Consider the following 72,089-nt stretch of genomic DNA (forward strand, 5'->3'; position numbering starts at 1 on the left):
TCGGGTTTGGCATTAGTCTGTTCGTGCAATTCTAATTCACAGAAAAGTTCATCTAACTTTAACTAGATAAGTTCCTAGAAATTTTGTAGGCATCCACGATGGATGCCTACATTGCATTTCGAGGAAATGTGTTTAGAGCATATCTGATCAAATATTTGTTCTCCATCTGATGTTCGATTGTGTGGAGCCCATTGAGTATGTCTTTTATCCTTACGTACAATTGACTGGTGGATTCTCCTTCTTGCATTTTAATGTTAAATAATTTATTTAAAAATAAGTCTCTTTTTGTTTTCTTTGTGTCATTGGTTCATTTGTGTAATTCTATGAGCTTGTCACATAGCTCCTTTGCATTTTTGTATGGGCCGACGTGGTTTAGCTCCTCCTTTGTTAATCCGCACTAATTTGTGTTGAGGGCATTGAAATTGATCTGGGCCCTCTTCTTCATTTATGGATTCTAATTTTCTAGGTCCATTGGAATTCCGACATTGTCGACGGGTGCCTTGTATCATTTGGTGACGCTGAACCATTGGTCAAAGTCAGTCTTCAGGTACACCTCCATCCACTTCTTCTAATATGAAAAATCATCTCCATTGGAAAGTTGTGGACAAACGGTGTTATATCCTTCATTTTGGGCCATTTAGAACTGAAATAGAAATCTAGAAGAATGTACTAAGAATTGGTCTTAAATTAGCAGAGTTTAAGAAAGAGATATCGAGGAACTCGATTGATGTTGCACCAACTTCGAGTAAAAACCGAACGAGAAGGAATTATTTGAAGATATAAACTTTTACCAATTCAAATAAAATGCGAAAGACTGAAATCCAAAACTGAAACGATTTTCCCCTGGCTTGATTGGTGGTTGCACCAATTCATAGCAGAACCTGCTTTGATACCATTTGTTGGATTGAGTTATACGTGATAGGGGGTGAATCACATGGTTTTGAAAAACTTATCTTTTCTTTTCAAATTTAAAAGCAAAGTACGCAACGGAGAAAGGAAGTTAGAAAGCGAAGTAAAAGAACAAGCAAATAAATACGCAAACTTGGTCGGTTTACTTGGTTCGGAGCCTTCAACGACTCCTACTCCAAGACCCAGGTCTCACAAACCTATTGATGGGTAATTCACTAATATACCTTTTCCAGTACCTCCTGAAAAGGGAATCGAGTACACAGAAAGATGGAATAAGTGCAACACACTGTGCTTGTCCTTTTGCAAATAATTATGCACACAAATTACAAGTTTGTTACCCAACACCTTCAAAAATTGTCACTTAGGCTTAGTGTCAGTCATCTCCTCGGCAGTAGTAGGGCACAACAACATCGTAGAGAGTCATAGCAGGAAGTCGGAGCAGTCGAAACCTCAAATGGGCGTGTAGAAGCTTGTATTGAAGTTGTTGTAGAAGCTTAGGTCGAGAAGCCCTTATAAAGGCTATAGAAGGCGCCTTCAAAGGCTTTGAAGGTGCCTCTAACCTGAAAAATTTGATCCTGAACAAACTAGCCCTTATCCGCGATGAGGTTTGATTCTTATCCTACGGAAGGCCCCTTCTATACATTGAAGGCGCCTTCTATACATTGAAGGCACCTTCTATGAACAGTGCCAAGACGCCTTCTACTGCTTGAAGGTGCCTTCCTTGAAGGTGCCTTCCATCCCTTGGAAGGCGTCTCGAGTATTGTTCACCCAAGGTTTTTTGTGCTCTTCTTGCCATACAAAATATGTTAGTTCCATAGACTAAATAATAATCTGCAAAACAAGTGTTAGCATAAAGATACTGAGTAGTAATTAGACGCTGTCTCTCCTGAGAACAGGATCTAGTCAATGTCTCAATTTAGGAATTCGAAATGGACCTAAATTAGACCAACGCCTACTATCCTGTAACTGGGGCGCACCCTCACTAAGTCACTCTCCTCCAGTGACTTACCTTTACTTACAAACTTACAGTTGGTTTGATTAGCCTCTTGACCCACTAGGTCTTCATGTTAGTTGTCAGGTCTGTAGACTCAACTGGACTTCTGCCTGTTGTCAGGTCCCGCAGACCAAATCAAACTTTTCGCCAAATATCAGATCGACTCATTGATCTATCTAGACTTTGCACCAACTATCCGGTTCTGTGGACCTAGCTGGATTTTAGGGGTGTCAAAAATGAACCCGACCCGACGACCCAACCCGAGTCGACCCGAAAAAATCAGGTTCAGGTTGGGCATTTTCGGGTTCAGGTCGAGTTCGAGTTGAAGTGTTGGAGAGTAAAAAAGTTTCGAGTTGGGTCGGGTCGGGTTCGGGTTGACCTAAATATAGGGTTTTGTGGGTTTTTTTGGGGTTAAATCAAATTTTATTTTAAAAATTTAGATATTTTTTATGTATATTAATATCATGTTTGTATGATAATGATGGAGTATTAAGATAAAAGTGAAGAATTATAGGGAAAATAACTCAAAAAAGTAATTTTGAATAGGATTTTCGGGTTATATGGGTCGGGTTCGGGTTGATCGGGTTAGTCGGGTTCGGGTTCAGGTTGAGGTGTTTTGGGTTGAACTCGGGTTCGGGTCGGGTTCGGGTTGGGTTAAAAAAAAACTCAACCCGACCCAACCCGACCCGACCCACCCGAATTGACACCCCTACTAGATTTCAACCTGGTATCTGGTCCTCCAACTCGTCAATTTCTGCACGCTTGGTAAAGTACTTAGATCACAAAGACACCTAACTTAACTCACTTGTCATTCATCAAAATTTGAGTTAGACCATTAGTGCAAATCACACCAACACAATCAGAGAAATCAATATTTCTTTTCCAAATGATGAAAATTCTAGACATTTTTCTATGATTAATTACATTCGAAAATTGCCAAATGGAGAAAAACATGATAAAAAATGATTAATGTATTCAAAAGAATTAGATAAAGTATTTTATTTTTGTTGTAAATTATTTAGTCAAAAATCAATTAGAATTCAATTAGCAAATGAAGGATGTCGAGATTGGAAAAATCTTAATACTAAACTTAAAAGTCATGAAACAATTAGTGAACATATTATAAATATGAATATTTAGTTTGATATTGAAATGAGATTGCTTAAAAATGAAACCATTAATCAAAATTTACAAGAGAAAGTAAATAAGGAAAAGGAACATTGGAAGAATGTATTAATAAGAATTATTGCTATAGTTAAAAACCTTGTAAAAAATAATTTGACATTTCATGGTACAAATGAGAAAAATTATCAAGATAATAATAGAAATTTTTTAGTTTTAATTGAAATAATTATAAAATTTGATCTTATAATGCAAGAACACCTAAAACGTATTCAAAATGATAAAATTCATAATCATTATCTTGATCATAATATTCAAAATGAGTTAATAAATATATTAGGAAAAGAAGTAAACAATATTATAATTAAAAAAAAATAAAAGAAGCAAAATACTTTTCAATTATATTTGATTGTACTTCCGATGTAAGTTATCAAGAACAAATGTCTCGTATATTAAGATGTTAGATATTTCAACAAGCCCAATCAAAATAGAAGAATATTTTATAGAATTTTTAAAAGTAGATGATACATTAGGAAAAGATCTTTTTGATACACTTATTAATATAATAAAAAAAATTAAACTGGATGTAAATAACATAAGAGGATTAGGATATGATAATGGGGCTAATATGAAAGGTAGACAATAAGGCGTACAAAAGAGATTGCTAGATATAAATTCTAGAGTTTTTATACACTATGTGGTTGTCATAGTCTTAATTTAGTACTATGTGATATGACTAATTATTGTCCTAGTGCTATAACTTTTTTTAGTATGATATAACGTATGTAGTCATTATTTTCTTCTTCTATAAAAAAATGAAAAAATTTACAAGACCACGTTTTTAATTTAACTCTTAAACCATTATCACAAACACGTTGGGAAAGTCATCTTGAAAGCGTTAAAGCAATAAAATATCAAACTCCACAGATAAAAGAAACTTTATATAAACTTGCAGAAGCAAGTGATGATTCTAAAACAAAAAGTGAAGTAAATTCTTTAGCAATATATAAGTTTGAAAATTTTGAATTTTTATTAGGTATGGTTATTTGGTATGATATATTATTTGTGGTTAATACTGTTAGTAAATTTTTACAATATAAAGATATGAATATTGTTATTGCATTTGATTAGTTAAAAGGTCTTGTTTCTTTTTTTTAATGATTATAAAGAAAATGGATTTATATCTACAGTGATTTTTGCCAAAGAGATTGCAAATGAATTGAATATAGAACTAAAATTTCATGAAAAATGTGTAATTACAAGAAATAAATGATTTGATGAGAATAAAATTAATGAGATGAAACTTTCACTTGAAGAATCTTTTAAAACTAATTACTTTAATTATATTATTGACCATGCTATTTCTTCACTTCAAAGTAGATTTGAACAATTTAAAATATATGAAGATAATTTTATTTTTTTATATAACATAGAAAAGTTAAAATTGAGTGATGATAAGTTTTTAAAAATAAAATGTTTAAATCTTGAAATTTTTTTAACACATGACATGTTATCTAATATTGATGGTTTAGATTTATTTATAGAATTAAAAGTTTTGAAAGAAATAATAAATCCAGAATTAAAAACCGTACTTGATGTATTGAACCTTATAAAATAATTAAATTCTTTTCCTAATGCATGGATAGCTTAAAGAGTATTATTAACAATACCTGTTAGTGTCGCTTCAGCAGAAAGAAGTTTTCAAAATTAAAATTAATAAAGTCTTATTTATGTTCAACAATGTCTCAAGGATGATTAAATAATCTAACAATTTTATCAATTGAAAAAAAATTATTATCAAAACTTGAATATAAAAATTTAATTAATAATTTTACATATAAAAAAATCTAGAAAACTAAATTTTGTATAAAACCCTATTTTTAATTTAATATTTTTTTTAAAAAAAAAATTAAACTGTTCGTCGTCTGTCCGAATGAAAAAGGGCGAGGGGAATTTTTTTTTAAAAAAAATATTAAAGACCTATTTTTTTGGCCTAAGGCATCATGGAACCTTAAGACGACCCTGGTTACATGATAATCAAGTATATCATCAGCTTTGAGCCGACTTAATTGAGAATATTTGGACATGTTACAAGTGTGATCAGTAACAGATTGATTTTTATAAATTATTTATAATAATTCAATATTTAATGTCATACATCTTCTTTTTAATGATAGATGGAGTGTTCTCCTTTGTTTTCTCTTTCCCTTATTAATTATTTGTCTTTTCCTTTTTTTATTATTTTATCAATTCATTATGTGTGCAATGCCAATGCCCTACCTCGAGCCGGACGGGTGGCCCGCTCGGCTCGGGCTCCTAGCCCACTCAGTTTGCTCTTCCGTTGACCTGGTTGACTAGATACTAGTTTACTCTGATGGCCGACCGGACAATGATCCCTTTGATTGGTCGATGAACCGCTTCCCGCTCAGGTGCGGCCGAGCCTTACTTAAGCCCTTGCATCGACTGCCTTAACTTTGACCTATACAGTTGCAATTGATTTATGTCAGGTGGGCTCCTCCTTATCACCGCATCACAAGTCTCCCCTTCAAGTCTAGTCGTTGGAGGCTACAAGTCCGACTAACTTGACAAGATGTGTCTTCGGCTACTCCATTCAGCCCAAATGTTATAGTGTCCGATCGGACTGTGCTCGGTCTGCAATCACTGATCGACCCATAAGCCAACGCCGCTCAGCTTTTATTTCCGTTGTCGCGTTCAGCCTGTGACCCGTTCTTTGCGTCAATCGGGAAGCTGAGCAGCAACACTTGGCACATGTTTTCCTTTTCCTTATGCATCCTCGGGCGAGTTCAGTCTTGGCTGACGTCATCCAGATTTCTTAAAGACCATGTAAATCCCAAATAGTTATGGTCGAGCATGCGGCCATATCTTTTTAATTAAGCTCATTAAATGTTATCCAATGGCCGAAGGACACATGTCCCTCACTACCGCCGCATGCTCGATGTGACAGGTGAATATTCTCTTACAACGAGGCGTGCGCCTTTTCAAAATCAACGATGGGATCTTTCTCTAGGTTTCCAAAGCTTTAGATCGGACGACTGAGGTCGATCGACCGCGAGGTTTATAAACCTCGCGTGTGTCGTCATCTTCCTCATTCCGCGTCTCCATCTTTGAACTTTCCGGCGACACTACGCTCTTCCGGCGCTCGTAGCAATCTCTCTAGGAAGCTCTCTGTACCCTTCCTCTAGTAAGCTCTCTGCACCCTTCAACCGGATCTGTTAGTTTTTCTTAGTGTCTTTTCTTTCAATAGAGCTTCTTCATTGTTTCTCGTTGACGTTCATTCCCGATGGCAAGCTCTTCTCAACCTCTTGTCTCCATCCCTGGGCTTTGGTACACGTCTATCGAGTCCAGGTTCGATTGAGGCAATGCTGAGAGTATGAGAGCTACCTTTTAAATTCCCTCCGATTATCAAATCAGTCTTCCTTTGGCTTTTGACCACCTGAACGAGCCACCTCTGGATTTTGTATGCTTCTTTAGGGACCAATTTACCACTAGTCTACGGTTCCCGATCCACCCTTTCTTCTCTACCATTTGTAAATATTTTCGTATTTCTCTCCATCAATTAGTGTTGAACTCCTTTCGGCTACTGTGCGTGGTCGTCGTTTTGTTTCGCCTCCACGACATTCCCTTACTCTCGGCTCTTTCACTATTTATATTATCCCAAATTATTCGAGCCGGGGACTTTTCTCTTTCAAGTCCGAGTGGGCCTAGTCTTCTTTGACAAGATGCCATCCTCTAACAAGTATTGAAAAACTACTACTTCTTTGTTCATTTTCCCGAGCAGCCGGACTTCCCGACCAGGTGGCAATTAGAGGTGCTGAACCCTCCAGAGCTCAATAAATACAAGAGTCGCTCGGACTACCTTCATGCAGATTCCAGTGTGGCCGATCAAAAATACTATATACATAAGTTGTTGCTAAAGGGTGTCCTCTACGTGTTCGACCTAAGCCTGATCCGCACAAGGCTTCCGTCCAACCTAGGTATGCTCCTTCTTAATCTAACTTTTGAATCTAATTGATTTCTCTTTTGATTTTACAACTCAAGTCATGTTGCGTGCACGTTTGGCCGGCAAAGCCAAACTCGCGAACACATAGATCATTACTGTGGCCATGGCTGAGTTGGAGAGTCGCGGCTTGCAGTCAGTTGACTTTCATGAGGATCCGCTCAGAGAGAGCACAGGAGCCCCAGCTAAAGGGAGCGACGGAGTAGCTAGCCGTACGATTGGAGGTGAAGCGATTGTCGCAGTGAATCCCCCACCCAAGCATCTTCCGGTAATTCCAGTCGCCGAGACCTCGGAATCAGCTTCTTCCTAGGAGCCGTTGATAAGTCGAAAGAGGCGCCGCGTGAAGATTGCCGCCCGATCTACTACCTCCACTACACAGACTCTAACCAGGACCAGCCCACATCTTTCATCCGAGCGGGGGAGAAACCTCCACCCCTGTGCCCGAGTAAGCAACGACTGTCCCACATACTTCGCTTTCATCTAATCGAACACCTTCTTTGTCCGGGCTACCCCAAGGAACCATCTGTGCGCCGCTGGTCGCTTGCATACCGCCTCCATCGCTGAAGACTCATAAGTCTAGCATCCGGCCGACGTCAACGTCTCGGTCGGCTGGCAGAGCAACCTCAGCCCTGTCTGCTCCGAGTGGCCAGTGCCATATAACGCCGATCATCCATCTGCCTACGAATGAATGTCGCAACTTTAACAGTGCTGAATCCCGAGCCCTGGAGTACCAAATAATTATCCAGGGCCCACTAGCATAGATATGGGCTGACGCATGAGCCCGTGCAGTGGTCATGCCTCTAGGGGCGCTCACCAATAGTCATACCCAGATGTCTACTGGGGTAAGTATTTTACATGTTACTATTCGTTGTCGCTTGGCCCTAAAAATTTTTTTTACTTCCTCGCAGTATTGGGTAGAGAGCCTGGCCATGTGCCAAAGGCTTGCATTTTTTGAGCAGAAAGTCAAGCAGTTGTGGGCACTGATCAACCAATTATCTTCTTCCCAAGCACAGCTGGAGTAGATGAGTGATGAGATGGCTCAACTAAGAGCCGATCTGAATAAGAGCTCCGAGCAATTGGAGGCAGAGAAGAGCAAAGGCGCCAAGCAGGCTGTACAATTGGCTCGGCTTGATGAACAAGTGATGAACAGGTCAGCTCCTTCGAGTCCAAACTCAATTTGGCCAATACTAAGAAGCTCCGAGCCATCGAGGACTTGAAGATAAAAAATAAGGAGTTTCGGGTGTTGGCCCAAAACCTAAAGGAGGCTGAGGCCATATGGAAGGCCATGTGGAATGGACGATCGACCTAGCATACCGCCGTGAAGAGCCAACTCGACGCCAAAGATGAAGAGCTAGCCAAGTTGAAGGAAGAGTTGAAAGCATCCCGAGCGGCCTTAGAGACTTATCAGGGAGCTGAGTCGAGCAGGTTCAATCTTATGAAGTAGGCCTATATCCACTCAGATGTTTTTAATGACAAGGTCGCCGATCGGGCACTCCGTCTATTCGACCTATCAACAGGACTCTCGATCAACTAAAGGAAGGTGGCTACTGTTAGTTAGAGTCCTAGAGCCAATCATTTGATGATTGTTGTATGGACTCATTGTATCATATTCTTCTATATATAAATAAAGGCATTTGTTTTGGTTATTATACTTACTTATATTGGTGCTAAATAACTAAGTATAATAGCGTCCTTGAGTAGAAGGCTCTTACCTATATCAATCGATTGGTTGAATCGATAGTGAGATGATATAGGGAACACTACTCTTAATCATTCCTAGTCGAGTATTAAACATTCAGGGACAATGTTAATGCGACGAGACTAGCATGTAGGTCAACTCGATGACTTGATCTCACAAGTTATGGATATAGAGATATCAAGTTGACACATGGGTATGCATTGGAGAATGTATACTGAATGACCCGCCATGAGAAAGTATCATGGATCATTATATGAGTGGCATATACTTTCTCATGTGGCTATTAGTATGACTACTAGTCCTTGGACCTGAAGTCACCATGGTTCCCTACATAAGGAGTTACGTACTTTGACTTCGTCAAACGTCACCCGTAACTGGGTGGACTATAAAGGCGATTACTGGGTATGTAACAAATTATACTGAGGGATGTGAGTGATGTAGATGAGATCTATCCCTCCTATATGATGGGAGAGACATCGATATTCTTGATAGAGTGAGACCACTAAGTGCATGGCCTTGCCCAAATGAGTCAATATGAGATGTTGAGCTTATTTGATTGAGTGAGTCTACTTGGAGTTCAAGATTTAAATTCATTAGAGGATGACACGGTCTATGCCTCACATTGATCAATCTAGGTGTCAAGGATAGAAGGGCACTTGTCATATATTGTGAAGAGTCATAATTAGTAGTCACAAGGTGATGTTGGATCTCAACATTCTTATAACTTGGGTAGTAATGATGTGTTGTTAGATACCGCTCATTACTTATGCTTCTAAATGAGTTTAGGAGCATTGCCAACGTTATAAGAACCTATAGGGTCACACACAAAGGGCAATTAGATGGAGATTAGGTCATTTGATGAACCTAAAGAATTAGGTTCATGTGATGAACCAAATTAGATTAAGAGTAATCCAAATTGAGCTAATTGAGTTGGACTCAATTTGGTTCATGTGTTAAGTGAGTCTAATTTGGACTTAGACTCATTTAATTAATTTAATTCAATGAATATAGATTCATTAAATTAAAATTGACTTGAACCAATGGTTAGATTTGATCAACCATGGGAGAGAAGTGGTCAAGTTTGACTTGACTTGAGAGGAAGATGAAGGGTCAAGTTTGACTTGACAATTTGCCACCTCATTGGTGAGTTGGCATTAAGTGGGCCAATGATGATGCTCCACATCATCATGGTTGCTTAAGTGGGATGTCACCTCATGGGAGTTACCAAGAGTTGTGACTCTTGGCATCCCATGGAGGTTACAAACCACTCAAAAGTGGTCGGCCACTTTCATTCAAGGGGCAAGTTTCATTTTTGTTTTTGAAACTCCCATCTTCTTCCTCAAGCTCTTCTCTTCTCTCCCTCTCCTCCACCATTGCTGATCTTCTAAGGTTGCTAGCACATCCTTAGAGGTTCTCTCCATCGAGTTGTTCGTGTGGATACACATAGAGGAGTATCTACTTTGATACTCTCGAGATCCGGCGACGAACCTTGGACGAGCAGGATTGCGAAGGGCTTCGCATCAAGGGTAAAACTCTTATCTTGTAGATCTAAAGTAGATCTAGGTTAGTAAACTCGTACGTGAAAGTTTTTACGAAATTTTATTTCTTCGCACGGATCCGTGGCATGGGGATTTCAGGGTTTCCACAACGCAAAAAGCGGTTTTTGCGGCCCAAAAAACCCAACAGTGGTATCAGAGCCACGTGTGAAGCTCGTACGAGTTTTAATTTGTATTTTTATGAAAATTACAGATATGTAACTTTCAGTGAATTTATGATTTTTATATTTTTATGGGTATTTTTCTCGTAGAAACGAAGCACAAGTGTTTAAACACTTGTAGGCTTCGACTACCGAGAAGATCTTTCCGAAACGGCAAGGTTTCGCCCCAAATCATTTTGGGATAGCGGGCTAAGGCGTTGTAGGATTGCTAAGGAACACTCGCGATGGTTATATCTGTTAGAGTGTATACTAAAAGCCTAGCTTTTGGTATAAACATTTATCTAGAAATAAGAATCACATTGGTCAAATGTCTACATTTATGATAAATGAAGTTGTTCAATTAATTTATATTGTAGATAACATGGTGTGTGGTGTCACACACAGAGGATCATGTTATCAGTACCTTATAAATTATAAACAGTAGCTCACGACCATAATGGAAAGGAACAAACCATTGGAAGGTCGTAGTGTAATTAGGTATTAGTTTATCTTAACTATATAATTACACTAGTACACTTAGAGTGTATTGAGTAGGACCATTAGAGGTCGTTTCTTTTATACTGACTTTATAAAGAAACAAAGACCTCAGTTATTATGGAAGTGTGTGCTCTTAATCCTAATATAATAACAAACACATATATTTGATATTTATTTCTTTAATTTATCAATGGGTGAGATTTAGTTCGATGAATCAATAAGCCCGATAAGTTGGGAAATGATATCACTTACAGTGTGTGTTGTTGATTATAGAAGGAAACTGTGTCCTAGTGATCTAGGTTGAGAATGTCCCCAAGAGGAGCTCATAGGGATTGTCAAGTTAAACCCTGCAGCGTGACTTAGACTGACATGGCGATGAAGTTGAGTGGTACTACTCTTGGAGCTAGATATTAATTAAGTGAGTTGTCAGTAACTTACTTAATTAGTGGACATTTGTTATCTTAAACACAGGGAGACTAACACACTCATAATAAGTAGGAGCCCAAAATGTAATTTGGGATTGGTGCGGTAGTTCAATAATAGTTCTTTAGTGGAATGAATTATTATTGATGAAATTAAGTTGTGTGTTCGGGGCGAACACGGGATGCTTAATTTCATCGGGAGACCAAAACCAATTCCTCCTCTCGGTCCCTATCGTAGCCTCTAGTATATAGAGATTTATACCCACCGCATACCCACCTTCTTACCCATCCAATGGGGCCGGCCAAGCTAGCTTGGAACCCAAGCTAGGGCCGGCCAAGACCAAGTGGATGAGCCATGTAGGTGGCCGGCCAAAGCTTGGGTCCCAAGCTTAGGTGGTCGGCCACTAGAATATTAAAAAGGATTTTTATTAAAATTATTTCTTATATGGATATCATGATTTTAAAAGAGAGTTTAAAAATTAAAAATTCCCTTTTATAGTTTTCTACAAAAGATTAAGAGAAGAGATTAATCTCTTTCCTTATTTGTAGTTTAAAAGGATGGTTTTAATTTTTGGTAAAAACTTTCCTTATTTGTAAATCATCTACATGTTTAAAAGAGAGTTTAAAATTTGAAATCTTTCCTTATTTGTTGATTAAAGGAGGATTTTAAATTTTAAGAAAACTTTCCTTTTTAACCATGTTCATGATTTAAAAGAAAGTTTAAAAATTAATAATTCTCTTTTATTAATTTCTACAAAAGATTGAGAAAAGATTTGATATCTTTCCTTATTTGTAGATTAAAAGAGATTTTAATTTTTAGAGATAACTTTTTTTTTATCCACATGTTTAAAAGAAAGATTTTAATTTATTAAATTTCCTTTTTATAAACCAATCATGAAGGGATAAAAATTATTGAGAAATTTTTATAAATTTCCGGAAGCAAATAAGGAAGTTTTAATTGGTGTTTAAAATTTTATTTGCTTGGAGATTTCTTGGTGTGGCCGGCCATTGCAAAATTGAAAAGAAAATTTGTTTTTAATTAAATAAATTTTCCTTTTCAATGGCAAAAGAATTAAGGAAGTTTTTATTAAATTTTCCTTATTTGCCAAGACCAAGGATTATAAAAGAGGGGGTAGAGGAGACTTCAAGGTGAACAACTCTATTATTTTTCTCCCTCTTTTCTTCCTTGGGTGTGGCCGGCCCTTTCTTTCCTCTCCTCTCCTTTGTGTGGCCGAAACCTTCTCATGGTGGAGATAGCTTTGGTGGCCAGAACTAAGAAGGAGAAGAAGGAGAGAAAAGAAGCCTCTTTTCTAGCATCCCTTGGAGCATGGTGGTGGTGGTCGAACCTCTTCATCCTAGGAGAAGTTTTGATGGCCGAAACTTGTAAGGAAGAAGAAGGTGCTAGGTGGTTCTCATCTCGGAAGATCGTTGCCCACACAACGTCCGAGATTAGAAGAGGAATACGATAGAAGATCAAGAGGTCTTTCTAAAAGGTATAACTAGTAATTTTTCTTTCCGCATCATACTAGTTATTTTTGGAAATAATACTAAATACAAGAGGCATACGATTCTAGAGTTTCGAATTTGTTTTCGATATAGTGTTCTTTTGTTTTTCTTTTCCTTGTGATTTGATTGTTCTTTTCGGTTAACCTAAAGTTATTTTAGGAAATTAAATATTAGCTTTCCATAAAAGGTTTTGTCTAGTCGGTGGTGGTTGCTCCCATATCCAAGAAGGCCATGTGCCTCGCCACGTCAGTATTGGGAACCAATTATGGAAATTAATATTTAATGGAATTAATAACTTAAGGTGACTTGGGTCGAACGTGTTAAGTTCCGCAGGAGATCCAAGTCAAAACCTAAAAGAACAAATAGATTAAGTTTTGGATCAAACGTGTTAAGTTCCGCAGGCGATCCAAAATTTAATTTAAAAGAACACATGGTAGCTAGGAAAAGGTTCAGACCTTTGTACAAAATTTTTATACAGTGGAACCTCTAGGTTTTCCGAGTAGCAACCAACAATATCGTGGGTAGGGGTGCTTCCCCTGACCCCGTAAGGGGATTCGTTCCGCGATTGCGCCCGAAAATTGCTAAACGGGACCGCCGGGAATTTTACTCATAAAAATTGTAAAACAATTGTAAGAAAAATTACAGAAATTTATAGAAATTATATAATTTAGAATTATGTATTATTTTGTGTTGGTCATGGCCCAAAAGACCCAATTAGATTGGAAATTGTGTTGTAATTCATAATACGGCCTGCGTGCCGTCGTGTGATTGTGCGTGTTGTATATTTGATACGCGACCTGCGCGTCGTGCCTTTCTATTTATTTATTCTTATTGTAAATTAATTTAGACTCGAATGTAACTCGAGTTTCACCATTGTAATGTACAAAAATGGAGCGGAGGAAGGTCCACTCGAGACGGAGTTACGAGGAGGGTGCGAGCAACACAAGGTGGTCAAAGGAAGGAGCTTGAGAAGCTGTTGACCATCCGATCTTCTCATTGGCTTGAGAAGATCGTAGTAGGGCCATGACTAATCACAAAATATTTAATTAATTGCTTGTGTGTGTGTATATGTGATGCATGCTAGAATAGTAATTAATTAGCGCCTTGACGATTAGATTAGATCTAAATCGCGTACATGATGCACCCTAACGATTAGATTAGATCTAAATCGAGTATATGATACACCTCATCGATTAGATTAGATCTCAATCGCGACAACTCGTAATGTCTACCATGCCGTGATACCTATCACTACCTCGATCACATGTTGTTGTTGAATCTGCCAAAGCAGAGCAACACATATTATCTTGGTAGGATACGGAGGAACAATATTGGTCCCGCCTATCAACGCATGGGTGAGTAAAACTCAATTAGATTGAGTATAACTAGTTAAATCAAGTTTAACTGTAGGCATTTATCCAATAGTTGGAAGATAGGACAAAATCACGTTTATATTAACTCTTGGGCGTATTAGCCAAAGCTAACTTGAGTTTTAATATAAATGCGGATCATGATCCTATAAACAAGAGTGGCGTAGAGATGTAATTGGTAATTAGTTACCTACCGATCATACTAAGTCTTGGGCAATTTAGCCAAAGCTAACTCAGGGCATAGTATGATGTGGATCTTGTCCCACATGAATTATAGAATTTAGTGAGAGCATCATTTAGTTAAAGGTCTAATTAAATGATTAATAGAATATGATATTTATTTTTCTGTATTTTCTGTTGTAGATTGTCATGACGTCAAATACGAACTCTTTCTCCTTGCGTTCTGTCCTTAAGAAGGACAAGCTCAACGGAGCTAATTTCCTGGACTGGTACGGGAATCTGAGAATTGTTCTCACACAGGAACGTAAACTGTACGTTCTGGAGCAGCCCATTCCGGAGGCACCTCCTGCCACTGCCACACGAGCTGACCGAGATGCTTACAAGAAGCATCAAGATGACGCATTAGATGTGTCATGTCTCATGCTCGCAACCATGAACTCTGAGCTTCAGAAGTAACACGAGTTGATGGGTGCTTATGATATGGTTGAACATCTTCGTCAAATGTATCAAGGACAAGCAGGGCACTGGAAGAGGAACTGCACAGGATACTTGGAAGATCTTAAGAAGAAGAGAAATAAGATTTCCACTTCAGGTATAAATGTTAGAGAAGTCAATCTCTCTATTTCTTCATCGTGGGTATTAGATATCGGATGTGCTTCTCACATTTGTACTAATGTACAAGCGCTGAGAAATAGCAGAGCATTGACGAAGGGCGAGATAGACCTACGAGTAGGCAATGGAGCACGGGTTGCTGTTGTTGCTGTAGGAACTTACTATCTATCTCTACCCTCTGGGCTTGTAATAGAATTAGATGAATGTTGTTATGTGTCTTCCTTGACTAAGAACATTATATTAGTTTCTTGTTTGGACAAGAAAGGGTTTTCATTTATAATAAAGAACAAATGTTGTCAGTTTATTTAAATGATATGTTCTATTGTAGTGCACCTCTGATGAACGGATTCTATATTCTAGACCTTGAGAGCCCTATCTATAACATAAGTACCAAGAGGTTCAAGTTAAATGACATGAACCAAACCTTTCTATGGCACTGTCGCTTAGATCATATAAATGAAAAGCACTTATCCCAGCTCCATAAAGATGGTTTGCTGGACTCATTTGATTTTGAATCATATGAGACATGCGAGTCATGCCTACTAGGCAAGATGACCAAGACTACCTTTAGTGTACACAGTGAGAGAGCGACTGACTTGTTAGGTCTTATACATAGTGATGTATGTGGCCCTTTCAATATCGCTGATAGAGGTGGTTATAGGTACTTCATTACATTTACTAATGACTTCAGTAGATATGGTTATGTGTAATTGATGATACATAAGTATGAATCCTTTGAAAAGTTCAAAGAATTCAAGAATGAAGTACAAAACTAACTTGGCAAGAGTATTAAGATACTTCGATCAGATCGAGGTGGTGAATACCTTAGCCATGAGTTTCGTGACTATCTAGCTGAGTGTGGGATTCTATCTCAGCTCACTCCTCCTGGAACACCACAGTGGAATGGTGTATCCGAAAGGAGGAATCGTACCTTATTATATATGGTACGGTCTATGATGAGTCACACAGATCTTTCTACATTTCTTTGGGGCTATGCTCTACACACAACAGCTTTCATTCTCAACCGAGTTCCATCTAAGGTTGTAATAAAGACACCATATAGGATATGGACTGGGAGAGATGCCCAGGTGTCTTTTATGAGGATTTGGGATTGTGAGGCTTACGTTCGAAGTCAAGTCTCGGACAAAATGGGACCCAAATCTGACAAGTGTTATTTCATTGGATATCCCAAGGAAATGAAGGGATATTACTTCTACGTTCCTAGTCAACACAAGGTAGTTGTGGCTAAGACTAGGGTATTTCTAGAAAGGGATTTTGTTTCTAGAAAGACTAGTGAGAGTACGTTCGATCTTGAAGAAGTTCAAGATGCGAACAATAGCACCAAACCCTCAATGGAAGTTGAACTGGAACCACAAAGTGTTGTGGATGATGTTGTTCCACAAGGAGTTGAGGAACAACAACCAGTTTAAGTAGACATACCTCTTCGCAGGTCTGATAGGGTACGTCATCAGCCTGAGAGATACTCATTTCTCTTGTCTGACCATGATGACGTTATACTCATAGAGGATGAGCCTACCTCCTATCAGGAAGCTGTGATGAGCCCAGATTCTGAGAAATGGCTTGAGGCCATGAGATCCTAGATGGAATCCATGTACACCAACCAAGTATAGACTTTGGTTGATCCACCTGAGGGTGTCAAACCCATAGGGTGTAAGTGAGTCTTTAAGAGAAAGAGTGACATGGATGGACTTATCTATAAGAGTCGCTTGGTAGCTAAAGGTTTCAAGCAATTCATGGTATTGACTATGATGAAACATTTTCTCCAGTAGCGATGTTTAAGTCCATTCGGATCATGCTTGCTATTGCAGCATACCATGACTATGAGATATGGAAAATGGATGTCAAAACCACATTTCTTAATGGAAACCTGCTCGAGGATGTGTACATGACACAACCTGAGGGTTTTGTGGATCTACAACATACTGGCAGAGTATGCAAGCTGCATAGGTCTATTTATGGTCTAAAGCAAGCTTCTCGGAGCTGGAATCTTTGATTCGATGATGCGATCAAACAATTTGGTTTCATCAAGAATGAAGATGAACCTTGTGTCTACAAGAAGGTTGTAGGGAACACAGTTGTTTTCCTTATATTGTATGTGGATGACATACTACTCATTGGGAAAGACATCCCTTTGCTACAGTCTGTCAAGACTTGGCTAGGGATTTGTTTCTCAATGAAGGACTTAGGTGAAGCATCCCGCATTCTAGGCATACAGATATATAGAGATAGATCTAAGAGATTGCTTGGCCTAAGTCAGAGTACATATATTGACAAGGTACTCCTACGGTTTGCCATGCAGAACTCCAAGAAGGGATTTCTGCCAATGTTACATGGCGTGAGTCTTTCGAAGACTCAAGGTCCCTCTTCTAGAGAGAAGAGAGACCGCATGGATCGAATCCCTTATACCTCAGCCATAGGATCTATCATGTACGCCATGCTATGTACTCGTCCTGACGTCTCATATGCTTTGAGCATGACGAGTAGATACCAGTCAGATCCAGGTGAAAGTCACTAGATAGCGGTCAAGAATATTCTTAAGTACTTAGGAAGGACTAAAAAATATTTCTTGATATATGGAGGCGATGACGAGCTAGCTGTAAAGGGTTGCAGTGATGCCAGCTTCCAGACCGACCAGGATGATTATCGATCGTAGTCAGGGTTCGTGTTTTGCATAAATGGTGGTGCTGTGAGCTGGAACAGTTCGAAGCAGGACACAGTCGCTGATTCTACAACAGAGGCCGAGTATATTGCTACATCAGAAGCAGCAAAGGAGGCAGTTTGGATCCGCAAGTTCATCACTAAACTTGGGGCGGTTCCTAGTATCGCTGACCCTATTGAGCTCTATTATGACAACAATAGAGCAATTGCGCAGGCTAAGGAACCTCGCTCACACCAGCGGACCAAACACATACTACGGCGCTTCCATCTCATTCGAGAGATTATCGAGAGAGGAGATATGAAGATTTGCAGAGTACCCTCATAGGCTAACATCGCAGATCCCTTGACCAAAGCTTTGGTACAGAGAAAGCATGATGGTCACACTAGGTCATTAGGCCTTAGAGCATACACTGATTGGCACTAGTGCTAGTGGGAGATTGTTAGTTAGAGCCCTAGAGCCAATCATTTCATGATTATTGTATGGATTCATTGTATCATATTCTTCTATATATAAATAAAGGCATTTGTTTTGGTTATTATACTTACTTGTATTGGTGCCAAATAACTAAGTATAATAGCGTCCTTGAGTAGAAGGTTCTTACCTATATCAATCGATTGGTTGAATCGATAGTGAGATGATATAGGGAACACTACTCTTAATTATTCCTAGTCGAGTATTAACATTCAGGGACAATGTTAATGCGATGAGACTAGCATGTAGGTAAACTCGATGACTTGATCTCACAAGTCATGGATATAGAGATATCAAGTTGACACATGGGTATGCATTGGAGAATGTATATTGAATGACCCGCCATGAGAAAGTATCATGGATCGTTATATAAGTGTCATATACTTTCTCATGTGGCTATTAGTATGACTACTAGGCCTTGGACCTGAAGTCACCATGGTTCCCTACATAAGGAGTTACGTACTTTGACTTCGTCAAACGTCACCGTAACTGGGTGGACTATAAAGGCGATTACTGGGTATGTAACAAATTATGCTGAGGGATGTGAGTGATGTAGATGGCATCTATCCCTCCTATATGACGGGAGAGACATCAATATTCTTGATAGAGTGAGACCACTAAGTGTATGGTCATGCCTAAATGAGTCAATATGAGATGTTGAGCTCATTTGATTGAGTGAGTCTACTTGGAGTTCAAGATTTAAATTGATTAGAGGATGACACGGTCTATGCCTCACATTGATCAATCTAGGTGTCAAGGATAGAAGGGCACTTGTCATATATTGTGAAGAGTCACAATTAGTAGTCACAAGGTGATGTTGGATCTCAACATTCTTATAACTTGGATAGTAATGATGTGTTGCTAGATACCGTTCATTACTTATGCTTCTAAATGAGTTTAGGAGCATTGCCAACATTATAAGAACCTATAGGGTCACACACAAAGGGCAATTAGATGGAGATTAGGTCATTTGATGAACCTAAAGGATTAGGTTCATGTGATGAACCAAATTGGATTAAGAGTAATCCAAATTGAGCTAATTGAGTTGGACTCAATTTGGTTCATGTGTTAGGTAAGTCTAATTTGGACTTAGACTCATTTAATTAATTTAATTCAATGAATAGAGATTCATTAAATTAAAATTGACTTGAACCAATGGTTAGATTTGATCAACCATGGGAGAGAAGTGGTCAAGTTTGACTTGACTTGAGAGGAAGATGAAGGGTCAAGTTTGACTTGACCATTTGCCACCTCATTGGTGAGTTGGCATTAAGTGGGCCAATGATGATGCTCCACATCATCATGGTTGCTTAAGTGGGATGTCACCTCATGGGAGTTACCAAGAGTTATGACTCTTGGCATCCCATGGAGGTTACAAACCACTCAAAAGTGGCCGACCACTTTCATTCAAGGGGCAAGTTTCATTTTTGTTTTTGAAACTCCCATCTTCTTCCTCAAGCTCTTCTCTTCTCTCCCTCTCCTCCACCATTACTGATCTTCTAAGGTTGCTAGCACATCCTTTGAGGTTCTCTCCATCGAGTTGTTCGTGTGGATACACATAGAGGAGTATCTACTTTGATACTCTCGAGATCTGGTGACGAACCTTGGACAAGCGGGATTGCGAAGGGCTTCGCATCAAGGGTAAAACTCTTATCTTGTAGATCTAAAGTAGATCTAGGTTAGTAAACTCGTACGTGAAAGTTTTTACGAAATTTTATTTCTTCGCACGGATCCGTGGCATAGGGTTTTCGGGGTTTCTGCAACGCAAAAAGCGGTTTTTGCGGCCCGAAAAACCCAACAGCTACCTCCCCACCACTCTGACAAGCAAGATTATTAGCCGGGATAAGCTGATTGAGTCACTGCCCGATGATGTTTTAGATTATCTTGAGTGAGCCTACTTGCGCGAGTTTTTCTTCTGTAATTTTTTGAAGTATCAATGAATGATCGTTTGAATGGTGAACCATTTTTTTCTTTGCCCCTTTCTTGTCGTTCGACATTTTCGGTTTTAACTTGTATTCAGTTCACACGCTGCCGTGCAAACCAGAGTGAAACTGAGTCATTTAAGCCCTAAGTGTGGTTTCATGATCTTCTGATCGGCAATGGGTTATCTGATTTTATAGCTGATTGATCAGTTCTGAGTTGAAGGTTGCCACTCGACTTTTGCTGGTGACAAGATTTCAAGGTCGTCGCTTGACCATTGATAGAGATAAGGGTTTAAGGTCGCCGCTCGACCATTGATGGCGACAAAAGTTTAAGATCGTCATTCGACCGTTGATGGAGACAAGGGTTTAAGGTCGTCATTCGACCGTTGACGGAGACAAGGGTTTAAGGTCGTCGCTCGATCGTTGATGGCGACAAGGGTTTAAGGTCATCGCTCGACCATTGACGGAGACAAGGGTTTAAGGTCGTCGCTCGACTGTTGACGGCAACAAGGGTTTAAGGTCATCACTCGACCATTGATGGAGACAAGGGTTTAAGGTCACACCTTGACCGTTGATGGTGACAAGGGTTTAAGGTCGTCGCTCGACCTTTGATAGCGACAAGGGTTTAAGGTTGTCGCTCGACCGTTGATGGTGACAAGGGTTTAAGGTCGTCGCTCGACCGTTGACGGAGACAAGGGTTTAAGGTCATCGCTCGACCATTAATGGCTACAAGGGTTTAAGGTCGTCGCTCGACCTTTGATGACGACAAGGGTTTAAGGTCATCATTCGACCATTGACGGAGACAAGAGTTTATAGTCACCGCTCGACTTTTAACTTGGCCAATCAGCTCAAGAGTTTAACTTAGACAAGGGGTTGTTTATATCTGTCCTGCATCTAGAAGGCATATGCATAAAGACATCTATATTTATTTACACACCTTTCATCCGGCCCTATAGGGTTGGAGAGGATTCACGCTTCATGGCCGCTCGAACCACCTTCCGTCTTAGTCCTCTAAGTAGTAGGCTCCCTAGCATAGTTTTTGTATGACCTTATAAGGTCCTCCCCATGGCGCGTCGAGTTTGGTGACGTCGCCGACTGACTTAATTTTCTTCCACACAAGATCTCTGACCTGGAAAAACCTCGAGATCACCCTTCGGTTGTAGTTCTGCCTCATCCGCTGTTGGTATGCCATTAGCCGGACGGTGGCTTTATCCCGCAATTCATCTATCAAGTCGAGCTCCATTAACCTACGCTCGGTATTTCCCTCGTCATAGAGTTCAACCCTGTCGGATTCTACACAAACCTCTACGGGAGCGACTACTTCCCTCCATACACCAGCTGGAATAGTGTTACGCCGATCGCTTCTTTTGGAGTCGTGCGAAGTGCCCATAAGACACTTGGGAGCTCGTCAACCCAACTACCTCCTGCGTGATCGAGCCGAGCTCGTAAACCTCTAAGGATCTCCCGATTTGTGAATTCTGCCTGATCGTTGCTCTGGGAATAGGCTACTGAGGTGAAGCCCTGTTGGATGTCATAGCCTTTGCACCACACTCTGAGCCTCCATTCTGCGAATTACCTCCTGTTATATGAGACGAGTCAATGGGGGATGTTGAACCGACACAAGATGTTTTGTCAGATGAATTTGATGATCATTTGCTCACTTATTCTTGCTAGCAGCTCGGCCTCCACCCACTTTGAGAAGTGGTCCACCACGATAAGCAGGAACCTCCGCTGACCGATCGCCATGGGAAAAGACCCCACGATGTCCATGCCCCATTGGTCAAACGACCAAGACACTATGGATGTCTTCATCTCCTCGGTTGGTTGATGCGAGATGTTGTGATACCTTTGGCAGGAAAAACAGAGTTGGCCAAAAATATCCGGCCAAGAGGATTCTTCGAGCTAGCGCACGACCACCCGGATGACTTCCACAGGAGCCTTGGTGCACTTCCTGTAGGATGTACTCTGCGTCCTCTGGTCCAACACACTTGAGTAGGGGTCTGGAAAAGGCTCTCTTATACAGCCGATCTTCGACCAAGGTGAACCGTTCGACCTTCTTCTTTAATAGTCGTGATGCCTCTCGGTCGACCGACATACTACCTGATCGGAGGAATTCAATCAGTGGGGTTCTCTACTCGTTCGAGAAGACCACTCCCTCCATACGGTCGATGTGTGCCACCAATGAGACCTATTCGATCAGCTGGTTGATCACGACTGGTGATAATGAACTAGCTAACTTAGTCAGCTCATCTGTTGCTTGATTGTCTGATCGGGGGATCTTTTGTATGGTAACCTCTTGAAAATTTACCCTTAGCTTCTCGAAGACTTCTGTATATAACTTGAGTTGGAAGCTACTGATCTCGAACGTCCCTGATAGCTGTTGGGCGGCCAACTGAGAATCCGAGTGAATGAGGACTCTTGTGACTCTGACATACTGCGCTGCCTGTAAGCTGGCTATTAAGGCTTCATACTCAACTTCGTTGTTAGTGACCCAATAATCCAGCCGAATGGAAAGTTGGATCTGGTCTTCTTGTGGTGAAATGAGCATAATGCTGATCCCGCTGCCTTGTTGAGTGGACGAACCATCGACATATATTGTTGTCGGCTCAACGTTCTGGACCTCTGTAACAAAATCAGCCAAGGCCTGAGTTTTGATCGTCGTTCGAGGTTGATATTGGATATTAAACTTACTAAATTCGGTTGTCCATTTGATTAGCTGCCCGGATGCCTCTGGATTGAAGAGGACTCTCCCCAGGGTACTGTTGGTCACGACTATGATCGGATGAGCAAGAAAGTATGGGCGAAGTCTCCGAGCGGCAAGTACCAAAGCGTAAACTAATTTTTCCAAACTAGTGTAGCGAGATTCGACGTCTTTCAATATATGTTTTAAAAGTACACAGGTTGCTATTCCTGGCCGTTCTACTTGACTAATGTCGAGCCGACCGCATACTCGGTGGACGACAAATATATCCAAAGCGGCTCCTCGACGTTCGGCTTAGCTAACACGGGCAAGGAGTTAAGATACTCCTTGAGCTCTTCCAATGCCCGATCGAACTCCTTGTCCTATTGGAATCTTGTTACTTAGCCCAACACCTTGAAGAACGGTCGACTCCGATCGGATGACTTGGATATGAATATGGACAGCATTGTGATCCGTCTGGTCAGTCGTTGGGCCTCTTTCAAGCTACAGGACGGGGGCATGCATTGCAATGCCTTTACCTTGCTTGGATTCACCTCGATCCCTCGCTCGGTGATGATGTATCCGAGGAAGCATCCACTCTTAGCGCCAGACAAGCACTTGCTCGGGTTCAGCTTCATCCCATACGTCCTCAAGGTTCAGCATGTTTCTTCAATATCTACACATAAATCAGCAGCTCTGACTGACTTTATAAATATGTCGTCAATGTATACCTCCAAGTTGCGGTCGATCTGCCTCCGAAACACCTTGTTCATGAGCCTTTGATAGGTGGCGCCAACATTCTTCAGTCCGAACAACATAACATTGTAGCAGAACGTTCTGTCAATCGTGATAAAGCTAACCTTTTCCTAATCTTCTTTGGTGAGCAGCACTTAGTGGTAGCCTTGATATACGTCTAGCATGCAGATCAGCTCACAGCCTGCAATAGAGTTCACCATCTGGTCTATCCGGGGTAGTGGATAAAAATCCTTCGGGCACACTTTATTAAAGTCGCGAAAGTCGATGCACACCCGCCATTTATTTCTCGGCTTAGAGACTTGTACGACATTAGCGAGCCAACTCGGGGACTGGACTTCTCGAATTTGTCCGGCCTCCAGTAATTTCTTTATTTCTGCCCGGATAATCAGGTTCTACTCTACACTGAAATCCCTTTTCCGTTGCTTCACGGGCCGAGCGTCTGGTCGGATATGAAGTTCGTGTTGGGCGACGCTCGATGAGATTCTGTAGAGCTTATGGGTAGACCAGCCAAACACGTCATGATTCTGCCTGAGGTAGGTGGACAGCTCCACCTTTCTCTCGCTCTCCAGATCGGCAACAATGAAGGTTGTTGCTCCTGATCGGCTCGAGTGGATCTGGACCTCCTCCTTTTTTTCATAGACCAATGTAGGGGGCTTCTTAATGACGACGTTCACCTCCAGGAGCAAGTTCTTCTGAGCGGTCCTCGCTTCTAATCTGACCATCTTGACGTAGCATCGCCGATGCCCAATTGGTCGCCTTTGACTTCTCCCACCTTGTCGTCCACCGGGAACTTAATCTTCTGACAATAGGTGGACACCACTGTTTGGAATTCGTTAAGGGTCGGTCGGCCAAATATAACGTTATAGGCCGATGATGCTTCTACCACAAGGAAGTTGGTGGACCTTATTCTCTTTAGTGGCTTCTCTCCGAACGAGATGACTAACTTGGTCTGACCGATCGGCAACACTTCGTTGCACGTGAAACCGTAGAGCGGGGCCATCATCGGTTGTAGCTCGCTCCAATCGATTTGCAATTAATCGAATGCCTTTTTATATATGATGTTCACCGAGCTCCCTGTATCAACAAAAGTTTGATGGATTGTATATATGGCAATTACCATTCAAATGATCAGTGCATCATCGTGAGGGATCTCTATTCCCTCCAAGTTTTTAGAGCCGAAGCTAATTTCGGGTCCTTCAGCTTTCTCTTGCTGCAGCCGAAGTGTGGATCTCGAGTCGCTGAGCGTGTGACTTTCTTGCTTGATTGGAATCTCCGCCGGTCGGACCGCCGAGCGTGCGACAGGAAGAATTCACCTTTAGTGAGCCCTTGGGCGAAGGCGTTCACTAACACGTCTGAGGAGACTACCGAGATGTCCATCGCCACTTGATTGAAGCACTGAATATAGACCCTTAATGTTTCTTGGGGCTCCTGCTTCAGTGAGAATAGATTGACACTCGTTTTCTGATGGCAGCAATTGCTTGCGAAGTGATGCATAAAGGCCGCTCGAAAGTCTTTAAAGTTGTGGATTGAGCTGCTCGACAAACGTTTGAACAATGTTGCGCCAATCCAGATAGCGTGATGAGGAAGATTGGGCATTTCACCCCATCCGTGTACTGGTGAAGTGTGGTCGCGTTATCGAACTTGGCCAAGTGGTCGTCGGGGTTGGTCACCCCATTATATTCCCCGATCGTTAGTGGGGTGTAATGCTTTGACAGATGGTCATTTAGAATCTCTTCCGAAAACTATCGATTGACTCGCTCGGGCGAATCATCCTTTGTGGGGTGCCTTCCTTTTCCTCGTGTCTCGAGTGGGTGCCTCATCAGAGGAAGATCCCCGGTCTCTGTCTGCTCGGCTGCTTTCTTCTATCGGGGTCCAAAACGACGCTTGGTGTAGGGGGGCCGACGCATGAGGTGCTTTCCCATATGTGTCGATCGACCTTTTGTTCGGGTTCTGAATGGAAAGTTGTTCCGTTCTGTCCCCTCGCTTAGCCTGGCTGCCTGCTGCGGAAGTTGCAGGCTCCTGCGCTTGCCGATCGGGCAATGCTTGTTATTGCTGTTGCTCCAATATCTTCGTCACTCGAACCTGTATTAGTGCGTCAAGATCTTCTTGCATCAGTGTCACTGTTGTGAGTCGTCTAGCGTCTTCCATCTTCTTGTTCGGATGTAGGCTACGTTCCCATAGATGGCGCCAAAATGATCTTGTCCGAAGGCGTGAAGCTGGAAAGCCAGGGAGGTGGTAGTTCTGCTGACGAGATGAAGACCTCACTCATCTCTGCAAAATAAAACCAAAACCAGGGAAGAGGTCCTTTGCATTGACTCTCCGATGCTCAAGTCAGAAACAGAAGAAGAATAGAGTGAAAGTATCAGGGACAAAGATTCATCTTGTCTTTCTTCATACCTGACATATTCTTTTATACCTTTCTCAATGTCCCTTCATCTTCTCCTATTTAATGATGATATTAATTATCGACGGAAGACATCTTTGTCTTGGCTTATTCTTATTTAATGATAGATGGAGTGTTCTCCTTTGTTTTCTCTTTCTCTTATTAATTATCCGTCTTTTCTTCTTTTATTATTTTATCGGTTCATTATGTGTATAATGCCAACGCCCTACCTCGAGCTGGACGGGTGGCCCGCTCGGCTCTGACACCTAGCCTGCTCAGTTTCCTCTCCTGTTCACCAGGTTGACCAGATTATGGTTTACTCAGATGGTCGATCGGATAATGATCCCTCCGATCGACCGATGAACCGCTTCCTGCTCGGGTGCGACTGAGCCTTATTTAAACCATGGCGTTGACTGTCTTGACTTTAACATACACCGTCGCAATTAACTCGTATCAGATAAGTTCTTTCTTATCATCAGATCAGCTATGATAAACATCAAGGAAAAAAACAACCGGAAAAAAAAGATAGAAAAAAAATAATTAGAAAAAAACGATATGAAAATTAAAATGATAGAAAAAAATGGTTAAATCATATACAATTTTTTTTTTTTATAACAATGAGTCCACTGTCTTTCAACAACCTGAGTTTAATATTTCAAACTGTTTCAAAAATAAAAAAACCTAGCCAAGTTTTTGACACTAATTTCATAAATAAAAAATTTGGAAAAAAACCCTCCATTAGAGGTTCTCTTAATGTCTTTTTTCTATTTTTTTTAAAATTTTTTATAGGGCCTCAAAAACCCCAAAAACTCGGGAGAAAAAGGATTTTGATTAAGTAATTTTGACAACTTTTTATAAATAAGTTTTTATATAAAAATACTTTATATGAGGATTTTTTTATCAAGTTTTTTTACACATCTTGTTCGGATCTACTGGTTCGGATCCGAATGAAATTCTAATCGTGGAAACAGATCCGAATCCGGTTTAAAAAGCAAACTCCCTTGATTAAAATAATCAGGAAAATATGGACACCGCAACCCTGCCATCGTTCTCGTCGTGGCTTCGACCCATCGATCGATTTCCCGTCGACCGTGTCGTCTTCCTTACGATCCGTCGATTCTTTAGAATCTTTGCATTTTCGATTCGTTTTCTCGGTCGATCCAGTGTCCTTTAACCGTAGGAATCGATTTAGGGTTCGAACAGAAGATGGAGCCGATGGATATCCTTGGGAAATCGAAGGAGGATGTTTCGCTGCCAAAATGTTAGTAATTTGTCCGTTGACTTAGTTTTTCAATTACATGGTGATTTGCCATTGTTTTATGTCAATTATCCTGCTTGTAGGGTCGATGGTTTTATTTATGCATTAGGGTTTGGGACGTGTTATAAATCGCTCTAATTTGGTCATTATGTTTTAGAGGAAGGATAAACATGAGTTAGCTTGTTGTTTCGTTTTGCGCAACTTCAGGAAGGTGAGGGTTTTAGTACGAGTTTCGAACTGTCGAGGTTTGGACAAGTTTGGTTGTTCTTTCTTGGTTTTTCTTTTTCGCGAGATGCTATTAATTTAAAGCTTGGTTGTGACTTCCAAATTTGTTTGCATGTCTTTTATTGGCTTTCTAATCTTGTTTCTTGTATTTTTGGACAGGATATGGTGCACATCAAACATAGTTTTCAGTCCTTACCGTAGCCCTGTTATGAATTAGATATCCTTTATTAATTTAAAATTAGAAACTTTTAGAATTTTCTAGTGTTTTTAAATATATTTTTACGTTCAGTCAGCTTAACAAACGAGTAGCTTTATTTTCAGGAAACAAAATACAAAAACCTACTCAACCATGTTTGAGTTTCTTTTCAAAAGAAACTGATGCAGCAAGCCAAATAACTTGTATGATTGTTGCATGGACTTTAGTAATTTCCTCTATTTACTGCACTGTTGCCAAAAAGACATTGTAAGAGCCCATTCACTTATTTAAAACATGTGCTCATTTGAGAAAGATTGCTCACATTAAGTTTCTGTTTTGTGTCTTCTCAACAGTAGGTTTTGCCTGAATTTGGTTATCTTTTAACTAAATTAATCTTCTTGTATTCTGTCAATACAATCCCTGTGGTTACATTTTTAGTATCCTGATCTTGTATTTTGATTATTTTCCAGCCACAATGTTCAAGATTATAAAGGAGATGTTACCACCGGATGTTCGTGTTGCTAGAGATACCCAAGATCTTCTTGTGGAGTGTTGTGTAGGTATTTGGAATCTAAAAGCTACTCTATAATTTTCTTTGCATTCTTGTCACTGTTAGTTGTAATTTTGTCTGCATTGTAAAGCATATTTTCTAAAACTATGGTAGGTTCTTAACAGGTAAACCTTCTAAGACATGAAATTCTGCTAGTAATGAAATAGACTGTGGCTCTATTTATTTGATGCTTCCAGAAAAATCATGACTGGACAGATATAGATAGGCTTATAGGAAGAGATTCACATGAGATGACAGAAAATATTGAACTCTAATATAAATAGGCATCCATGGCATGACTCGACATTGCTTGCTCCATATCTTGCTAAGTTTATTTCATATGCCACACTGGATATAATATATGAGAAGCACATCAACTCCTAAGATTCATCCGTCTCTGGTTTTCCACCATGTCCACATATTCTTTATCTTGCACCATCCTCCTCATCTATGCAACCTATATTATTTTTTGATATAAAACAGAAAGATATTTATGAAGACATTAACATGTGACAAGTTGTTATTTGGAAGGAAAGCCTTTATGTTTTTACAGGAAATGCAAAATATTTGGAGGTGGTAGTTATTAATGACAAAGTAAGCATCAAGAGGGCGTAAGTTGTGGATTTCTTGAAATTATGCATTAGGCAACAGAAATGAATATGGTGCGATGTCTAGTTCAAATGAAACTAAAGCAACCGATGGACGTGTTTGTAGATATTTGAATGTGACATTCTTTTATCCTGTAGCCTTTCATTTTCAACCATCACATGCTTGTGTGCATGGGCATTTCTTTAGATTGAGTGAACATTCTCAGAATGGTGTCTTGACTATATTAATTAGTAAGCTGATAGTTGAGCACTGGTTTTAAAGATTGATGGCAAAAACCATATAGGGTTGATTTGTGGCTAAACAATAGTAGAGCATTCACCCACTATGACTGGTTGAAGTGTTGCTAAGTCTTTTACTCTTTTTCTATTGATGGAAACTATTACAACAAATTTTAGAGAAACATGAACTAAGGGGACAAGAATCCTCTTTTAAGCAACCCGCTCTCATATTTTTATGGCGTCGAGGAGTCGCATTCAATTTTTATGCACTTCTCACTGACTTTGACACTCTTAGACAAAATTTAATGGTGCTCTTACGTCATCCTTATTACTAAGCCAACATGAGAAGTGTAAGATATTGGTATTATATAAATAATTCTGCCTTTTGTTTTTTTTTCGTGATCAGTTTGTTTCTGTTCTTATACTTCCTAAACGTTAGTTCTCTTTTCAGTGTTATTAGAATCTTACAATTATACATATACATACCTACCTACCTACACATGTACACACACATACATACATACATATACATACACATACATATATATAGAAGCTTGTGACATATAAAGGGACATTCAAGTTTGTGATTGTTATCCTTTTTATTTTAATTTATTGAAGTTGTTCATCCCTATTGGTATTCCTTAAACAAAGAGTTAAGAGTTTTGAATATAGGGCAATATATATGTGTGCGTGTGTGTGCCCATTTTATTTTATTTTCAATAACAATCATCTGATAATCATAGTTTTTACCATAGAAAAAAAAATCAAAGATTAAACCATCCACATTAAATTGAATTTGACTCATTAAATTAACTTGATACAGTAACAACCAAGCCTTATTCCACTAAGTGAGGTCGGCTATATGGATTTTTTTAAGCCATTGAGCTATATCTTCTATTATATCGTCATCTATACTTAAATAAAATTTATCTTGTTTTATTGTTCCTAACCAAATCTTTTTTGGTTCTCCTCTTCTTCGTTTGATATGTGTGTTTGTCACAGTTTCACATCGCTTAACTGGAGCATTTATTGGTCGTTTAAGTACATGCCCATACCATCTTAAACGTATCTCTTGGAGTTTTCCCTCAATAGATGAAACTTTGATTTTCTTTCTAATGTTCTCATTTCTTATTCTGTCTATCATTGTATGTCCACACATCCACCTTAATATCCTTATCTCGACAATTCTCATCTTCTGCTCATGTGCTCGAGTCATAACCCAATATTTAATTCCATATAACATAATAGATCTAACTGCGTTTTGTAGAACTTTCCTTTAAGTTTTAGAGATACTTTACGGTCACTTAAAACACTCGACGCTCTCTTTTATTTCAACCATCCTGCTTGTATTCTATGTAAGACATCTCTCTCAATTCCTCCATTGTTTTGCAAAAATTATCCTAAATATTTAAAGCTCTCAGTTTCGGGCAACTCATCATCTTTTATCTTAACAATTGTCTTATTACGTCTAATATTGCTAAATTTAAATTGCATATATTATATCTTTATTCGACTAAGCCTAAAATCTTTCTCTTATAGTGTTTTCCCACCAAGATTCTAGTTTAGCATTTACTCTTTCACATGTTTTATTTACTAAAACAATATCATTTGCAAATAACATGCACCACAGTATTGTGTTTTGAATGTATGTACTGAGTTTGTCTATAATTAGTGTACTTAGAGCTGATCCTTGATGTAACTCTATCTTTATTGGAAATGCTTCAGTTACTCCGTCTGAAATTTTTTACTCTGATCGTTACATCCTCATACATATCTTTAATTAGTTCAATATATGTTATGCTAATACCTCTCTTTTATAGAATTCTTCATATAATTTCTCTTGAGACTCTATCATAAGCTTTTTCTAAATCAATGAATACCATGGGTAGATCTTATTTTTGCTCCCGATACTTTTCAATTAGTTGTCAGAAGTTGTATAGCTTCTATTACCTTCCAAGCATTAACCCAAATTGATTTTCGGCCACAGTGGTTTTCTTAATTTTTTTCCTATTATTTTTTCCCAAAGTTTCATGGTATGACTTATTAGTTTAATACCCTTATAGTTTGCACAATTTTGTACGTCTCCCTTATTCTTATATAAGGGAACTAGAGTACTTACCTTCCATTGATTAGACATTTTTTTTGTTTTCAATATCATGTTAAATAATTTCGTAAGTCATTCAATACCATGTTTCCCTAGGCACTTCCATGCCTCTATCAAAATATCTTCTAGTCTAACGACTTTTCTGCATTCCATTTAAAGCTTGTTCTACTTTTGAAGTTTGAATTCTATGCTAAAAATTTAAATTTCTATATTCATTTGACATACTTAAATTGCCTAAGTTAAATTACCTAAATTCATTGAAAAGTTGATGAAAACATCTCTCCCACCACTCTTTTATTCCTCCATCGTTTACTATTACCTTATTATATTTATCTTTAATACATTTTATTTGTATAAGATCTTTTATTTTTTATAAATGTCTTTTTCCTCTTCTTTTGTATCTAATTTTGATATAATCGTTCAAAAGTTTCATCTTTTGCTTTATTTACTACTTTCTTAGCTTGTTTATAGGCTATTGTATATTTTTTTAAGTTTTTCTCGTTCTTACAAATATATAATTCCTTATAAGCAGTTCGTTTTTCCTTCACTTTCTCTTATACTTTCTCATTTCACCACCAAGATTTCATACTTAGTGATGCATGTCTTTTGACTCACTGAGTACACTCTTAGTTACTATTTTTAACTTTGTTACCATCTTATCCCATGTCATATTAAAGTTATCATATATTTCACCCAAGACTTGTACTCCTACTTTCTCCTTAAATATATTTTGTTTCCCATCCTTTAATTTCCACCATTTAATTCTAGGAGTCGTATATATTTTCTTTCTATTCATATTAAGCTCGAGGCGTATATCCAACACTACTAATCTATGTTGGATAGTTAAGGGATGACTTTGCAATCTATACAAATCTTTTTATCGTTCTTACTAACCATAAGAAAATCAATTTACGATTTATTATTTCCACTTTTGAACGTGACTAAGTGTTTTCTTTTCTTAAAAAATATATTAGTTAATATAATGTCATATGCTATCGTAAAATCTAATATAATTTTCCCTTATTTATTTCTCGTTCTAAACCCATAACCCCCCGTGTACTCTCATATTTTTCATTATTCACTCCGACATGTCCATTTAGATCACCTTCTATTAAAATTATTTTATTTGTCGGAATATTTTGTAATACTTCATCTAAGTCGCCCAAAAACCTTGATTTGGTTGCTTCATCTAATCCTACTTATTGTGCATATATGCTAATTATATTCATAGTTTTTGTCACTATTATTATCTTAAGGGTTATAATTCTATCATCTTTTTTAACTTCTCCTACAACTTCATCCTTTAACGGACTATTTTACAACAATACCCACTCCATTTCTTGCTTTACTCTTTCCTGTGTACCATAACTTTAAAACCCGAGTCCTCTTTCATCTTTGCCTTCTCGCTTACCTATTTTGTCTCTTATATACGCAAAATACTAATTCTTCTCATAATTATCGTATGTACTACCTCCATTGATTTACCAGTGAGGGTTCCTATATTCCATGTTCCAAATCTTAGACTATTAGTTTTCCTATTATATTTGTTCTTATCCAACCTATGGTGTGAGAACTCTTGCCTATTTAACACTACACCCAAGTGTTCATGGAGATATAGCGGTCCTTGTCGATACGTTACAGTCGGATCTTGCAACATGAACTCTTGTATATTTAACATTACATCTGAGTTTTGGAGATGTAACAGTCCTTGTCGAGACGTTATAGTTGGATCCTTCCGGGAACAACTTATCATTAGTACAATAGTTTAATGAATCCTTTTACTAAATATTTGCCAAATTTTCAATGTTGATTGACAACCTAATGCAACCATCCTCCTTTATTCGGGCTTGGGACCGGCCATGACTGTTTCATAATGGGCAAAGTTATTATAAAATGAAAGAATGATGAATCTCTTATTACAAAAGAGTAGTGGAGATGTCAAAGGTGTAATTTCAGATTCGCAGACCAAAAAAAAACAAGTTTTGTTAAGATTTAGACTTGACAACATGGGTGGAGTTGGTGATAAACAATAGAACAAGAACAAATTTTATCGCATTGAAACTTGAGTTGAGCTTGACTTAATGAAAGTCTTCTCTAGACGAAGTCTTCTTCATCTCTTCACTTGCCATCATTGTTGTCTTAATCTTTCTCTCTTCTGCCATTTTGATGCTGCCAAAAAACTATTGTTAACAAGGAAGGAATGCAATGATGGATATGCCCTATTGTTTAATTGTTTTCAATTCAAATGAAATGACATCAATACTATGTTGCAAATTTTTAACAAGGTAAGATATGAACTTATATTTTTTATGAATCATGGAAATCGGTCTATCAATCATATTATGCTATTAAAAAGGTCTTATGCTATTTTATGCAAATTTCATGATATTAAAGAGGTTCCAAGTTGGATAGGTATTTTTTAAAAACTAATTCTGTATATTTTTTTTAATTGAATCTTATATTAACGTTTTTAAATTTACTATAACCATTAACATTATGAATTTCCACCTTAGATACTACCTTTCCTTAATCAGGGTTCATATTGTCAAGACACATTTAACTATAATTGTTAAATTTACATCTTGCTTTTAATTCTTTTTTTTCCCTGATTAAACGTTTGTTTCTTATATTAATTTGCAGAATTCATCAATTTAATTTCTTCTGAGTCCAATGAAGTATGTAATCGCGAGGACAGACGGACAATTGCACCAGAGCATGTGCTCAAGGCGTTGGAGGTTGTTCATATTTCTCAGTTTTTTTACATGTATATAATTTCTTTTCATAATTTTGTTTATTTATAATGTAAATTTCTCCACTTTTTTTATGAAACTTCTTAATGGTGTTTATGCACTTTTCTTAACGGTGCTAAGTCCTCTGAGATCTAGGATAATTGTGTGATAGATTCAAAACATTTTTTTGTTGTCAATGCAACATACAGATGTAGTGTTCACGGCAGTTCTTCTCTTTGATTAATGGTGACCATGGTGCGAACATGATGCCCACAACCTCTTTTTCATTACTAAGCTGTGATATTCTAACCATCTTCATCCATGGGCTACATCTCTCTTTTATCCCTTAGACTTTTTGTAGGATAGTCTTTCGTCTGAGACCCAGAATATTCATCTTTCTTTTGTCTGGTATACCTATTAATATGTTATTTGATGGGTGAGGATTCTTTAGTGGCTCTCTATTTTTTTTCCTTTCATTTTTTATTGTGTTGACCCATTTATTGCTTGAGCATGCTGCTGTAACCATATACTTTTTAAGTAAATTGAGCATGAAGCAATCACGGCGCAATGAGACTTTTTGGAAATTCAGTTGCAAGTGTCTTTTATCCAACACTTTCATAAATCAATCATCTGGGTAAACTCTAGTTTTGAACTTATTATACTGTTATTTTCATTGTTTTGCTAATCAGGTTCTTGGCTTTGGCGAGTACATTGAGGAAGTTTATGCTGCATACCAACAGCATAAACTTGAAACACTGGTATGTTATATTGGACACTTTTTTTTTTGGTCTTCAATACTGGCCAAAATCGTTTTTACCTACATCTTCATTGTATATGGAGCAGGACTCACCAAAAGGTACTAAATTTGGCGGCATAGAGATGACGGAGGAACAAGCAGCGGCAGAGCAACAGAGGATGTTTGCTGAGGCCCGAGCAAGGATGAACAATGGAGTGAGCTCTCAGAAGCCATCAGAATCTGATCCCCCTCTCGAGAGCTAATGAAGTCCTATATTTCAAAGGTTTATGTAAAGCTTCGATAAAATGGCACAATCCAAGGTATTGCAGTCTGACTTCAGTTTGTATATCTGGTTATTCACTATGACAGAACCGCCTGATATGTAGCAGCATAGTTTATAAAATCCAGAATATTCTTCTCTGTTCTTCTCGTCTGCCAATGACTGTTCATGTTTGATCACCGAGTTGCAAAAGCTTCATATGTTACGACTTTTTGAATGATCTTGTTATGGCCTGTGACCTTATTTTATTTTTTTTCCCCACAGTTGCAATTTGGCCCTCACTGCTTGTGTTTTAAACCTCAATTAAATTAATTAGGAACATACATAACAGAGTATATATGCAACCAAAAGACAATTTGCAATTACAAACTGAAGGCACATGCATGAGTCCATGGACATTCAATAGCAACTTTGGTTCGTTACATCGAGAACGAATTATGCTGAACATTTCATTGGTCGGAACGCATGAACACTCTCGATTCAAAAACGCACTTAAATGTTAATTGTAAATAACAACACCTATTTAATCCTTGAATTTACTGTGTCAAATATTTCCAACAGGGAACAGAAAAAGTATTGTCCTAAGAAAAAGGATTAAAATCCTCATAGGCATAGAACTTATCAAAGGATAGTATTTCATAGAAAGAACAAGTAGCCAATGCCAGGCCAACCAGGGCTGAACATCCTTTCTCCAACAAGAATCTCTAAAATATTACAACTCGACAAATTTAATAACTAATACATCCTTTAAAACTTTCAATAATATGGAAGACACCCATATAAACAAAAACAAAGTGAGCAAATCTTCTAGTCCCCTCCTCTTTTTTGTGGATCAGGAGATGTACCACTTATAATTACGATCGAATCGTAGTCGTGATCCAATTATAATTGATTGCGATCTATTCCTGGGTTCACCGTCCCCTCTAGATTATAATTTGGTTCGGAGAGGGCGGCCGGAGGTCGTTTGCAGGCCACCCTCGCTCGATGTCCAGCAACCTAGCCACTTGTCCACCAATTGGTTGCGATCTTTTCCTGGATTCACCGTCCCCTCCAGGTTATAGTTTGGTGCGGAGAGGTCGACCGGAGGCCGCTCGGTGGCCACCCCCCGCTCGGCGTCCAGCAACCTGATCATTTGTCCACCAATTGGTTGCGATCTTTTCCTGGGTTCACCGTCCCCTCCAAATTATAGTTTGCTGCGGAGAGGACGATCGGAAGCTGCCCGGAGGCCACCCTCGTTCGACATCCAACAATCTGGCCACTTGTCCACCACCGGTGACCTCCGGACGAGAGGTCCATCCCCTAGTTCACAAAAAAAGGACTAGGAGAACTACTCTCAAAAACAAATAGCCTTCACTTTTATTCTATTTACTACAAAATGCTACTTGTTATTATGGAGAAACAAAAGCTAAATCTTGTTGTTTGTTAGAGTTTTTATAATATTAGAATCATTTAAGTTCAGTGAATATGATGTAATATTTCTCCTTCGCTACAATGACAATAACAGAACATTTCATCTTTCTCAACTTTAGTCGCCATCTTTGCCTCAGTGATAAGAACTTTAACCAGCAAACCACCAGAAAGCCGAGCCAATTCTCTTTTTCTTTTTTTCTTCAGAACAGCAGGCCTCATCCGGCAACCTTAAGATTCAAAATTAGAACAAAACATGCATATCAGGAGGTATATAATTAAGGCAACGCAAACAGCATGAAACCTACTTAAAATGTTCTTCAGAAAGTTGCTTTATTAAAAAAAGTTTGGGCATATCACAAAGCCACAAAACTCCAATGCTTTGGCTGTCTTCTTTTGAACGCTTAGATTCCCGTCTCTCGTGCTTGTGCTTGTCATTGCCTGAGAAGGACATTGATGCCTCTGAGTGCATCTCTTACCTGACAAGAACATTACTGCTACATTTTAGCTGCTTGATTTATTGTCTTCTTGTGTTTCAATCTCAAAATTGCACCTCAAGAAAGAAGATTGAATCTAATGGACAAATCAGTGAGACAGGCATTTTTTTTTTCATTAGCACTTGAACGCACCCTAACAATACTTAGTCTCAATGTTTGTGCAACGATTGTAGATGGCAAACTATCAGAATAAAATGCTACTTGCCAACATAATATACTGATCGTTTACTTCAAAACATAAGCTAGCCACATTTAGCTCATCTAACATGATATCTAGCAAACCTCAACCAACCACTGAGATAGATCCTCAAAAAAAGATCAATCACTCACCAAACTGCACATCAAGCCTGCTGTTCTCAACAAAACACAAATCTTCTGGCTGTTGGTTTAATTTGGAATGACATTCACTTTTCAACTTCAGCACAGCAACTATTTTTGTTAATTAAATTAAAAATAAATAAGATATTTTATAATCCTTATGTTAGATCATCAGACCCATATGCTAAAGTAAAGTATTTCTAACATACATCTAATTGCAGATCATTAGGCAAGCGAAATAGGTTATTTTCACAGTTAAAATCTGGACTCGTAACATAATTTTGTTTTGATACGATCTTCCTAGAACTGTATCAAAAGAGGATTTTAATACTATGAATGAGTTTTCACTCAAAAACAGTCAGGCAACCCGCAAGATCCATACAGCTTCAGAAATCGTCGTAAAACAGTGTATAAGCAATCTTGTCGCAGGTATCTAAGTCACAGAAATACCCCAAAAATCATTCTTTTATATGAAAAAAACAAGTAAGAGATGCAAGGTAACGAAGTGAAAATAAGAACCAGAACCAGAACCAGAGAAGGTCATCATGATTTGAAGAGACCAAATCCAAAAAAGGAGCTTGCTTTTTCGCCAAGGATTCTCGAATTCACTTGATGCAAGTGGGGAATCGAGCAGAAAAGGCACGAGGGGAGGCAGGAAGCGCCCGCCCTATCCATCGTAGCTACGGCGCCGACGGCCGATCGGTTCCCGACCTGCACCAAGCGAACCCGAGAGTGCGGCGACGACGACAGAGGAGAGGAGGATCGAAATCTAAGAACCGATCGAATTGAAGCTCTTCTAGCTATTAAACGGGCGCTTGACGTGGGGAACTCGAGGATGGGGATTTTAAGAAGCAGGGCGGGCGTCGGAATCGTCGGCAAGAAGTCCGCCCTATTCTCCGCCTCGCGGGGAACATGATGTTCCCACCTCCTCACGTGCAGATCATGCACCGCTTCCAGTAAATGAAATATATCGCGACAAATATTTAAATTTCATTAAATTCTGATTCCTTTTTAAAAATTCAGATAAAATTTATCCAGACAAAAACTTTAATTATCTTTAAAATAATTTTAATCGATTTTTTAGGACAATAATAAATAGTTAGAATCGGACCAATTAAAATATTTTTTTTATTTTCAAAGTTATTATTAAAGATTTCATAGTAGTATCATATTTTATAAGGGCGTCCATAATTTTATATCATTATAATATCCATCATCTCATAAAAAACATGAGATTCACTACCACATACTTATTATAACAACATAATTCTTTCATCCGCATTCCTTTTAACATTAACACTTATTATGTATGAGTTCCACAATTCACTTAATCATCTTCAAATTATATCACACTAAATAAATATATTTTAAAATATTTAAATTATTATTATTTTTTTAATAATAATCTTACTTCTAAAAATACAATTATATTATTTTTAAAAAATAATATTAACGTGTGAGAAAATGAAATTACAATGTTGGATTGATTGATTTTAATCAAAAGTACACTTAATTCCCCCAATAAACCTTCCCATCTATTTTAATCCTAAATTAAAATAAAAAATTAAATTTTCATATTTGAATTAAACGGAACTAAATTTAAAAAAAGAAAAAAATTAATTATTTAATCAAAGAGGTTAATATAAAAATTATGGATGATCCTAAAAAATTTATTTTTTAAAAAAATATCATTAAACTAATGATGATCTCATAAATTTCTTCAGCATCACCATTTTGGTATTCCAAAAATAGAATATTCTCGTTCATGCACTACAATAAAGACATCGACCAAAAGTTTTAGTAGTACTATTTTTAGTTGCCGACGTCACTTAGCGAAGGATTATTTGTTTCCCTCACTAATTTTAGCAATGAAAATTTATTATCATCAATAAGTTTAATGATTTTTTTTATTTCATCACTAACTTTATCGATGGGTATTTTATTTTCTGGTTAAATTAGGATAAACTTTCAACGATGAATTTTTTTTATTTTCATCATTAATTTGGAGTAAAGTTTTGACAACATCCTCTTAATTCCATGATTTAAATCTTACTTGTGTCCCAATTTCAATCTAATATTATGATACAACATTACAAATCATTTATTATACATTCAATATTCACAGACAATACATGATACATTCATAAACAATTCAAAAACATCCACAAACAATTCACAAATAAGATCAAAACATCCACAAATAATTACATCATTCACTTAAAGCATCATTTCATCACAAAAACCACACATTCTACTCAAAACCAACGCATCCAAATCCAACACATCTCACATCCCACTCAATAGTACATTCATCATCATCTAATCCTACAACAAGTTCAATAGATATGTTATTAAAAAAATCAAGGGCAAAACTACTCATGTATGAAATAAATCTGGCTCATATGGTAAACCTAAAATTAAAATAGATATACACAAGTGCAAAATTACTTATGAGAAAAGTATACAAATTGATAAATACAATATTGACATGTTTTAAAAAAATATGTCTTAATGAGAGTTTATATATCTACTGATGATAGAATATACTTTATCTGTATTGTTCCTGAAAAAAAGTCAAGAATCAAAAATAGAAATGTATATAGTATTAAAATTAATAGAACCAGTGATAAACAAAAAAAGCTACCTTAGAACCATGAGCTACTTATCAGTATCGTTCATGTCTTGAGTCTCCTATGAGTTAAAATCATGTGGCATTGGAAAAATAAAAGGACTCATTAATGGAAAGTGAGAGAAGAGTTCTTACATTTGCCACTCTACTAACATCTTGACTCGATCTTCCATCGATTGCTCACTACTGACTGAGATTGCTCTAATGTCATGACCCCGCCATTCAATTCTTGATTTTCTTATCTTAATACTTGCACTTCAATAGATGAAGAACTGTGATAACCCCTAAGCCTAGGATTTATCATACGTTCATATGTGACTTTTACCTAGGAGCCAAGGTCGTAGAGAAAGTTCTTTTTCCTTCTACCGGCAATGTCATAATATATATCATTTAATACATCATCTGATAGAGTTTGTAACTCCTCTCCCTCTATAGCAGTCTGAGATGCCTGAGCAACTCGATCAATGATTTGATCCTATGTAAAAAAATATAAAGTATCTTTGGGTCCATCGGTTGAGTATCATCAGAATTTTGAGGGCACTTGCCATGTCTGATTTTCACATTATCAATAAAATAATATGAACAAAAATAAGATGTTTCTTCAACCAAATAACCATTACATATTGACCCCTAACTCTTACTTTATTATGAATATTATTCTTTAATCTCCTAAAAAATTGTTCAAGTGGATACATCTATCTATACTGTACAAGACCAGTTAGTTGTGGCTCATAAAGTAAATGAACTGTAAATGTTCCATTAAATAAAAAAAATTAGGAGGGAATATAGGCTCAAGTTTATATAGTATAAGAGGAATTTCTATTTCTAGTCAAAGTATCGGTTGCCATAATAACTCTCGATGTCAAATCTCTAAAAAATATACTTAATTATATAAGTACTTATCAAACATTATTAGGAAATAGGTCATGAAAAGCTATTAGAATAAGTCTTTGCATGAGCATGCAACAATTATGACTCTTCATTCCAAACATTTTTAATTTGTTCATGAATACACATCGAGCCATATTCGAGGCATACCCATTAAGAATTTGATTTCTTTCAGCTAACTACATAAATCTTGATTACCTTCTTTGTCCAATGTATAACAAGCCTGTGAAAATTTATTAATTATTTCATTATGATGCAACTCAAGTATGCTAACTAATTCTTTCAATTCCTCACATGGTTGTGTCTTTAGTTTTTCCATGAACATTCTGTTGGGACCTTGATGCCTGGCTAAAGGGGGGTGAATAGATGGTCTACTCTAAATCATTCGTTTGCTTCCTACACTCATTAGCACATAGTGGAAATATAAATACAAAAGCTAAACTAAAACAAGAAAGCAAACCAACACATTGATTTAACATGGTTTGGAGATTATGGCTCCTACTCTACGGCGTGTCTATAAGGTGGATGATCCCAGCGATCCTTTAGTGGATCAATCCCCGACAAACTCTGACTAGTAAACGATTCCTTCTTAGTGGAGAAACCTCACCACAAACTTGATCACACACACACTTGGATCATGAGAGCTTGGAGACTCTAATTAGGGGTTAACCACCTCTAATTTCGTAACCCAAGCTAATAATTCCAAGCTCCGTTATATAGAGCTTGGGGAAAAATATTCGAGCTGTTTTCCTGCAACTAGTCGATTGGTAAAGTCACCAATCGACTGACCTTTGTGGTCATTCGACCATTACACCCCAACGGTTCGATACCAATCGACTGGTCCACATTGGTTGAGTGAATAGAGCCCTCTGTTTGCTCCCACCAGTTGATTAATAAAGTTACAAGTCGACTGGTAAACCTTAAACCTAGGGTTTTACCTTGAGTACAATCTCTCATGCACTCGTTCTCGGCCGCACAACCTCAACCTTACCTTCTAGCCTCCTCCATCAGCCTTGCATCCCTCGGGTGTGTTAGTGCAATTGGCATTAATGATCTAACTCATGTTTAGATGAATGACAAGTGAGTTAAAGTTAGAGTATTTTATGATCTAATTGTTTTACCAAGTATGCAGGAGTTGACGGATTTGAAAGACCCGACAACAAGCTGAAATCCATCTAAGTTTATGGGACCCGATAGGTAGTGTGAAGTCTAGATAGGTCCGCGGGACCCAATATTTGGTGAGTAGTTCAGTTGGATTCGCGGGACTTGATAATCGACTAAAGTCTAATTGGTTCTGTGGGACCTGACAACCAGCGGGAAGATCTGGTGGGTCAAAGACAAGTCAAGTAACTATAGTTGGTAAGCGGAGGTAAGCAACTGGAGGAGAGATCTAATGAGGATACATTTCCCGTTGAGGGAACTGTAGGCGTCAGTCCAATTTAGGTCTATTTGCGAAACCTAAGTTGAGATCTTGACTAGATCCTGTCTCGGGGAGATAGGATCTAATTACTACTATTGTCCTACTGTATTTTGCTAACTTTGTTTTGCAGGATAAACTTATTTTTTATCTCTTAGACTAACCCTTTTTTGCAGAGAAGAAGCTATTGAAAAAAGGGTGTCCGGGCTCCTAGAAGGGATCCAGGCGCTTGGACCAGCCTCACCTGAGCGTCCTGGCTAGGCACCCGGGCGGTCCGGGCGCCCGGAGTTGGTCTAGGCGCTCAGATCGAAAATTACATCCTGAAGCTGAGTTGGAGCGTGACAACTAGCCAAACCTACTTTAACGGTCTAGGCGCCCGGAGGGGGTCCGGGCGCCCGAAAGTAGATAAATTTGACAGATCAAGTTTCAATGAGAGATTGCCACGTCAACAGTGGTCCAGGTGCCCGAAGGGGTTCCAAGTGCCCAGAATGAGCCTGTATAAAGGTCTTCGACCAATAGCTTTAGAACAACATCTGCTACAAGTTTCATTCTTGCATGCTACTCCGAAAAGGCTCCGACGACACCGAAAGACTGCTTCGAAGTTCAAAGAACAAAAGATTTTAATTTCCTTTCTATTTGTTGGTAACAATTAATTTTAGTTCTTGTATTAAATCTGTGTAACTCATTATTCGAACTGATAGTGATTGCCCAACGAAAGAGATGAACAATCGCGAGCCTTAGAGTAGGAGTCGTCACAGGCTCTTAACCGAGTAAAACTTGACTTTGTTAGAATTATCTTTGTTTTCTTTATTCTGTTGCATAACTCATTTTAAATCATGATTTTCGACAAATGTTATTCACCCCCTTCTAGCGTCTCTATGATCCAACAAGATGATTCCCTATCCTTCAGACCTTACTTTCAAGAGTTTCCTTCGACCTTGCCCTTTGTTGTCGGGTCTTCCATTGCCAAGAACTTCTTGATTTGAGACTTTAACCTTGCCAAGTCACACTTGGACTTATGTTGACAAGACTACACACTTAGCTTAGACCGCCAAACCTCCACACTTGGACTTTGTCTTTGCCAAGATCACACTTGGACTTTGCCTTATTGTACCTGCTTCCTGCACACTCACAAGTATATATCAAATACAATAAATAACCTAACTTAAACCTTTGCCCAAACATCAAAACCTAGGGTCACATTGATTGTTCCAATAATCTTCCTTTTTTTGATGTTTGGCAATCCATTTAAGTTAGGGAAACATATAATACAATAACATGTAAATAAATATGCAATCTACTCATTCATATATCATGGACCCTAATCCTAGGCCCCCCTTCACCGAAGCTCCCCTTGAGCTAGGATTTTCCGCAAAGGTATTTATGTTTCCCATTTAAACCTAAACTTCTCCCCTTTTGCCATACATCAAAAAAGAGATCTAACAATATTTCAATTATTGAACTCTTTAACCTCTAATGACCATAATTATCATATATTAATCACTCATAAGATTACATACATGTACACTATCCTTTTGGTCATTTTCTATTACTGAAAATATTTTCAAACTGTATTAGTCGATTACCCTAGACTCCAGTTGACTTCCCTCATCGAAATGACCTCACAAAACCATTCTGTATTCGATAAATAGTATTACCAATCGACTGGTATCTAAGCTAGCCGACTGGCACTTGTTTTCAACCTAAACTACATTTTGAACCAAATTTTAGAAATGTATCAAAAATTCTACAAACCTCCAAAAATTCTCAAATTTTATGAAGAGATTTTTTTTATCCTTGTCTACTTAGAAAAAATATATTTAAAAATATATTCATCATAGATCCTAATATTTACATAAAATCCAAAATCATTTAAATTGTTCAATTAAACCTTAACCTAAAGTCCAAGTTTTGACTCTCTCTTGATGTATCTACCTATACTAAACCATAATGCATTCCTAACATTAATTTATATGACATCTATATATCTGAAACTAATTATCATATAATATGAACTTCATTCATATTCTTATGAATGAATCTCATCTTCCTATGTGTCAACCAACTAGATTAGATACTCAAATCCATCTCTAACCCCTTTGCACATTCCACCACCCATCTTGAATCCCAAGCAAGGTTCACTTGAGATCCATTGACCATGGGTCCTAATTTGACTCTTTGAGATTCCCCTAGAGCTCTTAACCCTAACCACCTCCCTAAGTGACTTATCTAAAAATACTATGTCACAACGGTGCACCTCGTGTGACACTTGGCCTACAAACTTAACCTTCTTAAACTTAGACATCTTGTCCTTGGTTAATTTCTCTTTATCCTTAAATGAATAATTCTTGACCTCTCCTTGCTATAGTCATATGTCACCCTAGCATATGACTCTTTTCTAGCCTTGGAGGATTCCCCCTTGTCATTTGCACTTGCAATCATTGCATGTGACCTTCTTTTAGCCTTGGGGAATTCTACTGTGGCATACCTGCTAAAGTGCTCCATCGGTAACTTCCCCTTACCCTTGTTTGATGAAGACCAGTACCTCAACCTAGATTTATCACCATTGGATCTTTAACTATTTAATATTATACCTAATCCCTTAGATTCAACATTCAATCTCTAAAGGGATTTCTCTAACCTATCAAGTTTTTTCCTTAAAGCTTGATTCTCTACTTCTAGGTTCTTAACCCTAGAATCAACATGTCTACCTTGGACACTCCTAGACCTACCTTTCCTAGGCATATGACTCCCCTTCTTGGGATTAATGACTTGATCATTTCCTACCTCCTTTCCCTTAACCGAGATAGGCTTTCCATTTATAGGTTTAATATTAAACTTTAATTTCTTGGGGCCATTAACCATGTTAACCCTATTCCTATCATTATGCCTAAATCCATAATTATGCAAGGATAAATAGCCTATATTGTTATCTCTAGTATGCATATTCCTAAAACTTGAATTAATATTAGAATTAAAGGTCAAGTTAGGGAAGGGATTACCTTCCTACCTACCTTTGGAGTCCCCCCCCCCCCCTCGGACATGAGCATCCACATGGCTTCATTCTCCTCCATTGCTTCAATTGTTCCATCTTCATAAGCTCTCCCTTCCTTGGGTATTTTGTGTGGTAATGTCCGCTTTCACCACACGTGAAGCAAAGATGTGCCACTCTTCTTCTTGGCACCCATTGCCTTATAAAATGACTCAACTACCCTTCACTAGATTGTTTCCATTATTATCTCTAATATATTTTCCACTTAAATCCTGAATCTGGGACGTATTGTAGCGGCTTCAAGATCATAACCGCTACACAATTGTAGTAGTTATACGATTTATAACTGCTATACAATTGTAGAAGCTACGATTTCGTAGCTGCTACAACTATGAGGTAGTTCAGTTTTTTAAAACTAAAATTTAAGACTAAAATTGTTCAGAGCCTCTGAAAAAGTTTTAAACAACGTTTTTTGAGTTTGAAAAACTTTGGTAACTCAATTTTTTTTTAGGTGCTACCACTATGTAGCATCTCAGTTGTAGTAGCTACGAAATCACAGCTACTATAACTGTGTAACAATTGTTGGTGCATTTGGCATCAATGATCAAATTTGAGTTTTGATGAATAACAAGTGAATTAAAGTTAGATGTGTTGTTGATCTAACCTTGTTATTAAGTGCCAGAGTTGACTAACTTAACGGATAAAGAGGGCCAGACACCAGACAAAAAATGTTGGCGCAGGTAAGCCGACAAGAGGGGGGTGAATTGTCTAAAAAAAATTGACCTTTCTCAATCTTTCAACTCTAATTAGTAGCACAATTATACTAAATTACATCAACAACTAAAAAAAAGAGGCAAAGAAATTACTTGCTTACAACGTAGGTGATTGTTAATCCAAGGCAAAAGAAAGTACTAAAAATCTCTTTCTTTGAAGGTAGAAGAGCCTCTTACACTTGTTGAACGCTCAAAAAATTGCTAGGAAATGAATACACGAGTTGTTGAATATTTCCTAGGTCTAGGGGTCTTTTTATAGCTCATGGAAAAAGTTATCCGCAGCTTAAATGTGCCTCCAAAGAGGTCTAAGGCGTCTTCCATCGGATAGAGTTTATCTGCCAAGGATAAAACTTTATCCTCGACTGATGGCTAGCAAATGCGCCTTTAAAGGCTGGAAGGTGTCTTCATAGTATTCATTGAAAGTGCCTTCCAGCCATGGAAGGCACTTTCCACAGGGCAACTCAGCTCAAAACTGATCTCTTCGCGTAGGTGATTCTCCGGCTAACCGGAGTTGAGCTCACCCAAACCTAACTCCAATCTTCTCCTCAAACAGGCTTCCTTCCCGGCTTCTCGCCCCTCGAACACCGTGCATGCCCTTCTTCTCCACCGGTGTACTCTTCTGTAGCATTTCGTCCCTCGGATGCACTAAACTCGTCGGTTCCTTTCCCGTGCCATCCTTCTCGCTAGCTGTATCTTCCGATCGAATTCTTATGTTCCTAAGTTCATGCACACTTAGACACAAGGATCAAATACAACAATACCTAACTGAACTTAGTTAACCATATTAAAACTACCTTGGGGTACTTATATAAAGTCCAGTTGGGATGTGTGATTCCTGATTGGTGAAGTCCATATGTGGGATTATAACAGGAGGTCAGGATGTTCGATTCCTGATGGGTTGAAGTCTAGATGTGTAATTCCAGCAGGAGGTCGGGATGTTCGATTCCTGATTGTCGAAGTCCGAATGTGCGATTTCGACAAGAAGACCTGGCGGGTCAGATTAGACGTCAAGGAGGTAACTTGACATTTGATAAGTGGAGGTAAGTCACTGGAGGAGAGTGATTCAGTGAGAATGCGCCTCGTTTGAGGGGACAGTAAGTGTTGATCCAGTTTAGGTCTATTGTGGATTTCTAAACTAAGATCTTGACTAGTTCCTAGTCTTAGAAGGTCAGGAACTATTTATTACTATTATTTTATTATTCTACTAACTTTATTTTACAGGTTAGATATTTTGTGTTGGATTAACATATTTTATAGGGCAAATGGAGCACAAGTTATCTCGGGTGAACATTACACAAGGTGCCTTCCAAGCGATGGAAGGCTCCTTGAGCAGGGCTTTGGAAGGCGCCTTCGAAGGCTTGGAAGGCGCCTTCAATCGGATAATGTAGAAGACTTCGATGACGACAAGAACCTAAAGTTACAGGATAATTTTTGGGATTAAAGGCGCCTTCTGTAGGATCGAAAAGAATTTAGATATCTCCACAATGGCATGATATTGTCCACTTTGGGCCTAAGCCCTCATGGTTTTGCTCTTGGGCTCTCCCCAAAAGGCCTCATGCCAATGGAGATATCTTTTTCTTATAAACCCATGATCTTTTCCATGTGTTTTCAATATGGGACTATGTTTGCAACCTTGCAACCCCAACAATCCCTCCCTCAAACAAAGGACCATGGGCTTCCCACGTTCGATCCTCGACCCACCAGGTCTTCTTGCCCCTCGGTCTACTCGACCTACTAGGACTTCCTTGCCTAGTCGCAACTAGGACTTCCTGCCCCTCGGTCTACCCGACCTACTAGGACTTCCTGCCTGGTGTCTGGTCCTCTTGATCCGAACATAGGAGCCCCCACTTTCTTTGTTCGAGGTCAATATTGTACTCACATGGTTCAATCAGACCATAGCTCTTGTGCATAGTCAGTGGTTAAACCTTCTGGCAGTCCGGGCTCTGATACCAATTGTAGGATCGAAAAGAATTTAGATATCTCCACAATGGCATGATATTGTCCACTTTGGGCCTAAGCCCTCATGGTTTTGCTCTTGGGCTCTCCCCAAAAGGCCTCATGCCAATGGAGATATCTTTTTCTTATAAACCCATGATCTTTTCCATGTGTTTTCAATATGGGACTATGTTTGCAACCTTGCAACCCCAACACCTTCAACGCTCAATAAAAGAGGCTCTCGAGCAAGACTTGAAATTAACTCAAACACACTTATACTACAAGCTTCTACTCGTCCATTTGACGTTTCGACTACTCCAACTTCGTGATGCTGCTCTGCTACGATGCTGTTGGGTCCGACTACTACTGAAAAGCCGTCCAACACTGAGCCTGATCCGATCATCTATAAGTTTTGGGTAATAAAGTTCTTTTTATACTTAATTTTTGTAGAAAAGGAAAGCATAGCGTGTTATACTTGTCCTAATTTTTTATTATACTCGATCCCCTCTTTTGGTGATTTCGGAAAAGGTTTTTAGTGAATTATCCGTCGATAAATTCGTGAGACCTGGATCTTGGAGTATGAGTCAGCGAAGACTCTGAACTAAATAAAACTGATCGAATTCGCATACTTGTGTTTTTTTTTTATATTTATGTGTTTAATTCTGCTGTATACTTTTAATTTCAAATTTTAAAAGATAAGTTTTTTAAAAATCATATGATTCACCTTTTTTTTATGTACATCTCAATCTAATAGTAACTATGAAATCATAGTTGTTATAACATATCCTAAAATATATAGGAAAGAGAATATTCAGAACCATGACGGAAGACAGTTGTGTAATTTTGATGGGCAAAGACGTCTTTCACAAAAAATTGAAAAGACGTTCTTTTCACAAATATATTCTAAAAATCAGATGCATCTTCTAAAAAATCCCAAAACTGAGTGCGTACAACTTCATCTCAACCCAACTCAAATCAACTCTTCAACTTCTAAGGCAGATAAAGTTAAATGATTTAAAGTACAGTATCAACGAGAAGGAAATTGATGCATGCCCAATTTATGTTGAAGCGTTATATGAGTTTTTAAATTTTAAATAGGCATAATTTTTAACTTCAGATTTTGAATAGGCTCTATCTATTATAGTATTTGAAAACCTATATTTATTATGAGTGAAATCATAATCGTCAAATTTTTAATCCCAAATTTCATCATTTAAAACCCTTTTCAGGTTTTTTTTAATATTTTTGATAATTTTTATTTTTTAGATATTTAAGATAATTTTTATATTTATCATATTTTTTAAAAAAGATTTATTTTAATCCACATCTTGATTTGAGTTAATATCGTTAAGTTAATTACTTTACTTTTTAGGTAAAAATTATTTTCTTTCTCTACAAGATTTACAAGATTAGAATTAAGATTTGTTAACTGTAATTTTTTTATTTAAGTGTTAGGTTGTGGTTTATATAAGAGTTATATTTAGATATTGAAAGATTGACCCTCGAGTTTTAATAAAAAGCTTCCTTCTCGGAGGTTCCTTTTCTTGTCTTCTCCTCAATTTTCTTCTTCCCGTCAGTCCGCAGGATAATCGTTATCTTGTCTGACGTCAATTGGTATTAGAGCCCAAGAAGGTTATCAATATAAGTACCCTGTGGTAGTTTTGATGTGCTCAACCAAGTTAAGTTAGGTCCTGTGTATTTGATCCTTGTGTCTAAGTGTGCAGGAGTAGAGCTGTCAATTTGGGTTGGGCCCGTTGGGTTGACCCACCCCGCCAAAAAATTTAAGCGAGTTGAGTTGAAATTTTATCAACCCAAGCCCGCCGCGAGCCGACTCGCCTAGGCCCGTGACCCACATGGGTTGACCCGCGACGGGCTTGGGTTGGCCCGCGGGTTGAGAAACATAGGTAAATTAAGTTTTATGTCAATTTATTATCTTTCTTTATTATAATTTTAAAATAAAAATAGAGCTTGTCATTCAACATAAGTACTCGTTTATGTACATTTATATTTAAAATACATATTTATGCATACATTTGATTAATAAAACCTTTACGAAGTAAAACGTTGAAAATATGAAATATTTTTTAATTTTTTTAAAAAAAATTAATGGGCTGGCGGGTTGGCCCGCCAAACCCGCAAGCCACCTTGGATTGGGTTGGGTTGGAAATTTCCCAACCTGCCAAGTTGATGGGTCGGCCCACCCTGCTCTGGCAAATGGTTGGCCCGCTACGGGCCGACCCGCCCCGCCACGGGTTGACACGTCTAACAGCTCTATGCAGGAACTTAGGAACATAAGTCGAGCAGAAGACGCAACTAGTGAGAAGGATGACACGGGAAGAGAGTCGACGGGCTCGGTGCATTCGATGGATGAGGTGCTTCGGAAGAGGACACTAGCGGACGAGAGGAACACGCACGATGGTCCAAGTGACAAGAAGTTGGGGAGGAAGGATGCTCGAGGAGAAGGTCGGAGTTGAGTTTGGGTAAACTCAACTCCGGTTAGCCAGAGCATCACCCATGTGAAGAGATTAGCAAAGGAGCTGATTTGCCGTATGGAAGGAGCCTTCCATTACTTGGAAGGTGCCTCCGATAAATAGTGCGAAAGCGCCTTCCAAGTTGTTGGAGGCGCCTTCCAAGTCGTTGGAGGCGCCTTCCAGTGACCGTTAGCGAAGATAAAGTTTTATCTTTGCACAGATAAAACTTGCCACGTTGGAGGCGCCTTCCAGCCTATTGAAGGTGCCTTCCAGCCTCAGATAGAATTTTCCAGAGGCTATAAAAAACCACTAGAGCTAAGAAATAGAACATAACTTGAACTATAACTCTTGTATTCTTTCCTAGTTTATTTCTTGAGCTGTTAACGTCTGTAAGAGTCTTCTCCGCCTGCAACGAAGGAGATCTTCTAGTGCTTTTCACTGCCTTAGATAAACAACTATCTAGGTTATAACCAAGTTAAATTCTGACCTTCTTATATTTTCCTTTTAAGTTATTTAGTTCAGTTTTATTATTGTTATTGTAATTGTGCTACTAAACAAGTCCAAAGTATGAGAAGGGGTTAATTTTATTTTGTAGGAAATTCACTTCTCTCTTGTCGACCCCGCTACTCCAACAAGTGATATCAAAGCCAGAACACTTTATAAAGGAGTAACTGCCACTGAAGCAACAAAATGATAGCTGGTGCAAGCATTCATCCACCAAAGTTCAAGGGAGACTTTGCGCAATGGAAACATCGGATGGAGGTATTTTTTTAAAATGGACTTTGATTTTTTTTTTTAATTATAAAATATGATTTTATAGCCCCCAAGAACTAACATGGAACTGAAAAAGAAGAGTACTTATGGAAAGCAGAGTTCCATCTGCTGAGCGTTCTTTCACCCTAGGAGGTCAATCAAATTGGTAGCTATGACTCTACCAAAGGGCTCTGGGAGAAATTCTTAGAACTCCATAAAGGTACTTTGGAAGCAAAGTTATCAAGATGGGATATCCTCCGAACCCAACTAATGAACCTTTGGATAAACAATGGAGAAAAGGTAGCGTAACTCCAAGCATGAATCAAAGACCTCATCACTCAGCTCAACAATCTTGGAGAATCGATAATGAATCAAGATTGAATCCGGTAGGCACTCAATGCCTTCCCGAGGACTCCAGAATGGTCATCCTTAGTAGATGCATACTACATCTCTAAGGACTTCAAGGTAAGTACACTAGATAATTTATTTTCTACTTTTGAACTTCACGAAACTCGATGTGAATATCTTAAAGAAACTGAAAAGTCAAACAACAATCTTGCCTTGAAAGCTAAGAAGGAAGATCCAGACTCCGAAACATTAATCGATGAAGACGAAGTGACCCTAATGGTAAGAAAATTCAATAAATTTATTAAATCTAATAAATTTAAGATACAGGCTAAGAATCAATCTTAGAGCAAAAGGAAGGTCTGATATTACAATTGTAATGAAGAAGAACATATCAAGAACGACTGCCCTAAACTAAAGAACAAGGGCAAAAGACCAACAAAATCGAAGCTCAAAACCCTAAAGGCGACGTGGGACAAAATGTCATCATTAGAATATGAAGTTGAAGAATACGCTGGACTAGCCCTATTGGCATACCATCAAAGAGAAGAGGAAAGTAGCTCAGAAATTAGCATTAATGAAGGGGGAGGATCCTCAGGAGAAAGTTGTGATGAAAGGGGGGCACCAGAACATGAGGTAAGTGAGGTATGTACACTATCTCCCAAGCAATCTTTCAATTTTATTAAAATACTTTCAAAGAATATAGTACAACTAAAAAAAGAAAATGCTAAGATAAAAATGACCTTAGCCAATTCATGCCCCTTAGAAATGTATGATAATTTAAAAATAAAAAAAATTAAAAATTAAAAATTAAAAATTAAAAATTTAAAAACTAAAAATGACCATGCATGTTCAAACAATTTTAAATTTAAAAATTCTGGTAGAATCAATTGGTACATAAGAAATCATCAAGGATAAATTAGGAAAATCCCTAAAACTTATGTACCTTCAAAAATTTTAATAAATCCAGTAGGAAGGAACATATATTGGATTCCAAAATCTCTTTTAGATTAAATTTTAATTTTTTAAATTATTAGGATAGAAATTTTCTCAATTAGAAAAATATTTTTTATTTTTCTATTCGTATTTCGAGTTAAAATTTTTTCCTATGCTATCTGATGATTTAATATACAAATAGAATTTTTTTTTTCAAATTTCTTTCTCGTTGAGTTATTTTTTACAGAAAATCATATTTTGAAATCTAAAATTATTTCATAGACTTAAATTTTAAAAGTCTTATTTTTTTGTGATAAAATATAATATTATCTATCAAAAGAAATATTTTTGAAAATTTTTTCCATTAAGCTATTTTTTTTGTGAATTTCTTAACGAAAATGATACTATAAAAATTAAAAATATTTTTTGGTGTCCTTTTGAGAACTTTTATTTTTCTGTGATGAAATATGATATTCTCTATCATTACAAATATTTTTTAATTTTTCAAATAATGTTTGAATTATTACAAATTATTTTCTAAAAATATAATTATTAATATTAAAAATTTAAGAAAATAGAACTTTTGAAAATTTTATTTTATTTTTTTCCATTAAGAAGTGTGTTTTACACATCCAAGAAAAATAGTAGAATTTTTAGAGTTGAAAAACTATTTTTAAAGATTTATTTTCAAAAATTAGATTCTATATTGAAATAATTTATTGCTTTTCAAATACAAAGTATTTCTTCGTGTGAATTTTTATACGGATCTAACATTGTCTGGTTGAGGTTAAAAATTTTTTCAGGATTTTTCAAAAATGAAAAGTAATTTTTAAAATTAGTTTTTGTCAACACAGACCATTAATTATTAAAAATATAACATGTTTATAAATTAATTCTGAAAAATATTAACTTACTGATAATCGCTGTTATGTACCCCTAGCAAAAATTATTTACAGTTTACTTTATTTTTCCAAATTATTTAACTATTAGTGTATTTTTTCTAATTATTTTTTTGATGTGATCAAAAGGGAGAACTGTGCAAAAGTTAAGGGGGATTAAGGATTAAGGGGGAGTTAGAAATTTCATTGTAAAATTCTTAACTTAGTTATTTCATTGAATTGCAACTTCTTTACGTAATCATGTTTTTACTTCTTGTTTAACCCCAACTTTAGCTTGAGTTGATACATATCAAAAAGGGAGAGATTGTAAGTACCCCATGGTAGTTTTGATATGGTCAACCAAGTTAAGTTAGGTATTGTGTATTTGATCCTTGTATCTTGTTGGTGCAAGTTGCACCAGAATCAAACCTAAGTTTTGATGTTGTCAAAGGTTCAAGTTAAGTCTTGTTGTGATCTAACAAGTTGATTAAGTGTGCAGGCTGTTTACTCAACTGAGAAATACCTAGTTGGAGGCTACGCAGGAAAAGTCTTAGCAAATCATGGAACCCAGGTGGAAAGACCAAGTGGGTCGAAAGGACCCGACACTTAGCAGTGAGATCGAGAGGTCTGGAGAATCGAAGATCAAGAGAAAGTCCTAGCGAGCCGATCAAGGCTAAGTGAAAAGTCTAAACAAATCTAGAGGATCAAAGTTTGGCAGGTAGGTTGAGGTAAATAACTAGAGGAGCGACAGTGAGGTCGTGTTCCTAAAGGGAACAACTTAAGGTGGCTGATCCAACTAAAGAAATCGAAAAGATTTCCAAGTTGAGATCAAGACAGTAGAACAGTCAATTATCATTACTCATGCATTTTATATATTACTGTGCTAATCTCTGTTTTGCAGGAAAATACCGTTTAACGCTGTTTTATAGGTCCGACCTGATCGGTCGACCGAACGGGAGGATCGGTCGGCCGAAGCAGACTAACTCAGAGCAGACACAAGTTCAGACCAAACTAGAGTGAATCCGATCAGAGCTTGTCGGTCGATCGAACCAAATGATCGATCGACTGAACCCTGATGATGTGGCATAGATAAGCTCGGTTAGAAGCAAAGAAGGAAGCTAAGCTAATGGGTCAACCGAACAAACAGATCGGTACACCGAACGATATCTCATAAATGCAGCATTAAGGGCAAATCTCGACGAACAAAGAAATTATCTATTCCGTCGACCGAAAAAGATGATCAGTCGACCGAACACTTCAATGACAGTAAATGTCGAAGATCGAATCAACATCAGATCTCAACGAAGATGGAAGGGAGCTGGTTCGGTCGACCGAACTTGAGGATCGGTCGACCAAACATCGATGATTCTTATAAAAGAGAGCTCGAGGTCCGAGGCTGTGTAACTGATTCTGGTTGACTCAAAGATCATCTCTATGAAAGCTGCTTGTGTTACTGCTACTACAACTCACAAGCAAGTACCTCATTCAAGTGCTGACTGAGCTTTAACTTTGACATACTGTCAGTATATTTTTATTATTGCTTGTATTGTACTTAACTCAAGTAAGATAGTAGGTTGTTACTATCTTACTCATTTTCTTGTATGCACTGCTTCTTTCTGAGGTTTTCGAAAAGAAGAGTTTTAGTGATTTGACCATCGGTGCGATCAAGGATCGTGGGCCTTGGAGTAGGAGTCGACCTAGGCTCCAAACGAAGTAACTGAACTTGTTCTCTACTTTTCCGCTGCACGACTTTGATTTAAACGAGTAAAAGAAAAGTTTTTAATTAAAGCGCGATATTCACCCCACCCCCATATCGCACTCGTTCGATCCTACATATCTAAGTGTGCAGGAGCTTAGGAACACAAGAAGTCGAGTGGAAGCCACCGCTAGCTAGAAGGATGACATGGGAAGGGAGTTGGCGAGCTCGGTGCATCCGAAGGATGAGGTGCTGCGGAAAAGTATATCGGTGGATGAGAAGAACACGCGTGACAGTCCGAGGGATGAGAAGCCGGGGAGGATGGCTACTCGAGGAGAAGGTCGGAGTTGGGCTCGGGTGAGCTCAACTCCAGTTAGCCGAAGCATCACCCATGCGAAGAGATTAATAAAGGAGCTGATCTGCCGTATGGAAGGCACCTTCCATGGCTTGGAAGGCACCTTCGATGAACAGTGCGAATGCACCTTCCAAGCCATTGGAGGCACCTTCTAGTGACCATTAGCAAAGATAAAGTTTTATCTTCGCACAGATAAAACTTGTCACGTTAGATGCGCTTTCCAACCTATTGAAGGCGCCTTCTAATCTCGGATAGAATTTTCCAAGGGTTATTAAAAGACTCGGAGCTAGAAAATAGAACAAAACTTGAATTACAACTCTTGTACTTTTTCCTAGTCTATTTCTTGAGCTATCAATGTCTGTAAGAAGCTTCTCCACCTGCAACAAAGGAGATCTTCTAGTGCCTTTCACTGCCTTGGATTAACAACATCTGGGTTGTAACGAAGTTAAATTCTGGCCTTCTTACATCTTTATTTTAAGCTGTGTAGTTCAGTTTTATTATTTTTATTGTAATTATGCTACTAATTAAGTCCAAAGTACGAGAAGGGGTTAATTTTATTTTGTAGGCAATTCACCTCCCTCTTGTCAGCCCCGCTGCTCCAAGAATCAACATATTCAATGGTGGGTCGTCGTGGTCACAATAACAGGAAAACTTCGGCGGAGAAAGCTGAGCACCATGGTCATAGCATCGAGGACATAATGATGATTGAGGATTTATGGAGGCAAGTTGCAGATTTAACTCAACGTATGACAGCGTGAGATCTCGAAGATCGTGAGATTTCAGATCATGGATCTGAGTCTTCCTTCGAGAATCCATATCACCAGTGGGACTCACCTCAGGAATGTCATGGATGAGAGGAGCTTGCTGGAGACTTTGGATTTCTGGATTTGGCCAAATTTTCTGGTTCGTTACAAGCAGAGGACTTCATTGACTGAATCAACAAAGTAGAATAGATTTTCAACTACAAGCGAGTTCCAAATCGGATAAAAGTGAAGTTAATTGCCATCAAACTCAAAGGGTGAGCATCAACATGGTGGGAATAGATGCGGCACTCTCGGGACAAACAAGGTAAACCCCAAATAACTATCTAGGAAGATATGAAGGAAAATATGAAGAAACACTTCCTTCCCTAAACCTAGGGCTGTAAACGAGCCGACTGAGCAGAGCTTTGGGGTGTTCAAGCATGTTTGATAAGGTAACCAAGCTGAGCCAAGCTTAAAATGAACCAAGCTTTTGAAATGATTGTTCAAGCTTGGCTTGGTTTATTTTTTATGAGCTTGAGCTTGTTTAAAGCTTGGCTTGGTTTATTTTTTATGAGCTTGAGCTTGTTTAAAGCTTGGCTTGAGCTTGGTTCATTTAAATGTTATTTAACTCTCAATTCAAGATTGTCTTGAGCTTGGTTCGAGCTTGGCTTGAGCTTGGTTCAAGCTTGGTTCGTTTAGATATTATCGAATTCTCAATTCAAGTTTGTTTGATTATTTGAAACTTTTAATTATTTGATTAGTTATTGAGCTTGATAATTTAAATTTATTTATTTATTTATTTTATTGTTTATTTAACATATTGAAAAGAGTTTTATTCATGAATATAGTTCGTGAATATTGTTCATGAACGTTGTTCACGAATATTGTTCACAAACGTTGTTCACAAACATTATTCATAAACGTTGTTCACGAACGTTAACGAGCTGAACACATATATGTTCAAGCTTGTTTGTTTAGCTTAACGAGTTGTTAAAGCTTATTTATTTAATTAATCTTTTGTATATTGAACAAACATAAACAAACTCTTACCAAGCTGAACACCAAGCCTGTTCACGAATGCTGAGTTCATTTATAGCCTTACCTAAACCTACACCCAAACTCTGTTCCAACGACTTCACTCATTAAGATAGGGCGTGATATCGGTTGACGCTAACCGCTGGAATCAGAAGGAGCACTCGAAGGGGATGTTCGAATTCCACCTCCATACGAGCATGGAGACTTTGGGTATTAGAGGTTGTGATTGGAGACATGGTTCCAAATAGATTGGGACTATGGGATCACATTAGAAGAGGCCTTCAAGGCCCTGACGGACAAGAAAGGAAAGTGTCTTCGGCCACGGTATTAGACCGAAGAGCAAAGGCAACAATCAAAGGTGAACAAGAGTAATTCAAATTTTGTTAAGATTATGAAAAAGGTGAATACGAGATTGCAAATGACCTTTTGAAAAAGGTAATTGGATATCATGAAAACCCTACAAAAATCTAAGAAGTGGAGGAGCCCAAGGAGAAGGACAAATCGGATGTGGAGACGTGCTCTACATTCGTAGAGGAGGAGGATGTGGAATCATCCATATCTTTGAGGGAAGAAGAAGAAGAGCAATTCAAGATAGAGGAGATCCTTGAAGTTCAACCCTCAACCACCTCTACCGAGAGGAGCGAGAAAGCCCACATCAAATGCTTTGGATGTGGAGAGATGGGGCATTACAACAGTAAGTGTCCATTGCTCATAAAGGTAAAGGAGTTACTCCCTAAACTCACTAAAGTTGATATAGAAACTAATGTAAGTTATAGGAAAGTAGCCAAGGAGAAGAAACATATTAGATGCTTCACGTGTGTTGAAAGGTGACATGACCACACAGTGCCCAATGAAATAAGAGCTCAAGAAGTTGGAGCAATTAAGGAAGTGGAGGAAGAATGAAGACTCATGTTTAGGGAGAGCTCCAAAGGTAAAGGGTAAACCTAGTTTAAATTTGAATTCAAAATTAAATTTCTCCATGCATGTTAAAAATAATGTAAATTATTGACCTATGCATAACTATGAATTTAGATATCATAATAGAAATAGAGTCAATATAGATCATAACCTTAGGAGACCGATTTATGCTAAATCTAGTAATGATATACCTAAGGAAAACCCAAACAATAATTCCAAGAAGGGGAGACATACTAGGAAGGTGAGTAGGTCTAGGAGTATCCATGAGGGACAACATGATTCTAGGATTGGAAAACTAGAATAAGAAAATCAAGCTTTAAAGGAAAAGCTTGATAGGTTAGAAAAAGTTCTAGATAGATTCACTATTGGATCTAATGAACTTGATAAGATTTTGGATAGTCAAAGATCCAAAAATGATAGATCGGGTTTAGGATACCTATCTAGTCCCTCCAAGGCTAAGGGAGAGTCTTGTGCTAGGGTTGCATATGACTATAGTAAAGAGTAGTCAAAAAATGGCAAGGGAAGACCATTTAAGGATAAGGAGAAATTAACCAAGGACAAGGTGTCTAATATTAAGAAAGTCAAGTTTGTAGGCCAAGTGTCATCTGAGGTACACCGATGTGGCCTAACCATAGTGGATGAGTCACATAAGGAAGTGACTAAGGTTAAGAGCTCTACGAGAAGCTCAAAGAGTCAGTTTGGGACTCATGACCCATGGATCTTAAGTGAATATTTCTTGAGATTCTAGATAGGTCACAAAATGTGTCAAAGCAGTTTGGAGACGGACTTGAGTCTCAAATATAGGGAATTGACACATATGAGATGTGTTTCATGCATGAAAATATGACATTGGGTTCATATTACATGAAGATATATTTTGGATGTATAGATTCCATATAAACTAATGCTAGGGATGTATTATCATTTAGTATAGACAAATATATCAAGAGGAAGCCAAAACTAGAATTTTAGGTCAAGGTTCAATTGAATAATTTAGATAGTTTTGGATTTTATGTTAATCTTTGGATATAAATATATTTTTAAATATATTTTTTTTCCAAGTAGACAAGGTAAAATAAACCTCTCCATAATATTTGAAAATTTTTAGAGATTTGTGGAATTTCTGGTGTATTTCTAAAGTTGAGTCAAAATATTATTTTTGGCTGAAAACAGGTGGCAGTTGACTGACTCAGTTACCAGTCGACTAGTAATAGTATTCATCGAGTACAAACTAGTTCTATAAGATTATTTTGATAAGGGTAGCCGACTGGGGTCTAGGGTAATCGGCTGGAGTTTGAAACTATTTTTCAGTATTAGATTTGATTGGGACAACTCGTATAGGTGTATGAGATCCTTGGGGGGATAAATACACGAGTTTAGGGTTAGTTTGGATGATAAGTTTTGACAATTGGGATATTGTTAAAAGCTTTTTGATATTAGACAAAGGGGGAGAAGTAAGGTTTAAGTGAAAAACCTTAAATACTTTTGCGGTGAGAAATTCCTCTCTCAATGGGGAGCATAGGTGTAAGGGGAGCTTTGTGATAGGTTCCAATGCATATTGCATATTTCATTATCATGGTTGATTACAATTATATTTTTCCAAACGTAAACGTATTGTTGAATATCAAAAAGGGGAAGATTGTTGAAAGCAATCTTGAGGCTCTAGTGTGACAATGAGTTTTTATGTTTGTGCAAAGGGTTTAAGTTAGGTTTACCATTGTATTTGATATATGTATTTGAGTTATACAGGTTTATAGGATACACATATGACTTAGCTTGATGTCTTTATGTCCAATGAAGGATGAAGCATCTGAGGGACCGTGGACAATGCAGCAAGGACAAGCCGAGGGAAGCACACTTCGAGGCATATACGAAGGATGACTTTGGGACAAACCACATGCTTGAATGCATCCGAGGGACGAAAGCCAAATAAAGGAGGCTTGAAGGTAAGAGGTCAAGGCTGTGAGGAATAGTCAAGTGAGTTGTAAGAATCTGAATGAGAGTGAAATGTATTCAGGAAGGAAAATCCTAGGCTTAGGGGTTTACCAATCGATTGGTAATTGGATCAGTCGACTGGAACAGAGCATGAAATATTTATGCGCCCGATGCCTGTGAAAACCTGTCTACTAGTACTGTAGCCAGTTGAGTAGTACTGTAGTCAGTCGACTGGTACACTATAGCCAGTCGACTGGTAAAGAGCCATTGATAAAATCGCGAATTTTGTTGAGTGTCATTGGCCATCACCAGTCTATTGGTGCAAAGACCAGTTGATTGGTAACAATAAAATTAGCTTGTTGATTTCCCTAAGTTCTATATAATGATGACTGGTCTTGAAAATGAAAATTAGAGGTGGTTAGCCCCTAATTAGAGTCTCCAAGTTCTCAGTGTAACCCAAGGTCTTGATCGACTTTGTGGCGAGGTTTCTCTACCGACAAGGAAGATTGTGCTAATCGGAGTTTGCCAGAGACTAATCTACTGACAGATAGAGATCGTCCACTTTATGAATAACCGTGAAGTAGGAGCTTTATATCCTAACCACGTTAAACGAATATGTTAGAGTTTGCATTTCTTAATTGTCTTTAGCTTTTGTATTCATATTAATTTTGTATTTTCGTTGTGTACTAAGGAATACATATGTCACGCCCCGGGGGAGTCCCTGTCCAAAGAAATTTCGGCAGCACCTCCCCTGTACGGGTGACAATCTGAAATATTTATACAAAGCCCTCAGGGCCACATATACCTCGGCCAACACGGCCGGAACAATAACAGTAATAAAAAAATATAACCCAAAGTCATCCACGCAGTTTATATCATCAGCCCACTCGGCTGGAACAAAAATCCAAAACACAGCAGAAAAACGATAGAAAACCAAAATATATGACATGCTAGTCGGCTAGGCTTACACCACACCACAAAACACCACTCCGAAAATAAAACTGAAACACAAGCTAGATACACAAATACCAAAGTACAAATGGACAACAACGAAGACAGATCTTCTGAAATGACATGGAACCAGCAGGCAAGATACTCCAAGCGACACCATAAACAACCTGGTACCTGAAAAAGATAGTGTCCACGGGGGTGAGTTCAACAACTCAGCGAATACCAATAGACATGCCTAGTAAGATATATCTAACAACAATAAACATGGAAGACAGCTTCCTAATCATATATAGGAAATATGCAAAACTGAAAGGTAACTGAGGAAGTTGTACTCACCAGGAACTCCTATCCAGAACAAAATGGTCGTCAAACCAGATACACAATATGTCTCCTGTATGCATGTCAAACAAATGCATCCACCAAAATGCAGCATATAAGTGCAGCAAACACAAGCAAATAAATGCAATAAATGCATATGATGTCAATGACATGGTCACCCCTGACGCCAGTCAGTCATATCACACACAATGGTGAGACTGAGTGGGTAGGGCTGTGACAACCGTGCACTCTGACGTCACTGCTCCTGATGAGTGACCGAGTGGACGGGATGCTGTCGGAGTACACACATACTCCTACCCCAAATCATAAGTGGGGGAGCGCAATGCTCTCATCTCCCGGTATACCATGACGGGGAGGGATCCCTGACGTGCTACCACGCTGCGTCACACTACCCATGAGCGGACCAACGGAGCACTGAACAGAGCAAAACTGACGTGCTACCACGCTGCATCACGCTACCCATGAGCGGACCAACGGAGCACCGAACAGTGATGAAACTGGCAATATGCTCTACAATAATGGAGCAGCCTATCACACAGCATGCAATCATGCGAATGGTGCATGAAACTAAGCATGACAATATCCTGAACCAAATCCACATATATATATAAAAATGTGTACCCTAGTACAAGTAAGTCAAATCAACAGATCAAGGGTATACAGGCCCTCTATGGTATAACAACCTAGGTCCTGAACATATCCACCTCTATAAAATATGTACCAACAATGTACATGGATCAAAGCAAAAGGTCTAGGTAAACAGATCAGGTATGATATAAAAATATAGATACACATGTCAGATAATAAAAATCCAGAGTCTAGTCCTAAACTCAGTAAAGCATGGTATGTCACTTACTCTAGGAACTAAGGTACTCATGACAATAATCACAAGGTATAAACATAGATACATAACAAGCGACAAAACAGAACATGCTATGGGTATCAAACTGTGACATACCAAAGGCAAACATGATCATTGCTTGTAGCTATAAAATACTATGCATATCCAAATGACAATATCATAAAAGATAAGTCAAGAGGTACCCGTCTCAAATAGAAGGGTCCAATCCGGTAATAGATCCCTCGTCGAGACACCCGTCTCGAATCCAAGTCCTGCATATCATATATTATACAATTTAGCTAACAGATAAGCAACAAGTGGTTAGACTTAAAGATCCAAACCCTCAGGAAAAATCCTATTCAAATCGATCATTAATTATCCTCGATTAATGATTAGCTTCCACAACTCTTATCCATAAATCCTTAATTACAATCTATTCAATTCTGCCAATAAGGAACCATACGAATCCAACCCATCACCGCTAATCACAATATTAATCTAATGTTTCCGATACAATCATGTATTCCTCCAGTCACATATCTCCTCATCAACAAATAGTTAATCAATCCAACACAGAAATAAATTTAATTCTAAACTTACCCAAATTGGGATGAACTAGTCCCGATCCATAAATTCCCCTTGTATGAACTCTAACTGCAGCTGTGATGGCGAGCCAACCAGAACGATGGATCCAAGACTAGGGCATAGTAGACTCGGCTGCCAGCAAGGTCAATAGATAAGAAGACAAAATCGTAAATCTCTGGGGGTGCATCCACACAAAGTAGAACCAATTCAAAATAAATCGAGAAAGGAGGTAGACGCTTCTTCTTCTTGTTCCGAACTTGAAGAAGAACTCTTCTCCTCTTCTTCTTTAGATGTTGAGTAGCCCTCAACTTCTAAATCCATTCCTCCATGAAATGAGCTCCTTGGCTCACTTGACTCCTCTTCATGACTTGAAGTGGAGTTCTCCTCATGGAGCTTTGCCAAGTTATTCCACAACTCCTTGGCATCGTTATATCCACCTATCCTACACAAAACATCATTAGGTAAAGAAAATTCAATGATTTTCGTTACCTCATCGTTGATGGTTGATTGGTGGATTTGCTCCTTCGTCCACCTCTTCTTCTTGAGAGGTTTTCCTTCTTCATCCTCCGGAGGAGTGAAACCTACTTGCACACACCTCCAATTCTCAAGATTAGTCATAAGAAAATATTTCATTCTTACCTTCCAAAACGCGAAGTCGTCGCGATCGTAGAAGGGTGGAATCGTGATGTCCTCTCCGAGTTGATCCATCTCTAGCTTGTGCTCCCTCGGGTGTTAATCCGGCGAAGAGCGACCTCGCTCCGATACCACTTGTTGGGATCCTTCGGATGGCTAGAGAGGGGTGTGAATAGCCGACCCCAAATCACTCGTTTCTTCCACAGCGGAAAAATAAACTAGAAACGAAAGGAAGAATATCAAACCTTAACACAGCGATGTACGAGGTTCGGAGATGATGCTCCTACTCCTCGGTGTGTCCGTAAGGTGGACGAACCCAATCAATCCGTCGGTGGATGAGTCCCCGGAAAACCGGCTACTAAAACTCCTTCTGGGTGGAGAAACCTCGCCACACTTGTTTGCAACAGCAAACAGGAGTACAAGTACAAAGAATAAGCAAGAAATACAATAAGATTACACAAGCACTCTACCAATCTTGCTTTCTCGTCGACTGGAGTCCGGATGAAGCAGCAGCTTCAAAAACCCTAACAGCAGCAGCTGTTCCAGTCGGGGAAGCTCACGCGAAGCTTTCGGGAGGAACTCAACAGAGCTCTTATCGCAGTCCACAAATCTTCAGCAGAAGAGAAGAAAAAAAGGAAGAAGAAGAAATTGCACCAAAGCCTTGATCTCCTTTTATAACCTGTGAACCTGCACAGCGAAGACAGAAGCCAGCGGAGAAGACGGAGCGACTCGTTGTGACTCAACGGTCGAATCGTGGACCGATCAGGCTCCACCCTGATCGGTCCAGGACCCTTCTGATCGGTCCGGGGACCGATCAGGCCCTGACCGATCAGATTGCTCCACAGAAAGTTGCCCAATCTTTCTGTTCGTTTCCTGATCGGTCTGTGGACCGATCAGGCCATATCTGGATCGGTCCACAGACCGATCCCACCTCTCTCGGCTGCGTCTCTGATCGGTCCCCAGACCGATCAGTAAGCTCACAGAACATGGCTTTGCTTTCTGTTTCTTCTCTGCTCGGTCACCAGACCGATCAGAAACACAACCGTATCACTGGATCGGTCTGCAGACCGATCCAGAGCTTGGTTTTTGCCCAAACCAAGTCCCAAACCTTCCAAACCAATATCCGGTCAACCTTGACCTATTGGTACATCATGCTTAGCATCCGGTCACTCCCTTGACCTGCTAAGACTCTCCACCAAGTGTCCGGTCAATCCCTTTGACCCACTTGGACTTTCCTCTTCGTGCCAAGTATCCAGTCACTCCTATGACCTACTTGGACTTCCCATCACCAGATGTCCGATCACCCTTGATCCATCTGGATTTTCCCTTGCCCGGCTTCACTCACCAGGATTTTCACCTAGCTGCACTCACTAGGATTTTCACCTGGCTTCACTCACCAGGATTTTCCCGAATGCCTGGCTTCACTCACCAGGACTTTCACCTTCACCTAGCTTCACTCACTAGGATTTTCACATGGATTCACTCACCAGGATTTCCCGACTGCCTGGCTTCACTCACCAGGACTTTCCACACTGCCTAACATCCCAGTTAGGACTTTTCCGTGCCAAGTCTCCATACTTGGACTTTTCCAGTGCCAAGTCTCCATACTTGGACTTTTCCCGTGCCAAGTCTCCATACTTGGACTTTTCGCGTGCCAAGCTCCCTGCTTGGACTTTTCTAGTGCCAAGCTCCCTGCTTGGACTTTTCCGTTGCCAAGTCTCCATACTTGGACTTTTTCCCGAATCAGGTCAACCAGGTCAACCTTGACCTAAGGTTGCACCAACAATCTCCCAAACATCTATTCTTGTCCCATATCAAGAATACAACTCTTCCACGAGTGTCAAACATCAACATGCAACTCAACTAGGTCAACCTTGACCTAAGGTTGCACCAACAATCTTCCTAAGTCAAACATCAAAATACAACTCGAGTCAGGTCAACTCGAGTCAGGTCAACCAGGTCAACCTTGACCTAAGGTTGCACCAACAATCTCCCCCTTTTTGATGTTTGACAAAACCCATAATCAAGTTAGGTTAACCCGATAACCTAACTTAGGTTTTCCAACCATCTTCCAATGTCCAATGTTCTTTCCTTGAACATTCTCTGGACATTCTCCCCTTAGGTTAACCCGATAACCTAACTTGGGTTCTCCAATAATTCTCCCCCTTTTTGACACACATCAAAAAGAATTCCAATGTTCTTCCTCGAACATTCCTTGACATTCTTCCCCTAGCTTAGGTTAACCCGATAACCTAACTTGGGTTTCTCCAATAATTCTCCCCCTTTTTGACACACATCAAAAACGAAAAAGGAGGGTATCAAGGTCAAGAGTTTCTTCTAATGAAAGTCCCATACCTTTCATTGAAACTCTTAATTTCCCCCTTGATACTAAACTCAACAATCAACTTAGTGATAATCCCATATCACTAATCCTCAAAAGTCTTAAGGAGTAAAAACTCCCCCTAAAAGTCAATTCCCCCTTGACAATTAGGTAAAACTCCCCCTAAAAGTCAACTCCCCCTTGACCATTGCACCAACAATGTCTTTGTGAGTTCCAAACCTTTAGAAATCCAAAAACACCATTTCCATAACTGAAATTTCAGACAACCATGAAACCGAACAGGCATCCTCCGATCGGTCCACGACCGATCGAACTATAGCGGTCCCATACATGTCTTTTTGTACTCTTTTGAGTTTATGTCACTGACAACGAAGCATGTCCAGCCTACAGATCGTATACCGATCAGGACTTACCTGGATCGGTCCCCAGACCGATCCAGACTCTGATAGGCAGATTTCTGAAATTTCCTTCCCGAAATTCAGAAACTCCTAGAAAATTCCAGAAAATTCGAAAAATTGTGAAATTTTGAGGATACATTCCTCATAACATATACTATCATGGAAAAATAGTTTTCTATGAAAATAACTTCCATTTTTCAATCTTGATACAAAGTTCAAAAACTTTGAAATCGTTCAAGTTTAACTCAACTTTGTATCACAATGTTCAATGATGAATGCTATCACTAGGAAAGCTTCATCAAGGTTTTTCAAATCAATTTTAAAATACTTTTAAAACCATTTGAATTTAGGACCATAATCTTAGGGCTAGATGTACATGACTTGTACACAAGCTTTCCCTATGATCCTTAATTTCTTGAATTAGGGTCATCTAGGTACAAGGACAATGCACCTTGATCCTAACTCATGATCCTAATATCTCACACACATCTAAGGTGTATCAAACCACATTCAAGTCAATTTGATGTGAGATATGGATTAAGGTCAACTTAGGCTAAGTTCTCATGCATTTTCTAAACACCAATTTGATCTCAATATCAAATTATATGTTTGTCCTTAAATCAATTTCATTGATTATAATGCAAGAGATGATGACATGGCATATAATGATATCATAAGTAAAAACATGTGCCAATGTCATGATGTCATGGCATAAAGTTTGAAAACTTAAATAAAGCATGACATATAAACTAGCCTAAGCATTATCATGACATTTCAAATGATAATAAAACTAAACATGATGTCATGACATGTGAGGGCAAACAATCATGGCAAGATTTAGCATAAATAAATATACCTAGATTACCTATCTAAGTATCCTTAACCACTTTGCTAACCTAAAATTTAACCCTTGATTGCCCTAAAATGCCAAAATCCTAATTTTGACACTTCTTGAACTCTAGATTAATTCATGCCACTTAAAGATCAAATTTATCCTAAAAACTTGGCATGTTTCATTTTTCCTCGAGAGTTCTCTAGATTTTCCCAAATTGTGCCAATTAAAATCATTTTTTTCCATAATGGCACATTTTACTCTTCCAAGGAGTAAATGATAATTCCATTTCATTTTCAAAGGTTCACAAAACCTTGAAAATGCTCCTTGAGTGTCAATTTCCTCAAAGTTGGGTTAACTACCCTTCTAATTGGAGTTGACACTCTCTAACCCATCTATGGGGTAGAGAAGATGCTCCTAGGAACCCAATACCTATTTGAGCTCATTGGGTTCACTAAATATTCACTAGGGATAACTTCCCTAGCAACCCTCCTAATGACCCTCTTAGGCTTTAAAGCCTTGGTCATTTGGGACTCATCAAGATCAACTCTAGGGGTGACTCCCCTTGTGACCTTGGTGGTGGTCTTCCTAGCCCTAGTTTTTGTTCTATAATCGAATGGAACATTATGATAGGTGGGCTTGACCATTTGGGACTTAGGTTTGTGACCTAAACCTTTCTTGTCCTTGGACATTGGTTTTTGACCCTTAAACCCTAGAGATGACTTCTCCAAGTTCTTAAGAGCCTTTTCCAAAGTATCAAGTCTTGACCTCAAGACTTGATTCTCCTTCTCTAATACCTCAATTTTTAATTTATCATTTTTCTTTGAGGTATTCCTAGGCATGTGTCTAGTTGATTTGAGATTTCTACCTAGATTCTCCTTAGCCTTAGATGAGTTAATTCTAGGGTTAACATTTCTAGAATTGTCCTTATCTAGGCTAACATGTTTAGCACCTAAGCATGTGTATCGATTTCTAATGTTATCATGCTTATCATTCTTGACAATAGCAATAAGGCTACTAGCATGCATCCTACTAGAATTGCAAGAATGTGCCTTAGAGATTACCTTAGGGTTTGCCCTAGCTCCCCCTATACATGTGCTCGATCTCTTGTCCTTGTGAGATTGCCTCCCCCTCGGACATTGACTCCTATAGTGTCCCCTTCGCTTGCATTGGAAGCACACAACGTGCTCCTTGCTCTTGCGTATCGGGGCTCCGGCTTCCTTGATCTTTGGCGCCGGTGGAGTCTTTCTAACCCTCTTTGGACATTTACTCTTGTAATGTCCAAATTCCCTACACTCAAAGCATAATATATGCAATTTATTTGAAATTGAAATGCTTGAGTTACCTAGGTTTGAGGGTGGATGAGAGCTCTCTTCTTCATCCCTTCCGGAGGTAGACGCTTCTTCTTCTTGTTCCGAACTTGAAGAAGAACTCTTCTTCTCTTCTTCTTTAGATGTTGAGTAGCCCTCAACTTCTAAATCCATTCCTCCATGAAATGAGCTCCTTGGCTCACTTGACTCCTCTTCATGACTTGAAGTGGAGTTCTCCTCATGGAGCTTTGCCAAGTTATTCCACAACTCCTTGGCATCGTTATATCCACCTATCCTACACAAAACATCATTAGGTAAAGAAAATTCAATGATTTTCGTTACCTCATCGTTGATGGTTGATTGGTGGATTTGCTCCTTCGTCCACCTCTTCTTCTTGAGAGGTTTTCCTTCTTCATCCTCCGGAGGAGTGAAACCTACTTGCACACACCTCCAATTCTCAAGATTAGTCATAAGAAAATATTTCATTCTTACCTTCCAAAACGCGAAGTCGTCGCGATCGTAGAAGGGTGGAATCGTGATGTCCTCTCCGAGTTGATCCATCTCTAGCTTGTGCTCCCTCGGGTGTTAATCCGGCGAAGAGCGACCTCGCTCTGATACCACTTGTTAGGATCGATGATCGCGGCTAGAGAGGGGGGTGTGAATAGCCGACCCCAAATCTTCGCGTTTCTTCCTACGATTAGGGTTAGCGCAGCGGAAATAACTAAATAGAAACGAAAGGAAGAATATCAAACCTTAACACAGCGATGTACGAGGTTCGGAGATGATGCTCCTACTCCTCGGCGTGTCCGTAAGGTGGACGAACCCAATCAATCCGTCGGTGGATGAGTCCCCGGAAAACCGGCTAATAAAAACTCCTTCTGGGTGGAGAAACCTCGCCACACTTGTTTGCAACAGCAAACAGGAGTACAAGTACAAAGAATAAGCAAGAAATACAATAAGAATACACAAGCACTCTACCAATCTTGCTTTCTCGTCGACTGGAGTCCGGATGAAGCAGCAGCTTCAAAAACCCTAACAGCAGCAGCTGTTCCAGTCGGGGAAGCTCACGCGAAGCTTTCGGGAGGAACTCAACAGAGCTCTTATCGCAGCCCACAAATCTTCAGCAGAAGAGTAGAAAAAGAAGGAAGAAGAAGATGCACCAAAGCCTTGATCTCCTTTTATAACCTGCGAACCTGCACAGCGAAGATAGAAGCCAGCGGAGAAGACGGAGCGACCCGTTGTGACTCAACGGTCGAATCGTGGACCGATCAGGCTCCACCCTGATCGGTCCAGGACCCTTCTGATCGGTCTGGGGACCGATCAGGCCCTGGGCTGATCGGTCCCTAGACCGATCAGATTGCTCCACAGAAAGTTGCCCAATCTTTCTGTTCGTTTCCTGATCGGTCTGTGGACCGATCAGGCCATATCTGGATCGGTCCACAGACCGATCCCACCTCTCTCGGCTGCGTCTCTGATCGGTCCCCAGACCGATCAGTAAGCTCACAGAACCGATGGCTTTGCCTTCTGTTTGTTATCTGATCGGTCACCAGACCGATCAGAAACACAACCGTATCACTGGATCGGTCTGCAGACCGATCCAGAGCTTGGTTTTTGCCCAAACCAAGTCCCAAACCTTCCAAACCAATATCCGGTCAACCTTGACCTATTGGTACATCATGCTTAGCATCCGGTCACTCCCTTGACCTGCTAAGACTCTCCACCAAGTGTCCGGTCAATCCCTTTGACCCACTTGGACTTTCCTCTTCGTGCCAAGTATCCGGTCACTCCTATGACCTACTTGGACTTCCCATCACCAGATGTCCGATCACCCTTGATCCATCTGGATTTTCCCTTGCCCGGCTTCACTCACCAGGATTTTCACCTAGCTTCACTCACTAGGATTTTCACCTGGCTTCACTCACCAGGATTTTCCCGAATGCCTGGCTTCACTCACCAGGACTTTCACCTTCACCTAGCTTCACTCACTAGGATTTTCACATGGATTCACTCACCAGGATTTCCCGACTGCCTGGCTTCACTCACCAGGACTTTCCCTCGTGCCAAGCTCCCTGCTTGGACTTCTCCGTGCCAAGTCTCCATACTTGGACTTTTCCAGTGCCAAGTCTCCATACTTGGACTTTTCCCGTGCCAAGTCTCCATACTTGGACTTTTCGCGTGCCAAGCTCCCTGCTTGGACTTTTCTAGTGCCAAGCTCCATGCTTGAACTTTTCCGTTGCCAAGTCTCCATACTTGGACTTTTTCCCGAATCAGGTCAACCAGGTCAACCTTGACCTAAGGTTGCACCAACAATCTCCCAAACATCTATTCTTGTCCCATATCAAGAATACAACTCTTCCACGAGTGTCAAACATCAACATGCAACTCAACTAGGTCAACCTTGACCTAAGGTTGCATCAACAATCTTCCTAAGTCAAACATCAAAATACAACTCGAGTCAGGTCAACCAGGTCAACCTTGACCTAAGGTTGCACCAACAACTGCGACTCCAAGGTCCCTAAGGCATCGCCAGCCGTTGGAGCCAGAAGGCGCCACAATTCAACACTACTAGGGCACGGCTCAGTGAGGAAGAAAACTCACGAGAGGGAGAAGGAGGGCCGACACTAGGGCAAAGGTTCTTGGTCGGCTGCCGGCGCTCGGAAGAGGAGAAGAAACTTCGGTGAGGCGTCGGCGGTAGGGCGCCGGTGCTGCTCCGTGCGACCTCAGGTGGCGGCGGCGCGAGAAGAGAAGAGGTATCGGGGTGTCAGCGCCGAGAGAGGAAGATCTAGGGCTCGTGTGTGTGTGGCCGGCGACAGGGCTTTTCCTTTGCTCTCGTCAGTCGGCGAGGATGAGGAGCTCCGCGTGGGGTTTGTGCCGGCAGAGGAAGAGAAGAAGAAGAGGGGAGCGAAGAATCGGAAGAAGGAACCGCCGCGGCGCCGGTTAGGGCTTGGGTTCGGTGGTGTTGGGCGCGGGGGGAAGAGGAAGAAGATTTCAGCGAAAAACAAAGAAAAAAAGAAAAGCAAGGAAATAAATAAATTCAACTTTTCCTCGCTTAAATGAGGTAATCCAAACAGACTTTTCTGGAACCCACTTTTATCCCCGTAAACTCGTCCATACGAGCTCCGAAAAATTCCCAACACATTTCTAAAAATTTCGGAAAATTCCCTTATCATTATTTCTCATTTTTCCGATATTTTACATTCTCCCCCACTAATAAAAAAATTTGGTCCCCAAATTTCGTCATTTACCATCAGCAAGTACTAATAATAGGTAAAGAGTATAAATGCTGAACGGTAATAACCCACTTACCTCAAGTGAAAAGATGGGGGTATCGAGCTCGGATAGTATCCTTGAGCTCCCAAGTAGCCTCCTCGTCCGAATGATGCTGCCATCCGACTTTAACCAGTCGGATAGTCTTGTTTCACAAGTGATGCTCTTTCCGATCTAGAATCCGTACCGGAATCTCCTCAAAAGTGACATCAGGCTGAACTGGAACTGGGATATCTGTCAGTACATGTGTCGGGTCGGGTATGTATCTCCTCAGTATAAACACATGAAATACGTCATGAACTCCTGCCAGGAACGGTGGTGGTGTCAACCGATAAGCTACTGCTCCAATCATTTCCGAGATCTGGAAAGGTCCAATGTATCGCGGAGCTAGCTTACCTCTGAAGTCAAATCTCTTCACTCCTTTCGTGGGTGAAACTCGCAGAAATACATGGTCGCTAATAGAGAACTCCAGGAGTATGCGTCTCCAATCATCATAACTCTTCTGGCGGTCCTACGCCTCTGACATCCTCCGTCTGATAATACGGACCAACTCTGCCTCCTGCTGAGCTCTATGAGGTCCCAACAGCTAGGCCTCCCCAACCCATTCTAGAGGATGGGTGTCCGACAAGGTCTACCATACAACGCCTCAAACGGTGCCATCTGGACAAGCGAATGTAAGCTGTTGTTGTAGGCGAACTCTACCAATGGCAGATGATCCTTCCAACTTCCTCCAAAATCCAATACACGCGATCTCAGCAAGTCCTCTAAAGTCTGAATGGTCCACTTTGACTATCCATCTATCTGAGGATGGAAAGCTGTACTGAAACAGAGCTGCGTGCCCAAAGCCT

The 72,089-nt window shown here is 39.1% G+C and overlaps 1 protein-coding gene and 1 long non-coding RNA gene across 5 annotated transcripts; one reads left to right on the forward strand and one right to left on the reverse strand.

Moving 5' to 3' along the window:
- The first annotated feature begins 26,940 nt into the window (after window positions 1–26,940).
- Window positions 26,941–34,969, forward strand: LOC121975365 (protein Dr1 homolog). Of its 3 annotated transcripts, none has more exons than XM_042526969.1 (6): window positions 26,941–27,179; window positions 27,561–27,864; window positions 28,068–28,157; window positions 33,719–33,813; window positions 34,497–34,565; window positions 34,651–34,969. In XM_042526969.1, exons 3-6 carry the CDS (start codon window positions 28,073–28,075, stop codon window positions 34,804–34,806), a joined length of 405 nt encoding a protein of 134 aa, XP_042382903.1. In that variant the 5' UTR covers window positions 26,941–27,179; window positions 27,561–27,864; window positions 28,068–28,072; the 3' UTR covers window positions 34,807–34,969. The 3 variants fall into 3 exon arrangements, with proteins under 3 accessions (XP_042382903.1, XP_042382904.1, XP_042382901.1); XM_042526970.1 differs by having other exon boundaries at window positions 27,561–27,800; XM_042526967.1 differs by lacking the exon at window positions 27,561–27,864.
- A 1,376-nt stretch (window positions 34,970–36,345) lies between these two features.
- Window positions 36,346–37,997, reverse strand: LOC121975366. Of its 2 annotated transcripts, none has more exons than XR_006110310.1 (3): window positions 37,577–37,997; window positions 36,539–36,709; window positions 36,346–36,460 (listed from the first exon to the last, which is right to left on the reverse strand). It is a non-coding gene; the product is annotated as an uncharacterized LOC121975366 (long non-coding RNA). The 2 variants fall into 2 exon arrangements; XR_006110311.1 differs by having other exon boundaries at window positions 37,571–37,997.
- Between the last annotated feature and the right edge of the window lie 34,092 nt (window positions 37,998–72,089).

This window comes from Zingiber officinale, chromosome 4B (assembly GCF_018446385.1).
Source record: "Zingiber officinale cultivar Zhangliang chromosome 4B, Zo_v1.1, whole genome shotgun sequence".
NCBI lineage: Eukaryota > Viridiplantae > Streptophyta > Magnoliopsida > Zingiberales > Zingiberaceae > Zingiber > Zingiber officinale.

Coding starts and splice junctions, on each gene's coding strand:
- LOC121975365 (XM_042526967.1), top strand. CDS start 27,125: ATGGAGCCGATGGATATCCTTGGGAAATCGAAGGAGGATGTTTCGCTG. Junction 27,180..28,067: donor GGATGTTTCGCTGCCAAAAT/GTTAGTAATTTG, acceptor ATTATTTTCCAG/CCACAATGTTCAAGATTATA. Junction 33,814..34,496: donor ATGTGCTCAAGGCGTTGGAG/GTTGTTCATATT, acceptor TTTGCTAATCAG/GTTCTTGGCTTTGGCGAGTA.